Consider the following 72,089-nt stretch of genomic DNA (forward strand, 5'->3'; position numbering starts at 1 on the left):
TAACAACATTCATCAAGGAGTTTAAAGATACAAGATAACCCCTCTAAAATTCCAAAGCCGCACACCCCTCAAGATATGACCATTAAGCACAAGTTCAAAAGAACTCTCCCCCATTTGATGTCATTCCCGAAAGAACAACAACGAGCGACCTTAATTTCAAGAGAAAATAAGGATTTTTATTGGACACCAAAACCATGAGAATGATTTTTATATCCCAAACCCAATCAAATTAATCATAAGTAAACCCATGATTAATTTAATCGGAATAAATAATCAAATTAAACACAAAAGTGATCAATTTTAATTCATTGTGCTCAACATAAGTAAACTTACAAAGCAACGACTACGTTAACCATACAAGAGAGTGATTGGCTTAATCGTACATATACTCAACACAAGAGAAACTTGTGGAGTAATAACTAAATAACCAATAAGATGATTAATTTAGTTCTAATATGCTCAACATAAAGTATCTTACTAAAAAACCAACAAGGCTTATCAAAAATAATCAACTTTGTCGTATCGTGCTCAACATAAGACACATTACGGAGCCTCACGGTAATACAAAAAGGATGGATCAATGAAGATCAATACCGTGGAATACACAAGAATTCATTCTTTTGCACAAGCATATACAACAGCAATAATCCTTGGATACAAAAGATTTTAACCCATCTTCCGTCAAAGATTGAAAATATAGGCTTAACTTTTGTATTTGTCAAAAGTCCATTCATCCTTTTACCAGTACATGAATACAGAACAAGAATGACTTTACTTTTGAAAAAGTATATCTGTACTTCTCATGGATTCAACATAAATAGCACTTTTAATTGAAGAACATAATCATCCAGGATTATTATGCCATAATAAGCTATTACATCACAAATACATAAACTTTTAAATCCAACAACAGAAGTTTAAATAGATAACATAAACCATGCTTTAGACTGTTCGACATACCAAAACGAAGACTAGTTAATCATCTCATAGAAATATCTAGTAATTTCATAAAAAAATTCACCCAGTTCAGGATAAGCAGTCTTTGCATAATCCACCTGCTCATTCAAACAATCAACTTGTTGCTGAAGACAAATGACCTCAGGGCTGGATGCGGTAAAAGATCTTGACATCTTCTCAATGCTCTGCATGGTTAAGACTTTGGGTCCTCCAAGATTATTTCCAACAGAGACAATGTCAAAATGACTACAGATTCTTGATATTAGACATGGAAATCCAGGGGTCTTCTTCGAAACCTGTTTTACACTGATCATTTGATGAATAATGAGACCACAAAAATCGATATATCTCCCTTCGACAACATAATAAACCAGTTCAGCAAGAGGCTTGGTCCAAACTGGTCTATCAATTGTACTAGGCATTAAGTTTGCCAACATGAGTTTTCAAGCTACCTTGAGAAATAACGCAGCCTCATGAACATCGATCTTGCCATCAATCCAGGTAACATCCTTTGCAAGAAGAAAGTTTGACAGTGCATTTGGTGAGAGTCGCTGATGCTCTGGTGGTGGTAAGAGAAAATTACCTGGTCGAGATATATCCAAAAGTTCACCAATAACATGTCTGGTTACCAGGAAAGTTTTTCCTTGGACCATAGTTTTGAACATACAGTTTTCAAAATCTAGATCATGCAGGTTTGCATAGAACTGGGCAGTCATTTCTAAATGGGTTGTTCCCATATGATGATGGATAATTCCCCATTCATGGTTTTCAAAAAACTTGGACAGGCCATTTACCCTAAGTTCAGATGGATCATAAATCCTTTCCATAATAGGGTTCTTCTTGCTGTATTCTACATAATAGTCACGAGCCTTATGATCGACAAAACTAACTCTCAAACTTGGATCATAAAAAGATTCATCATGATTTTGGGTACCCGAACTCTCTCCACGATTAACTCTATTCTTAGAAAACATTCTTGGTAAAGTATGTGAACGAAAAGTTTGAGAGACTTACTTGGTTCGTGAACTGTTACTAATGGTAGAACCTCAATTAGTCGAAACCCACGAAAACCGTTCTCAACCCAAGGTATGCGAGCTTCTCCTGAGTTCAAGGAGACAAACCAAAATCAAATTGGTTAAGAATTGAAAAATCGATGAATCCAGAGGTGTGTGAACTGTTCGGTTTCTTTAGTGTTTGCAAACTCAAAGAAGAAGGTGAAGGAACCAAAGTGATTCTTTTTCCTTTTTATGTGTCGAGTGAACCATTTTGACACTTTCGAAAACGAGATTCGTTCGTGAGACGGTTCTGGTTCAAGGTACGTGAACCACTCGTGTGCAAACCAAGGGTTCGTTTGGTACGAACAAGAAGGAAAAACACGACTTTATTTGAGTTAATTTTTGTAGAAACAAAAACTAATTTTTTATAGCGTGACACCAAGAAAGGGCTTCTTTCCAGCAATTTTTATAACTCAAAAAATTGTGATCCTTCCAGATCAAAGACTTTACAAGACTATCAAGGAGCATAATCAGAACCAAATTTCTCTGATTTCTCTTCTTCCATCTTTTATGTCGATAGTTTTTTAAACTACATAGGGAAACTCTTTTGGCAAAAAAAGACATCCTAATTCCTTCACAAGGAGTGACAATAATTTTATCTTGGTGAGATGTATCACGAACTGACCAATAAATTGATTCATGCTTAGAGGTGATAAAGTCATAAGACTTAGATTTAAACTCTTCATGTGAATCACTTAGTTTGTTACAACTCATTGGATTACACAGAGGAGCAACATTGCTCTCAATGATTAATAAATCAATGTCAACCTCAACATGAATATTATTTATCATAACTTGATTTAGTCTATCAAGAGATTCTTGTTCCTTCTGAAGGAATAAATCAACATCAGAAGTTAGGCTTTCAAGTCTCTCTTCAAATTCTGAAAACACTGCAAGGGATTTTAAACCTGGAGAAGGTTTAGACAAGAATTCTTCTACAGAGATGATAAAATCAGACATGGAAGAAAATTCTCCAATCCCTGGATTTGGTAGCGCATTTATTGAGATAGCATCTCTTTCCATAGAGTCAGATCGCTACAAACACAGACTTGTAAGGTCTTGAACGTGTTTGCCTGCTCTGATACCAATTGAAAAAGCGAGGGCCTAACAACACCACCCAATATTTCACTTAGCAATCTGTATGGACTAACTCCGACATACTTTATAGAGAATCAACCAGACAGTCAGACTCAATCTAGGTAAAAGTATCTCAAGGAGTTAATATCTCTCTCTCTTGTTTTTATTTACTCAAGCTAATAGAAATCAACGAGTCTTAATCAAACACAAGGAATAACTTGGACGGTAGCAAAGACCAATGTCCAAGGATCAATCAATGACAATCAAACAACCAAAGGTTGAATTATACCAATTGATGATCTATATGCACAACCTGTATTATTTCAATTATAAAGATAAACAATATAATGCGGAAACTGAAATAACACAGACACCAGAAATTTTGTTAACGAGGAAACCGCAAATGCAGAAAAACCCCGGGACCTAGTCCAGATTGAATACACACTGTATTAAGCCGCTACAGACACTAGCCTACTCCAAGCTAACTTCGGACTGGACTATAGTTGAACCCCAATCAGTCTCCCACTGATCCAAGGTACAGTTGTACTCCTTACGCTTCTGATCCCAGCAGGATACTACGCACTTGATTCCCTTAGCCGATCTCACCCACAACTAAGAGTTGCTACGACCCAAAGTCGCAGGCTTTAACAATAAACAAATCTGTCTCACACAGACAAGTCTATCAAAGGATCAATCTGTCTCCCACAGAAAAACCCTAAAGTTTTTGTTCCGTCTTTTGATAATAATCAAGGTGAACATGCACCAATTGATAATCCGGTCTTATATTCCCGAAGAACATCCTAGATTAATCAATCACCTCACAACAATCTTAATTGTATGGTAGCGAAACAAGATGTCGTGGAATCACAAACAATGAGACGAAGGTGTTTGTGATTACTTTTTATATCTTGCCTATCGGAGAAATCAAACAATCTCTAGCCAATCAATATGATTGTACTATTACGATAAAATATGTAAGATCAGATCACACAACTACGATAAAAGTAGTATCGGTCTGGATTCACAATCCCAATAAATTCTTCAAGTCGTTAACATGGTTTTAGAAGAAGAAAACCAAAGGTTAAAGGAGAACCGACTCTAGCACGCAAACTAGTAGCACACATAAGGTGTGGGGATTAGTTTTGCATAGTTGCTAGATGTCCCCTTATATAGTCTTTCAAATCAGGGTTTTGCCTTAGTTACAAAGAAATCAATATCCACCGTTAGATGAACACCTAATTTAGATTCAAGCTAATATTTCTCAACCGTTAGATCGAAAACTTAGCTTGTCATACACAAATGACTGTACACTTCTAGGTTTGTAAACCGCACCCATACATGTACATTGTTGGTTCAACAATAGTTTACCAAAAAGGTTAACCATAAGAGCATTTCATACCAACCATGTTCTTCTTCACCATAACTAGTTCAAATGACTCAAATGAACTAGTTAAGAGAGTTGTTCAATTGCAAGGAAATCTTATGTAACTAAACAAGACACAATTGAAGCAAAGATGATTTGATTCACAAGAATCGGTTCATGAAATTTAATAACCACGGTTTGCAAAAGCATTCCTTAGTCTTTTAAGATTAAGTTCAGAGATCATCTTTGGATATATAACCTTCTCAAGTTCGCAGACTAGGTTCGCGTACTTAAGACACCGGACAGAGTTTACAAACTCCAGCAGAAATTCTCGGGTTCGGGAACTTCGCCGGTTCGCGTACTGGGTTCGCGTACTTGGCTCACGCAAGTAGTTTGTCAACTCCAGTAGAAATTCTCGGGTTTGAGAACTTCAGCAGTTCGCGGACTTGGCACTTGCCATACTTCCGGTTCTCTTGATCAACAATGTTCGAGAACTTCGGTTCAAGGAATACATTGGTTATGTAATCTAAACTCTCATTCCAATCATTGAAACATTCTTAGAGGACGTTATATAGTTGTTACACCACTCGCCAAAGAAATTTTCAAAGTGATTGAAACATTCATGACTTTCGTCACTAGGTAAAGATAAACTTTGTCGAAGCGAAAATCTTACCAACACATATTTCGAGATATAGATAGGCGAGGTATACTCGGCTCGAAATACCAAATGTGTATGATCTAGTCTATATATATAGCATACGACTTTTGTCTCAAAGAGTAGGAGATATAATAGATAGACTTTTGAGTGACAGATAAGTTCAAGTCTCCACATACCTTTTTGTCGAGAAGTTCCACCGGTTCCTTGAGTAGTCCTTCTACTTGTATGATGAATCGCCATGAAGTCCTTCAGCTCAACTACACTTACTATCCTAGTCCGAGAATTAGCTATAAGAGACTAGAAATCAAGACTTATAGTTTTGATCACTAACATTGACAAACATGCTTGAGATAGCAACGCATGCGAGTTCGACCGAGCAGTGCTCTAACAACCCTCAAACTCGTCCAACTAAGTCAACTAACGGTCAAAGTGACGGTCAAGGGTCAACTAACAGTAAACGTCAGTCAACAAAGTCAAGGTCAGGTCAATGGTCAACGATTCAAAACTAGTGACTCAGTGGGTCAAACCCGATTCAACCCGGTTCGACTCAGTCAGATGGACTAAGTCAGCTAGAGTCAGATACCTGACTAGGCTGAATGGCACAAGGACGAAACACTTGTACATGCCAGAGTCATTGCTCAAGCCTAGGAAAGCTAATGCACAATCATTGTGCAACACCAAAACTCTAAACTCTACAACTCTAACTCAAGTTTAATTTCAAACTAATAATACATCAACTGAATCATCAAGTAAAATTCAAATTGAATTACAAAGGTAATACAACCTACCTACGTTTGCAGCTTTAAGCTTTTACTGAACTCACAACTATAATCCTACACTACACTACTCATACCAATAACCATTTCAACATTCACAACTCAATTTCAAACACTGCTACTCCCTACAACATCACTAACATTGCATACTTTCATATTTCAGTCTTAGCTTAACACTAACAACGCCAGCCACCAACAGTTCATCTCTAACAGCAAGCCAACGCACCTCTTCATCATCTGTAACTTACATTAACTGCCACCAACAAAACAATATTATTTCCATTCAAACAATATCTTCGTTTACATCTACATATCTCCATCTTAATCTAATTCAACTAAAAAAAATTAGTTTATCTATTACCAACACAATTCATCACAATAAACCACCAAAGCTGAACATAACCATTAGTTCCATCACTACCTTCCATATCCCCACCAGATTCAACAACATCATTCCAGATCCAAATACATCTTCATCTCAGCTGTAATATGATCAGTCAATACACCCCGTGCAGATTAACGTTAAACCTTAACTTCTCATTCCACCTCGCAGAAACCTACACATTCATCTAAACTACAATTGCATCAATTCAGCCCAGTCTACATAACCATGCCAACTCTAATTTCATCTTCAGCATATACTAACCCATGTAGATCAAAATAAATCTAAACCGCAACCATAATCAGTTCCATTCCACATCAACTCAAATCTTAGCTTCATAAGCATTAATAAATACTCAACAATGAATAAGAATCATTCTTTCAAATCAAATAAGCAAAGCAATTACCTCAAAGCTTCCATGAGCTTGAATCAATCTTCAAATCAGCACCACTTAAAACCCTAATTCTGAATTTGGGGAAGAACAAGAACCCTAATTTCAGTTCACCACCATACAACCCAAAAACATCCAATTATTCTCAACTCATCCAACTACACTTCAATTAAGAACAAACCCATTATTAATTCAATCCCCTTAACATCAAATTCATCTTCTAAACTTCTTTTGAGAATTTTCATATGAACCCGTAACCCTAATTCCAAAATCATCTACCAAATCATCTTCTTCTTTGTTTGAGTCCACCGCAACCTTCAATTGATAATACCCTTCTCATATTTCCTCTGATTCATCTACTTCTTTTCCAAATTAAACCTTAAATTCAACTTACAGTAACATCAAATCTCTTCTCATGGTTCTCAATCAACTTCAACACCACCACCTTCTCCATCGATACAACTAAAAGCTTATACGAATCACCCACATCAATCCAAGCTCGCTCTGTCGTCTTAAAATCGAGAGAAAGAAGAAAAGAAGAAAGAACAGAGGAGCAGGGGAGAAGAAGGAAGAAGAAGAAGAAGAAGAAGAAGAAGAAGAAGAAGAAGAAGAAAGAAAAGAAATGAGTTTCTCCATGATCGGTTTTGAGATAAGACCAAAGAAAATACTAGGACACCCACTTGCTTATATAAGGCAGCCACAACGTGTCTAAGTTGCATTAAAAGTGCTTATCCGAGAAATGACGATTTTACTCTTTGCACTAATCCAGTGATATCTTCTTTGTACGGTATCCGAATGACACGTTCAAGTAGTCCATCTTGCATAACTTTTCGACATCTATCTAGTGGTACTAATTTCTTGTTAAATTAATCAAGTAATTAGCGGGTAATACGTCTCTTGACCAGTCTAATAGCGTTGACGAGCTTGAGGGTCTTTACAATTGTGATCATCTTTTCTAAGATACACACTTGTATAAACAAGAATTGATATGCTTAGAGGGAAGAATAACCTTTTCCATAAGGATTTACACCAAGAATGGTTACCATAAGTGTATGAAAAAGATTATTTAACAATAAAAACCAACATCCAATGGCATTGATTATTCTTCTAACTTGTTATACATAAGAATTTCAATCACACGTCAAGTTAGGTAATTATGAATCATATGCGTGGTATTTAACCATATTCATCTTCACCATAACTAGTTCAAATGACTCAAATGAACTAGTTAGAGAGTTGTTCAATTGCAAGGAAATCATATGTAACTACACAAGACACAATCGAAGCAAAAACGATTTGATTCACTCGAATCGGTTCATGAACTTTATAGCCATGGTTTGCATTTTGCATTCCTTAATATAAATATAAGTTCACAAACAATCGTCTTTAGACATAACCAACTTAAGTTCGCAGACTTAGTTCGCGGACTTAAGTTCACGAAAGGAGTTCTCAAACTCCAGCAGATTTTCTCGGGTCGAGAACTTCCGCCAGTTCGCGGACTGAGTTCACAGCTCTTGTTCCGGTTCTCTTGATCAACAAAGTTCGCAAACTTCGGTTCAAGAAAAAAATGACTTATACATATATGTGTTACCACACAATGCTTATATCTATCATTGGTTATATAATCTAAACTCTCATTTCAATCATTGAAACATTCTTAGAGGACGTTATTATATAGTTGTTATTCACAAACTATTTTTCGTCAAAGTAAGCAGTTTCCAAAGTGATTGAAACATAACATGACTTTCGTCACTAGGTAAAGATGAACTTGGCCAAAGCGAAATCTTACCAACACATATTTCGAGAGATATGTAAGCGAGTTAGACTCAGATCGAAACAAAAAATTGTTCCACATATTCAAAAATTACCAAACACAATATGTGTGCCCCGATGCTTTTGCAATCCTCACTGCATTTACTAGGGCTTCTTGGTGAGGATGCACTTCCAACACAATCAGGTTGTGTTGAGGTGAACAAAATCTTGCTCACCACAGGTATTCGAAATAAAATCATGCATGGACTCTAGGAATTTAACAACTTCCTTGAAACTTTCAATAATTATTCCATACCTTTTTAAGATGTTATCCCTTGTCGATCTCTTGTCTGGGAGATCCTTCTTAATAGTACTCGTCGCTTTATTGATCTTCTTTGGTACCCATTTCTGAGTAGCTTTTGAAGAAACGTATTTCTTTTTCTCCCCAATAAAATTATGAAATTTCTTGGAGGGAATACTAGAAGAACTGATATTATGAGACTCAGTTTTTCTCCAGTTCGGAACATTAGATCTTGTCATCTTAACAGAATCGATCTGGTTTTATCTCGTTTAAGATATCTGCAATTCCTTTGCAAGTGACCTGGTTTTCCACAATAAAAGCAATGTTTAGTTGAATGGAAAAATTTATGTTTAGTCTTACCTGAATGTGTATGTGCTTGCTTTGGAGCTTGACAGAATTTCCTATATTCGTCATCAGTAGTTGGAAGAGATACTTCACTTTTGTCAACCGTGGAAGGTTTTGGTTTAGAAGAATCTTTAGCTTTGAAAATTTTTACCTCTTTGCAAATACCAGGAGTGTCTATTCCTTCATAGCCCAATCCTCGTGTATCACAATGAATTCTACATGCTCCCAATATCGAGGTTAATTTTTCTGAGCTGTTATTTCTAGACAAACTCTCTTTTAAGCTCGTTTTCTTCTTCCAACCTTTTGACCTTTTCGAGCGCAATAACTAGATCATTCTTGGATGATTCATATTGAGCATTGAGATCTTCTCGTTCCAAATCAAATAACAAGTTCATCTCAATGTTCTCCAAGTTATCTAGCTTTGCTTGAAGAGTAATTTCCCGATATAGACCTTCGACAATTTCTTCTTTAAGCTTTCGTATTTCGTTGAGATAATCTCTTGCACCACTAGAATCAAGTTGGTCTTGCAAGTCTTTATTCCGACTACGAAGTCTGTCATATTTAACTTTCTCACTGAAAATGGTGCTATCAGCTTCCGAAAGTCTCCGATGACATTCTTTAAGAAGATTATTTGCAACTGGATCAACATGGAACACTTCTTCGTCAGAATCAGAATCAGTATCCGAAAGAATTTTTCCAGAAGCTAATGCAACCTCGCCTGCGATCTCTTGGGGATTATAATATTCAGGTCCATCATCAAGAGTAGGCAAAGTTGCTGCATATGCCGATTGTCTACGGCTCCATCTAGGACATACTGAAGACAAGTGCCCGAAACCACGACAGTTATAGCATTGTACATCATCATTAGGAGATGTTGCCCCTTTAGAAAAATTCTTTTTCCTGTCTCTCAAGAGTTTTCTAAATTGTCGTGGAGTAACATCCTTAGTATCTGGCGAACCAGATTTATCCTCAGAGGATTCAGAATTGTTTGCAACTTTAAGAGAAATCACCTCTTTTCTATATGCGTGTTCATTATCAAAGATCTTTAACTTTCCAACAAGAGTATTTATGGAGAGTGTAGAAAGATCGTTTGCTTCTTCAATGGCATGTTTCTTAGACTCATCTTGATGGTAGAGACCTGAGAATTTTGCACACAATAACTTTCTCTGGAATAGTTCTTCCTAACAAAAATGAGGAGTTAACTATTTGAAAAAGTCTTTGGTTAAACTCATCAAAGGTTTCATCATCAAACATGCGAAGGTTTTCCCAGTCAGAAGCTGTATTTTGAAGCCTTGCTTCTTTCTATGTGGCATTCCCTTCGAATACAGTTTCTAAGATATCCCAAGCATCTTTAGACTTACTACACGTAGTAACATGGTGTTGAAGATCCGGGGTAATGTCATGGATGATAACATTTAATCCATCAGAATTTTGCTTTGCAGCAAGAATCTCAAGATCATCATAATCACCAATATCCTTTGCAACAGTTACACCGTCTACTGTAACTGATGGAGGATTATAGCCATTAACAATACGAACCCATGATTGAAAATCTCGCGCTTGAATAAAAACACGCATAAAAATTTTCCACCATATGCCATCGAAGGCTGGTGGTACGTGTATAGAGATAACACTTCTGTCCATAGAATCAGATTGCTACAAACACAGACTTATGAGGTCTTAAAGTGATTGCCTGCTCTGATACGAATTGAAAAAGCGGGGGTCTAACAACCACACCCAATAATTCGTTTGGCAATCTGTATGGACTGACTCCAATATACTTTCAAGAGAATCAACTCGACGGTCAGACTTAATCTTGAGAAAGGTTTATGAAAGAGTTATATCTCAATTTCTCAATTCAATCCGCAATCAAACAAATAAGAATTTGCAAGCCCGATTGAATATAAGAAATAACTTGGACGGTATCAAAAACCAATATCCAAGTGTCAGTCAATTTTATCAACAACCCAAAGGTCGGATTCACAATTGATTGAACTTACGCACAACTTGTGATATTTCAATTATATAAACATATATAATGCGGAAAAGAAATAACACAGACACCAGAAATTTTGTTAACGAGGAAATCGCAAATGCATAAAATCCCCGGGACCTAGTCCATAATAAACACACACTGATTATAAGTTTTTACACTAATTTCCTACTACCTATTTGGACTAGATGTAATACCCGCTTCAACCCTAATATAACTCCTAGCACAACACCGATTGTCTTTAGGAATTCTTCTCGTAAATCTTCTAGCAGAACCCAAGGCTCTCTTTAGAAGATACAACAACACGATTGATACGATTCGATATTTTATTTGCACAAAACACCGGTTAAATTTCCCTTCAGATGTGAATCAAGGTTTTGGAAATCTTGTGTTTATTTTGATAAAAACAATTACTAGGTAAAAGTAATATCAAAACAAACTTGTAGATTAGGGATTATTACACTCTTCAATAATGGAAGAGAAACCTAATTATTCTACAACAAGAACGACTAGAATAAATCTAGAGATATCTTGTTTAAAAACTTCTTAAGGATTTTTATGAGATATCTTTATCGAAGTTTTCTTTCTTGTATCCGATTTTGACTAACAAGTGTTGGTATACGATTGGAAACTGAAATCTATCAAAACCTAGGGTTTATGATCAACAACTCTTGAATGGTTTTATATCAGAAGAGAAAACCTTAGAATACACAAGAGGTGAAAAACCTAGATTACAAGTTGTATAATCAATCACGAAGATTAATCCAACTCGTCTTTGTGAACCCCAATACAAAGACTTTTATCTCACTCTTGTTCACGAAGAACAGAAGACATGGAAAACAACCTTATGAAGCTTACACCAATTTTCCAAAGGGGATGAAAAAACGTGTAGCACTCATGAACCTTTTATTTATAGTGAAAGGTAACTTAGAAGCTACGCAAAGCTATTTCCCTTTTTCAAGACTCTCCTAATTTTGGGAGTCTTTCCTAAGTTACAACTCTTGCCAAAATAATTAAATAAATAATTAATTAGCAAATATTGTATTTATGTGAATAAATCACATTTTAACTTAGGAAGGAATCACAAACACTTTAATATGGTAATCAAATATGTTTGTATTAATATCCAACTTGCCTAGATAAGGAAACATCACCAACTTGACAAAAAATGCCTTTTAGTCACGTAATTGGGCCCAAGTCCGTGAACCGTTACGAACAGTCCATTGATTGTTTCCTACTAACGAACTGTAACAATTACAACAACACTTATAATTGTTACTTTAATAAATCACTCATAACTTCATCGTTATAACTCGGAATTGAGTGATTCTTGGCTCGTTGAATTCGTAAGCTCATTCACTATAACATGAGAACCTTTCCAGGGATAAAGGTTATTGTCACCAAGGTCATGAGTCAAATAACCTCAAGTATATATACATAAATGTACATTTACCGTGATAGGAATTGTTCCATAGAGTGAGCATTTATCTCGATAGATTAGAAAGGTAGAATTGAACAAGAATCCAAATGAAATCAATCACATACCTTTGTTGATGAAGTACTTGTTGATGTCTTCTTTTAGTCTTCAAACTTCATCCTTTAAGGATAGCTTCGATTCAACTTCTTAGACTTAATCTAGTCCGAAACTATCTTTAGTATGTTAAATCAAGAATGCATTTTGGCAACTAAAATTGAAAACTAACTTGACATACCAACGCTAGTGGGTTCAATCGAGCAATGCTCTAACAATAACCCTAGAAAGAAACATCTCATATCTTTCGAGAAACATTGAAGGAGTACACGCAGAAAGAACAGAGGCAAAAGAATCGTATGATTACTAGGGCAAGCGCTCCATGCTCTTAGGAGCATCCTACTCCAACAATAAAGCGACCTCTCAATCACAACAGGTGGATTGCAACACTTTATCAATTGGAGGGCAGACAGCTAGGATTCCCAGATATCGTGAAAAAAAATCATCATTCAATGAAAACCAGGCTCAGCCACAAAACTACTGAGTGTAAGAAGAAAATGTCTACAAACTATGAAAGTGCTCAACTATGAATAAAAGCAACAAAGGTAAATCTAATCGTTAGAGGGATCAACAGTGTCTTCACTGGAGCCGTCATTAGAAGCTGCTTCAACACATCCATCACCAGCCACTACTGCATCCTCTCTGAAAGCTACAACGACTTTCGTCTCTGATGCCGTTTCAACGCCTCCTTCAACAGCTGCTTCAATATTCCCTCCAGGAGACGCGCCGACATCTTTCTTGGAAGCTGTTTCAACATCTTCTCCAGATGCCGCTACCATGATCTCCTCAACAACTACTTCTATGTTCCCTCCGATGGTTGATTCAGTACCCTATGCGAAAGCTACTTCTACCTCTTCTTCAGGAACTGCCCCAACATCCTTCTGAGGATGCTCCGGTTCGTCCACGTCAGGATCAAGAATTATGATTCCGTTATGGATAGGGTAATCATACTTGTTTTCACTGGGAGGACACTCATGTTCGATCCTTCACCGCTTTAACCGAGATGCGAACCTTTCAGCTCTCGCGCTCGTCGACTGAGATGCTTCGTCGTGTCTCCATTTCTCCTCCATGCTGACTGAAGCCAAAAAGGCCTGAGTACGCTCTCGAATGATGCATAGGTGCAAAAGAGACATACCCTGTATCGCACGACCAGCTTCGCGAAACGGGGAATCTATTTTGGCCATCACCTCCTCAAACACACTAGTCTTGGGTATGTCGACTTCAAAGCTCATTCCTGGAGAAGTGAAAGATTCATCATCACCAACAGTTCCCATCACATACTGCAAAAAGGAGTTATGATCATATCAACAACTGGTATATAAAAATCGTTATCACCATTAATCAAGAAATTAGACCACACAATGATCATAGAGTAATACCTAGAACGAAGAAAAGAAGCAATTCTGTGATGGGAGAAAGGCTCTACGGTCTTCTTTATGTTCCACAAATCAGTAAGACCCTGGGAAGAAAAGGAGTCTATACTTGCCGCATATAAAGGCTCCGGATACGTGATAACAATCAAGTAGATACTTATCTATCTGGAGATAACTGACGTGCGCTGAAAGTAAACGTGCCTTACTCAAGGAACCAAGCCATCCTCTGCCTTGATAATGTACGTCGAACCTCTCTTGCGAATTTCTATGTCTGTCACCATCTAGTGCTTACCCCTCAACAATGTCACTGTTACGTGCTAAGCAGGGGACTTAATGTTGATGGTGGTTTTTAGTTCAGGGCTAAAATTGTAAAATCCTGTACTTAATGCGTTGTCGTCCTGCAAAGGAACAACAGCCATTTAAAAGTGATGAGTGCACAAACCCTTGTCATTTACATATGTACTGAGCAATTCAACATATTTATGAAATTTATTCAGAATGGCGTATGAATCCAAGATATTCTGTAAATTTTAACATACTGCATTACTCACTAATGCATTGAGATACCTAATATCTTCCTGTGCTATGTTCCCAGCCGAACTCCCAATATTGACATGACATGACGACTAAATGTTCACTCCCAGCAGAGTAGCATGAATCTCCCGAAGTGTTAATATTGAGAATCTGCATGAAAATACTCACATAGGCTCCACCGTCCTCCGACAAAGAGATTTTCGTGTCGACGCACTTTTAATTGAAAGATAGCGTGATCGAACGCGTTCAAATTCCTTAAGGAAAATCTAGACTGTTCATGTCAGTCTCAAAGATAAACACGGCCACATAATTTGGTCGCACGATTCAACAAGCATAGCCTACCCCTAGCAGAACTAGGAAATCACTGTAGTGACCACCGACGGGCCCACTAGTGCCCTAGTCGATCGAGTCATATTCCCCTCATTCACAAGTGCTTCGAACGCCGACCCAAACATGGGCGTTCGCTCTACTTAAAAATAGCTCGAACGAGCTAAGACCGACAAAAAGGGTCTCAAAACATATCGCGTCCGTCCAACTTAGATGGCCTAGTTGGAAGGATTGGATCGCATCTCGAGCGATCAAAGAGGCGCCAACGTGTTCACCGTTGTCCCAACTCCACCCTTGGTTGATCGACATGTCCACAACAAAACCAGACCGTATCAAATCGCTTACCCAAAGTAGCGTGAACACGCTGTTTCAAAAACCCTAAAATTACTTTGCGGCAACACATTACTGCCGCAAATCGATCATGACCATCCATCTTCGCCAGCTGATTTGAGTGGCTAAGATTTAATATCAGGCGGCCCCGGAGATGTCAACATGATCATTGTCGGCCCACCTTTACACGTGACCGATCTGCCTGCTCGAGCTAACGATCGATGCCTCGAATCGCTCGCCCAAAGAGGGTTGGACGCGCGGCCCCCTAAACCTTAAAGTTGCGTCAATGGCAGTATACAACTGCCGCAAATCATATCGTCCATCTAACTTTGCTAGCCTAGTTGGATGGTGTAGATTTGTTTTTGGAAAACTATCGAAGTATCATTGTGATGACCAGCCATCCCTCCTCCACAGGGAGCGATCGACCAAGTGACGGCTCGACCATAGAGTCCTCAAACGATCATCCAAAGAGGGTCGGTCGTTCTGCTTTTAAGACGCTCAATCCGTGTCTGATTTGATCGAGCTCAAAAACAGCCATGCTTCTAACACGTCGATTACTTTCAGCTGTTCGAAAGCGATGCTTTGCATACATCGATTATAAGCAATGCTTTATAAATATCGGTTTTACAAATAATTTGTTATTTAACCTAAAAGCACTATGTGCTGATTTTAGCGGAAATTCACGTGACTTGACCCATTCACTCGAGACATCAAACATGTCACAAACTGGGGGATACATACGGGGGTATTGGTCTGGCGGTTTACAGCGTGCGGCGTGCAACGCGCCCATTACGAGAAGGTGACAGGAAAAATGAACGGTTAACAATAATGATAGTAGTGGGCGAACGTGTGATCCGTCTTCTCTCATAACGAAAACACGATGATCACTACCTTCCGCACAAACCCACTTCTCCACTACTTAACTTCCTCCACTTCCTAAGAGATCAGGGTGCGCTCAATGACTTGTATAAATAGGTTTTCAATCTATTTCAAAAGGGATAACACAAGTATCCAAAAACCACATTCTGATACAAGTCATAAACAACCACACCTTCATAATTGAACATTCTGATCTCAAACACCTTTTTCGCTTCCCTCCCTAAGATCACCCTTCTCCTCCACTTTGTGACCGAATTGAATCTGGAACGACCATTTCTTGGTTTAGGCCAGAGTCTTACAGATTGATCTCTCGAACTCAAAAGTACTCCTGTGCAGTATATTTGTTTAGGGTTTGAATTTGTTTCTCATCAATACACCCAAATTTACCAAAAACAACGGAAATAGTTTTTACCCCAAAATAATATTAGATTTTAGAAATCCCACAAGGAAATACGATCTAAGGACCAGTTATTGAAAGTCTCTCATGAGATCGTGTTACTAAAAAATAGAACTATCTTATGGTAACAATACACAATATATAATCATAAAGATCAAGCATCGTGATCATCTTTTTTAAGATACAAACTTATATAAACAAGAATTGATATACTCAGAAGGAATAATAACCTTTTCCACAAGGATTTACACCAAGAATGGTTACCATAAGTGTATGAAAAAAGTTTCTTTGACAATAAAAACCAACATCCAATGGCTTTGATTATTGCTCCTAACCTGTCATACTTAAGAATTTCAATCACAAATAAATTTAGGTAATTAAGAATCATACACGTGGTATTTAGTCATATTCATCTTAACCATAACTAGTTCAAATGACTCAAATGAAACTAGTTAGAGAGTTGTTCAATTGCTTATATATCATAGAAGTATACAAGACACAATCGAAGCAAAAACGATTTTGATTCACTTGAATCGATTCATGAACATGATAGCCACGGTTTGCAAAGATTGCATTCCTTAATTTATAAATGTCTTAGTTCACGAATAAACCGTTTTTAGAAAATAACCCACTCAAGTATGCATACCGGTAGGCATACTTAAGTACCCGGATTGAGCTTGTTTTCAGTTCACAAACTCTAGCAAAAACTCACGGGATGTGAACTTCCGGTAGTACAGGTACGCGGACTTGGCTTCCAGACATCCTAAACCAGTAAAGTACGCATACTTTGGTTCAAGGATTTGGACTTACACAAGTATGAGTTCACATACAATGTTTTTATCCATTCAAGGTTATATATTCTAAACTCTCATTTCAATCATTGAAACATTCTTAGAGGATGTTACATAGAGGTTATTCACACACTAATTTTCATCAAAGCGATTTTCAAGATATTGAAACAATCAACATGACTTTCGTCACGAGTACAGATGAACTTGGCCAAAGCGAAAGCTTACCAACACATATTTCGAGAAATATGTAAGCGAGTTAAACTCAGCTCAAAACAATAAATTGTTCCACATATTCAAAAATTACCCAACATAATATGTGCGGCCCAATTATTTTGCAATCCTCACCGCATTTACAAGGGCTTCTTGGTGAGGATGCACTTCCAACACAATCAGGTTGTGTTGAGGTGAACAAAATCTTGCTCACCACAGGTATTCGAAAAAAAATCATACATGGACTCTAGGAATTTAACAACTTCCTTGAAATTTTCAATAACTATTGTATCCCTTTAAGATGTTATCCCTTGTCGAGCTCTTGTCTGGGAGATCCTTCTTAATAGTACTTGTCGCTTTATTGATCTTCTTTGGTACCCATTTATGAGCATCTTTTGGAGCAACGTATTTCTTTTTCTCCCCAATATAATTATGAAACTTCTTGGGGGAAATAATAGAAGAATTGATATTATGAGACTCAGTTTTTCTCCTGTTTGGAACATCATATCTTGTCATCTTAACAGAATCGGATCTGGATTTATCTCGTTTAAGAAATCTGCAATTCCTTTGCAAGTGACCTGGTTTTCCACAATAAAAGCAATGTTTAGTATAATAGAAGAAGTTATGTTTAGTGTTACCTGAATGTGTATGTGCTTGCTTTGGAGCTTGACATAATTTCCTCTTTTTGTCATCGGTAGTTGGTAGAGATACTTCACTTTTGTTAACCATGAAAGGTTTTGGTTTAGAAGAATCTTTAGCTTTGACAAATTTTACCTCTTTGCAAATACCAGGAGCGTCTACTCTTTCATAGACCAATCCTCGTGTATCACGATGAATTCTAAATGCTCCCAATATCGAGGTTAATTTTTCTGAGTTGTTATTTCTAGACAAACTCTCTTTTAAGCTATCTCCCATTCTTGGATGATTCACATTGAACTTTGAGATCTTCTCGTTACGAATCAAATAACAAGTTCATCTCAATGTTTTCCAAGTTATCTAGCTTTGCTTGAAGAGTAATTTCCCGATCTCGACTTTCAACAATTTCTTCTTTAAGCATTCATATTTCGTTGAGATAATCTCTTGCACCAATAGAATCAAGTTGGTATTGCAAGTCTTTATTTCGACTACGAAGTCTATAATATTTGACTTTCTCACTGAAAATGGTGCTTTCAGCTTCCGAGAGTTTCTGATGACAATCCTTAAGAAGATTATTAGTAACTGAATCTACATGGAACACTTCTTCGTCAGAATCAGAATCAGTATCCGAAAGAATTTTTCCAGAAGCTAATGCAACCTCGCCAGCATACTCTTGGTGATCATCAGGTCCATCATCAAGAGTAGGCAAAGCTGCTGCATATGCCGATTGTCTCCGGCTCCAGCTAGGGCCATCCGAAGAAAAATGTCAGAAACCACGATAGTTATAGCATTGTACATCATCATTAGGAGATGTTGTAACTTTATAAAAATTCTTTTTCCTGTCTCTCAAGAGTTTTCTAAATTGTCGTGGAGTAACATCCTTAGTATCTGGCGAACCAGATTTATCCTTAGAGGATTCAGAATTGTTTGCAGCTTTGAGAGAAATCACCTATTTTCTAGATGCGTGTTCATTATCAAAGATCTTTAACTTTCCAACAAGAGTATTTCTGGAGAGTGTAGAAAGATCGTTTGCTTCTTCAATGGCATGTTTCTTAGACTCGTATCTTGATGGTAGAGACCTGAGAATTTTGTACACAAGAACTTTCTATGAAATAGTTCTTCCTAATGAATATGAGGTGTTAACTATTTGAGAAAGTCTTTGGTTAAACTCATCAAAGGTTTCATCATCAGACATGCGAAGGTTTTCCCAGTCAGATGCTAGGTTTTGAAGCCTTGCTTCTTTCTTTGCGGTATTCCCTTCAAATACGGTTTCTAAGATATCCCAAGCATTTTTAGACTTATTACACGTAGTCACGTGGTGATGAAGATCTAGGGTAATGACATGGATGATATCATTTATTCCTTCATAATTTTTCTCTGCAGCAAGAATCTCAAGATCATTATAATCACCAATATCCTTTGCAACAGTTACACCGTCTACTAAAACTAATGGAGGATCATAGCCATTAACAATACAAACCCATGATTGAAAATCTCGCGCTTGTATAAACACACGCATAACAATTTTCCACCATAAATAGTTCGTGTCATCGAAGGCTGGAGGTACGTTTATAGAGATAACACTTCTGTCCATAATAATCAGATTGCTTCAAGCACAAACTTATAAGGTCTTAGCGTATTTGCCTGCTCTGATACCAATTGAAAAAGCGGGGGTCTAACAACCACACCCAATATTTCGTTTGGCAATCTATATGAACTAAACATTAATAATATTCTGAGAGTATAAACTCAATGAAAGAATAATACTAAAAAGTTTATCTCTTTTTCTCAAATCAATCAACAAATCAAACAGATAGAAATCTATGAGCCTGATTGATGTGAGAAAAACTTGGACGGTACGAAAGACCAATATCCAAGATCAATCAAAATCCTATCCAACAAACAAGGTCAGATTTATCAATGATGATTGATTAACGCACAACCTGTGATATTTCAATTATAAAGATAAACAATATAATGTGGAAAAGAAATAACACTGACACCAGAAATTTTGTTAACGAGGAAACCGCAAATGCAGAAAACCCCCGGGACCTAGTCCAGAATAAGCACACACTGATTATAATCTATTACACCGATTTCCTACTACCTATTCGGACTAGATGTAATACCTGCTTCAGCTATATTCAAGCACTTATAAACTCCTAGCAGAAAACCAATTCTTTTTAGAAGTCATTATCGAAATCTCCTGGCAGAACAGAGTTCTCTATTCTCTTCACTCTCAAAAATCTTCTAGCAGAACGTTAGTTTTCTTTAGAAGAAGCAACAACACCGTTGATACTTTTTGATATTCTGTTTTCACAAAACACCGAATTGATTCCCCTTTAGATGTAAATCAAGGTTTTGGAAATCTTGTGTTTATTTCGATAAAAATAATTACCAGGTAAAACAAACTTGTAGATTAGGGTTTATTATACTCTTAAAGAAAAGGAAGAGAAACCTAATTATTCTACAACAAGAACAACTAGAATAAATCTAGAGTTATCTTGTTTTAAACTTCTTAAGGATTTTTACGAGATACCTTAATCGAAGTTTTCTTTCTAGCTTCCGATTTCGAATAACAAGTGTTGGTATACGATTGGAAACTGAAATCTATCAAAACCCAGGGTTTATGATCAACAACTCTTGAATGGTTTTATATCAGAAGAGAAAACCTTAGAATAGACAAGAGGTGAAAAACCTAGATTACAAGTTGTATAATCAATCACGAAGATTAAAACCAACTCGGCTTTGTGATCCCAAATACAATGACTTTTATCTCACTCTTGGTCACAAAGAACAGAAGACATGAAAAAAAACCTTATGAAGCTTACACCAATTTTCCAAAAGGGGATGAAAACGTGTAACACTCATGAACCCTTCATTTATAGTGAACAATAACTTGAAAGCTACGCAAAGCTATTTTCCTTTTCAAGACTCTCCTAATTTTGGGAGTCTTTCCTAAGTTACAACTCTTGCCAAAATAATTAAATAAATAATTAATTAGAAAATATTGTATTTATGTGAATAAATCACATTTTAACTTAGGAAGGAATCACAAACACTTTAATATGGTAATCAAATATGTTTGGAGTAATAACTATCTTGCCTAGATAAGGAAGCATCAAAAACATGACCAAAAATGTCTTATAGTCAAGTAATTTGGCTCAAGTCCATGAACCATTACAAACAGTTCGTGGATTGGTTCATACTAACAAACTGTAACAATTACAACAATACTTATAATTGTTACTTTAATAAATCACTCATAACTACTCAGAATTGAGTGATTTTTGGCTCGTTGAATTCGTAAGCTCATTCACTATAACATGAGAACCTTTCCAGGGATAAAAGTTATTGTCACAAAAGTCGTGGCTCAAATAACCTCGAGTATATATACATAAATGTACATTTACCGTCATAGAAATTGTTCCATAAAGTGAGCATTTGTTTCGATAGATTAGAAAGGTAGAAGTGAACAAGAATCCAAATGAAATCAATTACCACATACCTTTGTTGATGAATTCCTTGTTGATGTCTTCTTGTAATCTTCAAACTTCATCCTTCAAGGATAGCTTCGATTATACTTCTTAGTCTTAATCTAGTCCGAAACTATCTTTAGTATACTAAATCAAGAATGCATTTTGGCAACTAAAATTGACAACTAACTTGACATACCAACGCTAGTTGGTTCAACCGAGCAATGCTCTAATAATTCACGCTATAATAAGCCATACTTGTCTTAAAATTTTAGATGGCCTCATCCGAGCTGAGTTAGCTCGTCTGAAGAGTCTTATACAAGCATAAGACTAAGGCACAAACTTCAATTAGGGATCGACCTCATTCTGAACGTCTCAAATACATTCACGACTAGTAAATTAGGCCTAAATTGTACATGTCTATCCAAAAACGTGGATAAGCTCCTTTGAGCTTTGCATGTTCAACTAAGGGAACCATAAGCAATAATACAGTCTCCATGTGACATATATGACCGGACACAATGATGTAAAGTCCAATATCAGCTCCTCTCACACTCTACAAACGAATTTTGGAGCATTCCATGCCTTTTCACATGACTTATCATAGTCATTTTCACAAATAAGAGAATATCTCTTTATCTTGACCAACTCGGCTATAAAGAATATTTTTCTATCTCAACACATCACCGCAGAGGATTCACACCAATGGGTAGATGTCAATTATGGTTTTGATCTGGCGGTCTACAACACATGTGAGAAATACCCGACCTATTTCTATGTAGACAAGTAATCCCTATCTTCACCGACCTGAAATTATAGAATTCAACTATAAATAGGTCATATATTTCTCCAAGCTAACACACAACTTTCTCATAACCTCCCAGAGCAATAACTTGTTCTCTAATCTCTCTCTTCATCTGCTTCCCTCTCTAAGATCGGCCCTAAGCCTCCTTCCTTGTGACTGAAGCATCCTTTGAATGGCCACTATGCATGGTTTAGATGAAGACTGTTCGTTCTCAACCTCCCATAACTCACTTTCATAAACCCCAGAATTTCACTTTTAGCCTCTCACCGATTCTAGGTAACTAGACACCTCGTAGAGTCACTATTAACTCTATAAATATACATTTCTTGTTTTAGATTTTGGATGAGTTTTTCACAAGTTTTAAAGAAAGTGTGTCAAGAATTTTATAGAATTAGAGTCGTGTCTAAGAGTGCAGGAATTCATCAATCTATTGGCTAAGTAGTATTGTAGTGCTACTTAATACAAGGCGTGATCGCTGTATCTTGGAAGACTACGGTTGTAACTCCGCCAATACCGTATATGCACATACGTATTAGTCTTTAAGGAAAAAGGGATTCTCGCCCCGATTAGCCCAATTTGATGTATTATAACTATCTATTTTATCAGCATTTGGAATCGTTCATGAAAGCTCAAAGTCTTATGGTGGAATCATAAAAACGCTAAAAAGAGTAGTGTTTGCCTTGATCAATGATATTTGACTAAAATATTTGCACGATTGAAGTTAACAGTGGCTTTTCTGCATTTGACTTATGTTAAAAACGCTATATTGAATAGTGTTTATTTTTTAAACGCTATCCAGAATAGCGTTTTTCGTCTTTTATCATGCTATTTAGAATAACGTTTTATTTGGATTCCACACACCACTCTACAAAACCATGAAACATGACTTGAAAAAATTATAGGTGGCAGCAGCTTGGAACCCACTAGACTTAACGTTTCAGACTTTTTCCAGACTTTTTCCAAACTTTCAATATGTTGAATTCCATCGTAAGACTTGCTTTAATGTAGGTTAGAAAATTCGCCTCAAGCCAACCTTCGTTGGTCAGCTCAGGTGCGGGTGCACGATGAAATTGGTTGGTCGGATAGAAACGGCGGTTCAATGTCGGGTCAGCTCTTCTAATGGGTTACCCCTTAGCACGTTGACTACATTCACCATCACCGTTATCAGTTTCCAAGTGAAACCTAAGAGACAGAACATAGGGTTTTGCTGCTGAGGTTTTTGCTGCAAACTCAACTCTCTCACACGGCGCCACACCACTGAAGAACAACGGCATCTACTAGTATTTAGGTTTAATTTTAGGTTTAGGGTTCATCAATCTCTTCCATCCCTCCGAGGACTATCCGTAATTGGAACGAATCTACTTAGGTTGAGGGTTTAATTTTTTTTTTTTTTTTTTGCCGTCGTTTCTGTAATCAGTAGAAAGAGATGGGGAAGAGGAGAAGGATGGAAAAAGGTGGCGCTGATGGTGGTGTTAAACGTACAAGAGATAGTGAACACTCACCTTCAACAGTCTACGTTAGCGGCTTACCCTACGATTTTACCAACGCCCAGGTAGATTGAAAATACTGTATCTCTCTTTATTATATCTGTATTTGGTTGATTAATGGTTAAGATTGTTCATGAATACAGCTCTAATTAAACCTTATTGTGAAATTTTATAGCTTCAAGAAACATTTAGTGAAATTGGTCCTGTTAGACGTTGTTTCATTGTCACTCAGAAGGGTAAGAAAAACATCTTCAATATTGCCAAATGAATGTTGTTTCCAATCTTTGATTTGAGTTTTTATTAATGTATATCTGTAAATTGTGTTTTCAGGATCAAATGTTCATAAAGGGTTTGCATACGTCACATTGTAAGATTTTATTCCTTACTCTTAATTCGGGTTTGATCACTGCATTTTATTTCACAATGGTCAGGTTGATTTTCTTTTCATAAAGCTGCATCTTTTTAGTTTTAGAAAACTACTTGTTTAGAGTTTCTGTCTCATTTTCTACATTGTAATATTGCTAATTGGATCATTTGTGATCCCTTTGTAGTGCTCTTACAGAAGATGCCGACCGTGCCATTGAGCTGAAAAACGGTGTATCAGTTGGTAAGAGGAGAATTGCAGTTAAACATGCCATGCATCGTGCGTCCCTTGAGCAACGGCGTTCAAAGACAAATCAAGGTTTCAGCTTCTTGTATTTATTAATGGCTATCTTACATGTACTTTGACAATCAAAATGTTAGGCTTCTTCTTCTCCCAATCTTAGCATTTGTGTTTGACTTGTAATTAATGCAGATGACTCTAAGAAAAAAGAGGGCAAGGAAGATATTTCCACTGACGGTGTCAAAGATGAGAAGATTTCAGATGAACATGAAATAGGTTTTTATGCAGAGATATTCATGCCCTTTACCTTTTGTTTCCATTATTATCTTGATTTTCAGTATTTTGCTGGCCGTACTGATGTTCTTAAAATTCTTCAGAGGAGGTGAAGGGAACCCATAAAGCTCTTGTAACTCCCAGTTCTCCCGCTGATAACGAGAAATCTTCAGGGAAGGTGAAGAAAACCGGTAAAGCTCTTGTTCCTTCCGATTCTCCTGCTGAGAAAGAGAAATCTTCAGGGAAGGTGAAGAAAACAGGTAAAGCTCTTGTTCCTTCCGATTCTCCTGCTGAGAAAGAGAAATCTTCAGAGAAGGTGAAGAAAACTGGTAAAGCTCTTGTTCCATCTGATTCTCTCGTTGAGAAAGAGAAGCCTTCAGGTAAAGCTCTTGTACCTCCCAATTCTCTTCCTAAGAAAGGGAAGTCATCAAGAGAGGTGAAGGATACTGGTAAAGCTGTTGTTTCGTCCATTTCTGCTGCTGATAAAGGGAAGGCTTCAGAGGAGATTAAGGGAACCGGTAAAGCTCTTGTGCCTCCCAGTACTGTTGCTAAAAGGGAATCATCAGAAAAGCAGAGGTAATAAATCTTATTTCTCCGAATCTCATGGGTCCGTCTCATCTTTCATGAGTTATACCTGTAGGTATCAAAGTTTATATGAACCCGAAACAAGTTCAGTTACTGATCAGTTCTTGCGTTTTTTTTTTTTAAAGAACTTCAAACTATTTTAATAAGCAATCCCAGTCCTTTCTTTATATCTTCAATAATATTTGTGAAGTCACTGTATAAAAACTTAAAAAAGAAGCTCGAATCATGAAATATTTTACTTGGACTTTGGAGACTTCAGGACAGTCATGTTGGTGCACAGAATATTTAAATTTACTTTTCTTTTTATTTGTACCTACCGGTTTTTTAAATATCCTTTAGAGTTTCTATGAACACTTAGTTTAAGCTTGTAACCATGTCATTGTAGTCTTATAGAAACTGAGCTAGACATGATGTCGACCCATTGGTCCTGAGGAACTAATGCGAAGATCTGCTTTTCTGGTCTATGGATGTTCAACTGAAGATTAAATACTCATTATGCTACGCCTCCTGCTTCTTTTGTTGTTTTGAAGGGTTGCTAGAACAGTTATATTTGGTGGACTCGCAAGTGCTGACATTGCTGAAGAAGTTATTCGTCGTGCCAAAGAGGTTGGTGATGTGTGTTCTGTTACATATCCTCTCCCAAAACAAGAGCTTGAACTCCATGGTTAGTATGGTTTATCCCATGACTTATTCAACTTGTTGTGTATTTCTAATCCAAATCCATTGTTGTATGAATAAATCACCAAGTCTGGTTAGCTATATTGCAGTTAGGCACAGTACAGTTCGCTACACTCTGTATCAATTTGAACCATCATCTTGTTGACCCTATGTGAACCATCCTACTAATCGAAATTGATTCATTTATACTTGATATAATTATATGTTAAAGCCATATGCATGTTTTATGACTCAGCGCTTGCTCGAGATGGATGCAAGATGGATGCTGCAGCTGTAATTTACATGGGCGTTAGATCAGCTCGTGTTGCGGTTACTAAGTTGCATCAACAAGAGATAAAGGGTGCATCTGTTTGGGCACGTCAGTTGGGTGGAGAGGTATAACATTCTCCAGGATGGGGTACCAACTTTGGAATGTCAATTACATTTTCATCAGTGTATCCTGTTTCTGAATGCTCCTTGCTTAGGTCCTTCTGAACGTTTGAATACTTGATTTCTCTTCCATGCTTTACGGTTTCAAAGGCATATTCTAAACTTGACTACGCATTTACAACTTGGTTCTAGATAAGATTGATCAGACCTCTATATAGCTTCCTGTGGGTATTCTTTAATTGCTCCTCTGAATATGTGGTTCTGTTTTTTATCTGGGCTTATGAGATCAAGTTGGAACTTGTAGTGTTCTGGTGAATTTATGAGAAAGCTTGCTTTGTTTAGTTACATGATTAGCATACAAGTAGTTGTTGAATTTGTTTCTTTCAGATATGTTTTGAGATCATAAGGGTCAAGTTAAATAACTCTATTAAACTCGGTGGTAATTCTGTCTGCAGGGTTCCAAGACTGCTAAATGGAAGCTTATTGTCAGAAATATGCCTTTTCAGGCAAAAGTCAGTGAGATTAAAGAACTCTTTTCATCAGCGGGTTTTGTGTGGAACGTGTTGATTCCTCAGGCTCCTGACACAGGGTATATTCAAATGCCGATATAATACTTGTTAAGTTTATTTATCATCTTGGAAGGTTATATTTAGTTTTTTTCCTTGTACAGAAGGTCCAAGGGATTTGCATTTGTTACCTTCACATGCAAGCAGGATGCTGAAAGTGTATGATTCTTGACTCATGTTCGTAACAGTATCTTGTTAATTGCACTCATACTCACAAGAAATCATGTGTTTGCTTGTCAGGCAATCCGTACAATAAATGGGCAAAAATTCGGTAAAAGACCCATCGCTGTTGATTGGGCTATCCCGAAGAAAATATTCACCACTGGTGCTAATGCAGTTGATTCATATAAAGATGGTATAGTTTCTATAAAACTATCTGATTTGTGGTATTGCTTTGAATGGAGGTTTTCTTATTTTTGCTATGTAACCTCCATTTAATATTTCATCAATTACATTTGAATAAATTTTCCAGGACTACAAGATAGTGACGAGGAGGACGACGAAACCAGTAGTGATGACATGGAAGATGTCATTGCTGATGGTGATAGAAAATCCCAGCAACCTCAAGCAGGGGATACTACTACAAAAGATTCTGCTGTTACTGAGAATGGTGTTCCAGTTGAAGTGGCTGATTTTGAGGAGGAAGCTGACATTGCAAGGAAAGTTCTTAAGAATTTGATCACATCCTCCGGAAAAGGAGACTTAGATTCTGTTGGCCAAGATTCAGCTTTACCTCCAAGTAATGACGAGGTAACTACTACGATTGAAAAGGCTGCAGCAGAGGTGAAACCTAAATGGCCTGGCAAGACTGAAATGACAGAGCAAGAAATGTTGGAAGAAGAAAGCAATAGGCAGAGAACTGTTTTCATAAACAATCTCCCATTTGATACTGTAAGTGAAGAGGTGAAGCAACGGTTCTCTGCATACGGGGAAGTACAGTCATTTTTGCCTGTTCTTCACAAAGTCACCAGGCAAGGATAACACTTACAATACCACAACCTTGAACAAAGTTTATCTTTCAGAATGTTGTTTATGATTTTTCTTGTACTGTATGAGCAGGCGGCCAACAGGAACTGGTTTTCTCAAGTTCAGTACACCAGCGCAGGCTGATGATGCGGTTGCAGCAGCACAGACTACAGGTGACTCGGGGATTTTTCTGAAAGGCAGACAGCTAACTGTGTTTAAGGCCTTGGACAGGAAGTCAGCTAACGATAAGAAACTTGAAAAGGCGAAGACTGAGGATGTTGACCAACGCAACCTTTATCTTGCGAAGGTATCAACTTCTGGTTTGTCAGAGATAATAAGATTGTAGACTACATGAATATGACAATCAAGGGCTAGAGCATAATTATGCTATCGTTTTCTATACTTAGTCAAGTGTTGATGGATTTTTGTAAAGGGACAGAGTTAGATTGAACTATTTTAAACCATTTGTCTTCTTATAGTAAGCAAGAACACTATCTTTTCTACAAACACCAACATAAACTAAAGACTTGCTTTTCCAATGGTATTCCAGTAATTGATTTGTTAAATCCTAATGCAAAAACCCTTATTGTCAAAGCTTGTGAAGAATATGGATTCTTTAAAGTCATCAACCATGGTATACCTATGGAATTAATGAGTACATAAGAATCTGAAGCTGTTAAGTTTTTCTCTTTACCGGGTGTCAATGATATATTATGATAAGTAGTTATCAATTCTAACTCATCTCCCCTTTCCATGATTTTCAATAGGAAGGGGTTATTCTCGATGGTTCACCTGCTGCTGAAGGTGTTTCAGCACATGATATGAATAAACGTCAAGCGTAAGTAATTTGTATTTGTACTGGTCTAGAGCTCAGGTTTACTACTCTGTGACTTGATATATTGTGTGGCAAATGTGTTACGTGAATGAGATCTGTTTTAGAGCATTTTCTCTCTCTTTCATATTCTGAATAAAGATCGTAAACATATGCTGTATGTGCTTAAAGTTAAGTTGAGGTTTCAAGCTTCTTATAGATGGATTTATGTAGAGTATTACATGCCATTTTCAGGTTGGAGAAGTCAAAGAATGTTAAGCTTCAATCTCCGAACTTTCATGTTTCAAAAACTAGACTCATCGTATACAATGTGCCAAAGACAATGTCTGAGAAGCAGCTTAAAAAGATTTTTATAGATGCAGTTCTTTCCAGAGCTAGCAAACAAACTCCTGTCATTCAACAGGTACTCTATGCAGAACAGTTTTGTAAGCGGTAACTGGAACTGCTTTAGTCCATATCTTGACCCAACTTACTGTGGTGATTAGAAGGATGAATTAGTAGCTTTTGCTTCCCTGTAGAATATTCAGAGAATCAGAGCGGTGAAAATGGACTAGCTCAGGAAAACCCTGACCTGTAGTTTTAACATTAATTAATGAGTGCCCTATTAGTAATATTTATTATTTTCTTGATCTATGTGCCATATTGTAATATTTTGAAAGTCACAAATTTTATTGACTTGTATCGTTGATTATGCAGGTAAAGATCGTGAAGGAATCCAAGGATGCAAAGATGCCCAAGAACCATTCACGTGGAGTAGCTTTCATTGAGTTCACGGAACATCAGCATGCACTTGTGGCCCTGAGAGTTCTTAATAATAATCCCGGTAAGTATTCCTGATACGTAAGATAGCTGACGTCTAAGATAAAAGCCTAAATTTTGGTTGAGTTGTAGAAGCCACTTGTAATTGAATTAAGGGCCTTTCCAGAGAAAATTTTACTAATAGTAATCATCATCGCCTCATTCAAGTATTCGTAAACCAACCATACAATGTTGATGGTGAAAAAAGATCATTAAGCTATGGTCATTGACATGCATATTTTAGAACAAGTTGATTTTTTGTTAGGTGATCTAAATGATGAGTAGAAATAGAACATTCTGTCTGGGAATTTGGATATGAACTGGATAAAATACACACTACTATGCACACAACGATTCCTCATTTTCTACCATGCAGATCTACTTTTAAGAAGATGGAATTGATTTCTTTGTTTTAATTTCACCTGCGTTGTCTGCAGAAACTTTTGGCCCTGAGCATCGTCCAATTGTTCAGTTTGCCCTTGATAATATCCAGACACTGAAACTACGGCAGAAGAAGTTAGAATATTGGCAGGCCCGTTCCGGCGCAGAAGCCTTGCCACGACCTGCCACATCACAAAGGGAAGATACTCCTCAGAATAACGACACAAACAAATTAGGAAAGCACAAATCTCGAGGTGGTAACTTTTCATCTAAGGAAACGGATGAAGATAAACAAGGTGAAGGGGAAAATGTTGCGCCTAATGGATCCACTGATAGAGAAACTCCCGCAGGCAAAAAGTTCAAGGGTACCCCTGCAAGAGAAAGAAAGACCAAGTTTGCTGCAAAAGATAAGGCGGAAGAGTCAACAGAGAAACCCAACAAGAATAAACCATCCAAGTTGGTTAATAAAGAAGCACGTGCACCTGAATTGAAACCAAAGGAGAACGCTGAGACTGGTCAGAAAAAGAGGAAGTTTCAGGATGAAATCAATTTGGTGCAACCAAGGGAAGGGAAGTTTCCTAATAAAACGAAGAAAAGGTCCAAGTCTGGGGGAGAAGAAGTGGTTGACAAGCTTGATGTGCTCATTGAAAAATATACGTCAAAGTTCTCACAGCATAATTCGAACAAGACTGCTGTACCTGGTGAAAAGCAAGGTTCTAGGCAACTCAAAAGATGGTTCTCATAGTATTTTAGCTTTCGGTTTTACTAGGAATTTGTTACTGCTGCTGCTGTATTAACTATCTTATACATACCTGGTCTGCTCCTATGGGTTGAAGTTGTATGAGGTGAAGTTATTTTATGTTTAATATGTAACTTTATAAATTCCTTTACGGAAAATTTTGTTCTGTTCATTTTGAACTGAAAGGAACTGTGAGAAAAGAGTGCAAGTTTCACTAAATCTAGTTGATCATTCAGTATTCCTCATTCAAAATCTCTTTAATACAATTTGGGTTTGTTATAGTCATGCAACTGAAATTCTAGTTATAGCATAGCATGAAAAAGAGTCATCTTATTCAACATGTAGATCAAGATTTCCATGTATACGATCATGACAACGCCACGTTTAGAACTTCAACAATTTTCTCATTGAACAATCTCATCTCTGAAACATGTTCTTTCCTATCACTCTCTTGCTCTTTCTTTTCATCTACTTCCTTTATCCTTTCATCATTCTCGTCCCCGATTGAATTCAGAGTCACCTGGTTTCGTTAACAACCTCGGCACAAATTCTTTCTGCAATAATAGCGCTGCACTAAGAAACGAATATTTCCAAACACAAGTTTAGCTATAAGTGGCAAAGATGTCCAGTACGGGATATTTGCAACAACAACCATATCAAATTGAGGAAACTCAGCCTTCAAATGCGTCCCTAGATACAACCTAACCAAACAAAAAACAGACCCAACATTTAACAATTTCAGTTCCACTCAAGAATAAGAGCACATGATGCTTAAAATTGAAGGTTCGACAAGGTTGCCAAGAAAAACCCCCCACAGCTAGCACCACTGCTGGAATCCAGCCAGGAAACAGTACCGAATTTGAAATAATGGCCGATCATACTTCTATCACCTGGCTTGCCCATGTAAACTAAGTCACTGCAAATTTCTACCGTGCCATCGTCTTTGTCAATCAATATACGAGCATCTCTACAACTCAGTGTTTATTTGTATTTCCTTATGGTTAATACATTCCACAAGCAAGGCCATGCATCGCTGGTTGGAACTTCGGATTTTGTTACCAGATCCATGCCCAAGATGCCAAAACCTATGTTCTCAATAATGGATAGCAGTTGACCCACACACCGCTTTTGGAAAGCCAAAGGCCTGATTAGGAAGAAAATCAGATCTTTATGGTAAAAATTGTTGTAAAAACTCCCGAATAAAGCCTCTTTCTCAAAGTATCTGCGCCTAAGGAGATCCTGTTCCCGCAACTTCTCCACCACCGCATCAACCGGGCCAAATGTTTTGCCATCAGGGAGTGCGCACGCCAGATGATTGCTTTTTGTTGCTTCTTCTATCCAGTCATCAGCAGAGCCAGCACAAAACCACAATTCACAATCTTCTATCACATTATGAACCGAAACACTGCTGTAAGCACGGATGGCAGGCCACCGGAAGGGAAATCTTTCCGTTTCCGATGTAAGCTGATGAACTTTACTAATAGCCTCGTCACCTTCCAATACCATAGCTACAGAAGGATAGGTACAAAAATCTGCTGGAACAATATCGGGGAAAATGTTTCTACCTTCCATGGAGATGAATTGCGTCAGAAATTTTGCTGTGGCGCATACTAATCTCATCCTTACTACGTTCAAACTGATTTTCTCATATTCCATCAAGATTTCGCCAACATCTCTAAAAACAACGAGGTTGGGATAGCACAAAACAAAGGTCTGCTCCTTCCTTTTCATCGTCTTCCTCTTCATATTTTCTACCATCGGTTTGCGTCTTCTCCTTGGAGACAACTTCTCCTCTCCAAACGTCATACTCATGTGAACAACCCTAAATAAACATTAAATCAAAATTTGGGTTAGCTAATAAATAGGCCTTTGGACCTGTTTGGATCCATGCCTTTGGACTATTAAATGAGCTCACAGGAATTTATGTCAAGCAACTGAAATTCCAGTCATAGTGTATAACTTTAAAAAGATGCATCTAATACAACACCTGGATCAACATTTCCATGTCTACTATCATGAAAACGTATTCCAGAACGATTGAAGAGAGAAAGCAAACACAACAACTCCTCATTTGACAGCTTTGAAGGTCTTTTATCTTCGAATCCACCGACTTTTAGAACTTCAACAATCTTGTCCTTGAACACACTCATCTCTGTACCCAAACTAGAATCAGACACATATTCTTCCACATCACTCTCTTGCTCTTTCTCTTCATCTATTTCCTCCACCCTTTCATCGGTATCGCCCTTGTCACTAGCAATAACCACAGTCTCTTCTCGTTCATTCATCAATTGTGATCTTCTCAGCAATTCAGCAACCTTCCTCTTCTGCTTAAATGTAGCACCCAAAGTCTTATTCTTCTTACTAAAACATGCTCTAGTAAAAGCCAACCACTCATTCATATTAACATCCGGAACTTCATCTTTCGGAGTGATTTTCACAACAGATGAATCCACTCGAGGGCAAGGTACAAAATCCCTCTTGCTTACATCCATAACAAATTTCGCATCAGCCACAAGCTTCACATTAACAGCCAATCGATTGAATTCAGAGTCACCTGGTTTCGCTAACAGTCTCCGAACAAACTCTTTCTGCAATAATAGTGTTGCACTTCGAAACGAGTAATCTCCAAACACAAGTTTAGCTATAAGTGGTGAAGATATCCCGTAGGGGATATTTGCAACAACGATATTGAATTGAGGAAACTCAGCCTTCAATGCATCCCCAGATATAACCTGACAAAACAAAAAACAACCCAAATATTAACAAATACAGTTTCAGTCACGCATTTCTTCAAACACTTAATACAACAAAACTAACTCCCCTCCTGCATACATACATTGATTTTATCTTCAAACCCATGTTCAGAAACACGCTTATTAAGGATTTCAATCATTCTTTTATCTATTTCAACAGCGATAACTTTCTTCGCAACCTCGAGGAGACGCAGAGTAAGATTACCAGTACCAGGTCCAATTTCAAGAACTGTATCAGTGGGTTTGATATCAGCTTTACTTACAATAGCATCAAGTACTCTAGGATTTGTAAGAATATGCTGACCTCTACTTTTGTGCAAGTGAATACTCCTATGTCCCTTTTCTTCTTCTCTAGTTTCTTCCTTGTTCTCTTTAAGATTTCTCTGTTTTTTTGCCTTTGTATAATCGTCTTCATCGTTCTTTTTGAACAGATTATAATGACGACTCGATTTTGTGGAAAAAAAACTGAGTGATCTGGTTTTCTGAATTTCTTTAGTGAAAATTAGTGACAGGGATTTGGGTATGTTAAACATCAGAATTTATGCTTTCTCGATGGATGAAAATGTGATTCTTGGGCGTTCTTTTGAATGTTCGAATCTGTTGTGTTTATATAATGTAAAAAGAAAAAATGAAGAAAAAGAAGAAAGGGTGGTTCGGGGGGAAAAACCAATGATGCCCTCACGCAGGATTGAACTGCGGACCTTCAGTTTACAAGACTGACGCTCTACCACTGAGCTATAAGGGCGAGACATGCTCTATTTCTCAGCTGGAGAATAATATACGATTTGTGACAAGGCACTAACTCGTCCAAATGCCCGGTTGATATCAACAGTCCTCTCATCATATATCTCCACTCATTCACTCAAACCAACAAAAAATCCTACTTCTTTCTTTCTCCTCCTACAAACCCTAACTCTGCAGAACGGGAAACTTTCAGTTCTTGATTATTAAGGTGACTCTCTTTCCTTTGCTATAATTGCTCAATTTCTGCTGTTTTTGGTGTTGATCATTTGATAATTGATTAAAAAATAACTGTTAGTTTAGAATTGTGAATATTATTTATAGTACCATATACAATTTTATTCTCATATATTAAAAGCAAAAATGATGATTCGGACTTGATTGTTATACATAAGGGGATTTTGATTTTTGATTCAACTTGTCAACTTGAGTAGATGCCCAGTTGATCCAGGCCTGACTGTCATATTTGAGGCCGCTAATTCCATTGACCTTTCTTATAACAGTGGATGCCTCTCTAATATGAGGGAAGTCATTGTGTGGTAATACTCACAAGGTCGATACTCGACAACTCCTCCTAATTTACCAACAACATGACATATGGATTGTCATTTTGATTATCATTACATATTTAGACTGTGTTCTTTTCATGAAATTTCAATTTTGCATACCCACAAATGGAGACATTATGGTATTATATTGTGTATGATATTCTTTATGACGATTTTACAGCGAGTTGTTTTAAAAAAAAGGGAATATGGGTAAGAATGAAGCAATGGTGGTTCGATTACAGAAGAATGGGATGATTAGTTCAAAGAACGGTAGCTGAAGTTATGGAGAGCATCAATAGGGGATTATTTGTTCCTGATGGGATTCAATCTTATGTTGATACCCCTTTGGCTACAGGGTATAATGCAACTATATCTGCTCCTCATATGCATGCTGCGTGTCTCGAACTTTTATTGGAGAGTTTGCAACCAGGAATGCATGCTTTAGATGTTGGATCAGGTAAATGGATCTTTTTACTTGCTACCCTAATTTTCATGCTTTAGCATTTAAATTATCTTGAGTCAAGAATTGTGTATTCTACATAGTTGCTTTTGCATTACTAAGGTGTACCGTGTAACATGGATTTGGCTCCATCCAGTTAAGTGTTAACTAGGTGAGGTCCTTGAATATGAACACAGAGTAGGTTAGTGAGAATGTACACCAAACAAATAAAGTTTGTATAAACATTAGGTGGGATAACTTTGCACAATTTTTCCCAACAAACAGGTATTACTTACAAATATTTCCACAAAACTCCACCTCGTCTGCATTTTTTGCCAACCCTCCTTGGTCTGACCTGCAAGAGGACTGATCTATGTAAAATTTGTTTCTTGGCCTCCGATTATTTCATTAATGACTAACTTGAAATTTTTGATATTTGTGGGAGAATGCAGAAAAGTTCAAGGATATGAACTGGGTTCCCATGTTTTCTTGTTAGTTTCATCACTTCAATAAGCACTATTCCAGATGACACTTTTTTCGCCCTAAATGGAAGCATTTTTATATGTTAGATAATTGTACCTGTAAACCAAGTAACTACATTTTTAACTTACTGCAACTTTTGAGGACTGTGTCACCTCAGATTGTATTGTTATCATATGGAGTTATGAATAGTGCAATTTTTTATAGTTCATTTTTTCTACTTGTGGTCTTCTTTTAGGAACGGGACATCTGACTGCATGTTTTGCCGTGATGGTTGGATCCCAAGGGCATGCTATCGGCATCGAGCACATACCTGAGTTGGCAAGTACTTCCCTTGAGAATATAAAAAACCGTGCAGCTGCATCATTCCTGGAGGAAGGCTCCCTCTCTATACATGCCGGTGGTATGTTCTGTAACACATTGACTATGCATTATCCTTCAATTTTAACATGAATGAGGACATTTTAAAAGAGGATCAGTGGAACTTGTGTTGTCATTTCATGATATACTGGTCAGCCCATCTGATATCCTTCTATCAGTTCTCTTGTTTTATAAGTTAATTGATCGGACTCGGGCAACCGTACATCATATTTTCATGCTTGACTAGTTCAAGAAATTATTACTAAGTTTCAGGAGTCTCCCCGACATCCTACATATTGACTGATACCATAGAACCATCAGAAGTTGAAAAGATACGACTGATAAAGATGATAACAGTTCCATCATTTCTTCTAAATTATGAATTTCGTCAATGCTAATTTGTCATATGATTATTATTGGTTCTTATGGGTTTATTGATATGCACTGCAGATGGAAGGCTTGGTTGGCCAGAATTTGCACTCTATGATGCTATTCATGTAGGTGCAGCAGCTAAATTGCGCAAGCACTTATACAGCAGTTAAAGCCAGGAGGTAGATTGGTGATTCCAGTTGGTGTCGGTGTACAGAATTTACAGGTTGTGGACAAGAAAATGGATGGATCCGTCACCTGTCAGAAATGAACTTGCTGTGCGTTACATTCCACTGACCAGTCTTAAAGCTCAGTTGAATGGATATTTGAAAGTATTAAGTGTTTCTGTTCCAAGAGATACTTAAGCTAATGCAGGATCAGAAAGACAAGGTGCGTGACAATGGGCTTGCTCTCCAATCTCCGTTCTTGGTTATGCTGTATATACATTTAGTTTTGTACAGGTATAAGAATGTAAGTTACTATATCTCCTTGTAATCTGACTAAATAATATGGTTTCTGTTATTTTCATTTCATCTTTTTGCTGCTCTTACATTTATTTTCTCGCTGTAACTTCCATTCTTTACAAACTAACACTTTGGCTATGTTCTGACAAGATTATTCATTTATGCGCGCAACAGGTAGCCAAAAAAGGTATATATTGAGTAACATCATCAAAATGGGTTGTTTGGACAATGGTGCTTTTATACCGAGTAGTTCTTGCCTCGAACCTGTGGCACTTTTGCCATGAGAGTTGATTGTTCGACTATTGCTCCCTTCACAGAAGCACCTCTCCCATGTTCTTTAGGAGGTAGTAACTCCAAGGAAGTAAAGTTTCTAAAGGTACCCGAACTGTTAATTAAAGGCACCTGTTGGCACTATCTTCTTTATTTTTAGAAGTTCCCCAATTGAGTTTACACAGATGCCAGGTGGCAATTTTATTTTTAGAAGTTGGGAGGGGATATTTTTAGAAGTTCTAGAGGGGATACACGTATATATAAGAGCAAGTCTTACGGTGGAATCCAACCTATTTCAAGTGTGGAAAAATCATGGAATGTCAAGTTTAATGGCTTCCAAGTTGGGGTCTTCCACAAAAAATCCAAGCAAGGTTCCACCGTTTCGTGGAAGGGTTCGTGGAATCCATGGAAACGCCAATAAGAATAGCGTTAAACGCTATTAAGAATAGCGTTTTCTTTTGTCCGTAGATTTAGGATGAGTTATCTAACGGCTGAGAAAAAAACGCTATTCTTAATAGGGTTCTTTTAGCACTATTAAGAATAGCGTTTTTTTAGGTCAGAAGCAAGAGAAAGTTAAGAGCTTAGGAAATTGGGTGAAAATCTCTTTGTTTCGTGCCCCCTAAAAAAAAAGCGAGAATTTTTCGAAACTACAAAAGAAAAGGAAGAAAAATGCAGGGCAGAGGCCTCTCTACCATGTTTCGTGTAAAAAACATTCTAGAATTTCCCAAAACCATGAGAAGAAAATTGCAGGGCAGAGGCCTCTCTAGCATGTTTCGTCGCCAAAATCTTGGTATTTTTTCCAAAATTCTTACGAGAAGACTTAAAAAGGGGGTAAGAATCGTAAAATTAGTTGGTGTTGGTATTTATTCTTTGAGTTCGAAATTTGTTGGCACTCTTAAAAATTCCTATATGCTGATCAAAACGAAGAGAAGAAAAATAAGGAGGAAACTACCGGATACAGGTGAAAAGATTGTAGAGGGCGAAAATGGGGAACAGGAAGATGATGGAGTAGAGACGGTTACTATAGTTTTGAAGGTTGGTATGCATAACCAGTGTAATGGTTGTGTTAAGAAAGTTATCAAATCCGTTCAAAGTTTTGAAGGTGTTGCGAAAACTCAAAGAGATAGTGCAAGTGCAACAAACGAGATAACTGTAATAGGAAAAAGAGTTGATCCAGTAAAACTAAGAGAATATGTTGCGTTAAAAACTAAAAAGAAAGTTGAACTTATTTCCCCTCTTCCTAAGAAACCAGAAAAGGAAACACCAAATGAGAAGAAAGTTGTCAAAAAGCAGGCGCCTCAAGTGATGAGTACTGTTATTCTGAAGGTTGATTAACATTGTGCAGATTGTATTTGTTGGGTGCAATAATCAAAAACAAAGAAAAATAAAATAAGCAAAAGTTATTGATACTTAGCTCCTTTATAATGGAAGTGATTGCTTTGACGAAACGAACAAGCTCCCCGTATCTCCGCAACAGCAACAAGGCAAAACTTTGGAAAATAGAGTGAGTCACGTGTTCAACACGCTGTCCTTAAGACATTAGCGCCCGGCTACACTCAAGAGTGATGCTATAGCCCTCACAGGACGGATATCTCCAGGATAAAACACCCTAATACACCTACTACTAGCATATGTAGTAGATGCTCAACTTGAGCTTGGCAACTCCGAAAAAACCGTTAAGGAAAATCGCGAATGCTTAAAAACCGCTATAAAATATTTTCCCTTAGGGGTCCCTCTAAAATATAGAGCAACCCCTTTCCCATAGATTTTACAAAAGTAGTGAATTTCTTTATATAATTGACAAATACAACTTAAGAAGAAAAACTCCCCGATGTGGGACTAAAAGCTTTATATAGTTTTTTAAAACTACTAAAAATTGGAAACTCCACGATGTGGGACTAAAAAGTTTCATTCACAAAATAAAACAATAAATTATAATTTTTTATTAAAACTTTAAAAAATTATTTTTTTATTAATCGTTTTCCAACAATCCCCCACATGAATGAAAACTCAATAAAACATGAAAACACAGATAGATCTTGGTAAATAAACATCCCAACCTCACGATCCAAACAGACTGATCGTGCAAGTGTTGAAATCATACTAGTCATTTCTACGTCCTCTCCCTCACACAAAAGTGTGTTGACCCCAGGGTCATACTGTGGATTGCATAAATCATAATAGTATTGAGAGCTTTCATCTTTAATTCTCACATGGTGAGACTATAGGTATCTTTCACCAAAGTGAAAAAGCATGAACTAGTGAACCCTTAGTGACCTTTAGGTCCTAAGTTCCAGTAATACCAAAACCATCAAAATGAAAATCACATAAAAAACGCAGGAAATACCATTTTAGGCAGAGGTGTCCATGAGGTCTTGAACCTTTGCTTAGTGAGATATTACCAGAATTACTTGCTAGAGACAGTGAACTATGTCTTGAACTGCTAGCTTTTGATGTAATTCGTGATAACAACCACGGGTGATATCTCCAAGATTGCTGCCAAGCTCGTGCCGTTTTGTCCGTTTTGGCCCTGGACGTATCCTGTTTCTCAGAATGCTCTAGAGAATCAGCTCATATTCTCACAGGAAGCGACCCACTTCCTCATTCAGATAGGTGAGTTTCCATAAAGAGTGTTACTGCTACACCCCACTTCAATCTTAAATTGAAACTATAGAACTCATTAAGACTTATTAAAAAGTCATCCTCCACATGCAGTCACACTATCACGTCTACACCATAGGGAAGGGACAGAGAATGAAAATCTCTGATAGTGTTTACCTTTACCCACCACAAATTAGTTGTCTCATTCGAAACCTTGATCATGGGATCTCCAGTCAGCAAGGTTGAGTATCCTTCATGGCAAGTTTAATATATGAGCTTAAGCCCCAACCCCCTCGATGCATTTTTAACTATCTCTTTGTACAAACCTTTCGTCAAAGATTGCGCGATATTCTCCTTGGACTTTATCCAATCAATGGAAATAACGCCGATTGAGATTAGTTATTTCTTAGCTTTAACTATTATAGCTTGGCTAACACAATGTATAGATATAGCTGGCACAGGCCTATGCCAAAGAGGAATGTCTTCTAAAAATCATCTTAGGCACTCGGCCCCCTCTCATGCTTTATCTAACGCAATACTCTCAGATTCCATAATGAATTGAGCGATATGTTTGTTTGGAAATCTTCCAACAACAAACCCACATGTTAGAGTGAAACCATATCCACTCGTAGACTTAGACTCCTCTGAGTCAACTATCCAGTTTGCATCATAAAGTCCCAAGGACAACAAGATACCTTTCATAAATCAAAAGAGTATTTTAGGTACCATAATACTCTACTCAGTGCATCTGAATTCTCTTGCTCTGGACTACAATTATATCCACTTAACTTACTCACAATATAGGCAATGTCTGGACTCTTACAGTTCATTAAATTCATCAGACATCCTATAACTTTTGAGTATTCAAGTTAAGATACTCCACTACCCTTATTTTTCTTGAGACTACAAGAATAATCGTACGAAGTACAAGCAGGTTTACAATCAGACTGATTGTATCTCTTAAGCACAACTCAACATAATGAGAACGACTAAGACTTATAAATGTTTGATTATCTTCTAATCCTCATCCCTATTACATCAAAAGGGCCCAAGTCTTTCAAGTCAATGTTCTCATTCAGTGCATGTTTTTAGTGGAATTGATCACATCTATGTTTGTATCAAGCATATCATCAACATACGCATACAATTACACAGACATCCTTAACAAGTTACTTGTAGACATACTTGTCAGATTCATTAATTTAAATCCACTATCCATTATCACATGATTAAATTTTCCATGTCACTGTTTACGTGCTTATTTGAAAACCATACAAAGATTTTTCAAATTACAAACTTTGTATTCACAACCTTTCACTACAAAGTCTTCAGGTTGATCTATGTAAATTTCTTTACCTAATTCACGGTTTTAGAAAAAGCTGTCTTAACATCCATCTGATGTATCTCTACGTTCTTTATGGCAGCAATAACAATTAGTATCTCAACGGAAGTAATTTCCGTCACAATTGAATTAGAATCAAGGAAATCTACACCTTCTTTTAGTTTATAGCCTTTAGCTACCAACTTAGCTTAATATTTTTCCACAGTTTCATCTACCTATCGTTTCCTCTTAAAGACTCATTTACATCCCATGGTCTTACAACCTGGAGGTAAACTAGAAAGCTCCCAAGTCTGGTTCCAACGGACTGAGTCCATTTCACTAAATGAAGCTTCTTACCAGAATGGGGTTTCAGTAGATATTAAGGCTTCTTTACAAGTCTGTGGCTCAGACTAAGCTAGGCATGTTATGAAGTCGGTTTCATAAGAAGTCTCAAGTCTAATTATTTTACTTCTCTTAGGCTCAACATCAACTTCATCTTCCTTTAAAATAAGTTCTGACTATTTGAAGATAAATCTAGGGGATCAACAACACATCTCTAATGAGGTACAGGTTTAGAATAAACATGTTCAAAGAACTCAGCATCCCTAGATTCCGTAATAATATTCACACCAATGTCAGAAAAAATCAGAACACACAACCAAAAATCTATTTGTAGAAGTATACTCAATATACCCTATACGAAAACACAATCAACATTTTTGGTTTCAATCTAGTTCTTTTAGGAAGAGGAATTACAATCTTAGTCAAACGCCCCCCACTTTGACACATTCATAAGAAGGTCATCTACCGTTCCATAAACCATATGGAGTTTCATCTGATTCTTAAAAGGGTACTTTATTCAGGATATACTAGTTAAGAGGACTGCCTCCCCCCACAAGGCCGCAGGTAATCCTGAACTAATCAACATGGAAATTATCATCTCCTTAAGGATACGGTTGTTATGTTCAAGGCTTCTAATTGGTTTCCAACTTCAAGTTTATACATCTTAAGGCTTCTAAGGCGTCATCCTTATCCTAAGCAAGTATACAAGATAGTACCTCGTACAATCATCTACGGAAGTTATAACCATCTTTTACCACAGTGGTTTTGGGTTGAACTCATGTCAACTAGGCCTAACTGAATTAATTCTAAAGGCTTAGAATTACTCTGAACATTTGTGCTAAAAGATTTTATAGCATATTTTGATTCTTCACAGATTTCACTTTTGTGTTCAAAATCCAAACTAAATTTGGGTACGAAGCCTATGCTAGCCAGTTAAGCATTGACTTATAAGTTTACGGTTCCAAGTCTACCACGTAAAACAATCAATCACACAAAGATATCACAAGAATCAACTACGTTCACATCATCAGTTTTTCCGTTAAGCTTATATAGACCCAAAGTCCTATAACTCTTGCTTAAAAAATCACTGCCTAGTTACAACAAGTTTTCCAGATTCAATTAAGATCTTAATATTTTTCCATCTACAACAGAACAAGATACAAGATTTTCGCATATGCTCGGAACATGAAAACTTCATTCAATGTGAGAATATTACAGATATGAGCTTCTGCTCGACCTTTTCCTTTTATGCAACCTCTATTGCATATGATTACTCAATAAGAGTTTCTCGACATCCCCTATCCTATGATAGGAGGTGAACAGGTCTCTGTTTCAACAAACATTCTTGGTGGCTCCAGAGTCCACCTACTGGTCTCTCACATTGGTTATTAAAATAACTTCCGACATCATGCCACCAAACTCGTTCTAGTTTTTTCCAACTAAATAAAATTAACTTTCTACTTATTAAGGTTTTTATGTTGTCTACAATTTACTGCCGCGTGGCCAGAAATTTTACAAACATAACACTCACCCTTAACTAAAGTAATTCCGGATTCAGGTTTACGAAATATACCTTTATCATGAAGACCATGCTTAGAGTTGCGTTCGATGTTCTCACCTTTGCCATCTTTGAAAGATTTGTTTCCAACCACATGCGGCTATTAGCCATGTCCCTCGGAGATGACACCTTTATTCACAAATCACAATTCCAAATCAGAAAGTAAAATATGAGTTTTGAATATAACATCTATATATACAAACTTCGTTTGAATCAGCGTTTCAAAAAACTCATGGTTACCCCACAAAAATTAATTTAGTTAACAACAATTTCTGCTCGTCAGAATTTTTCAGAAACGTTTTTCTGTTTTGTAAAATATCAAAAAAATACTTTTACAACTCCAAAAATTCTGATATTTTACGCGGGTAACTATCAGGATGTCTACTACGTTGTGTCAAAAGGGTTCATCGAAATTCCTTCTAGATTAAAAGATAAAATTGAAACTCTACAGCTGACCAGAAATTCGTTTTTGTTTTTTTCACTCCACAATTAACATCCATGATTCACAAACCAATCAATCGTTTTCGATTATTACAAAAGATTGTAATGTCTTAAGATTGTTGGGTGCAATAATCAAAAACAAAGAAAAATAAAATAAGCAAAAGTTATTGATACTTAGCTCCTTTATAATGGAAGTGATTGCTTTGACGAAACGAACAAGCTCCCCGTATCTCCGCAACAGCAACAAGGCAAAACTTTGGAAAATAGAGTGAGTCACGTGTTCAACACGCTGTCCTTAAGACATTAGCGCCCGGCTACACTCAAGAGTGATGCTATAGCCCTCACAGGACGGATATCTCCAGGATAAAACACCCTAATACACCTACTACTAGCATATGTAGTAGATGCTCAACTTGAGCTTGGCAACTCCGAAAAAACCGTTAAGGAAAATCGCGAATGCTTAAAAACCGCTATAAAATATTTTCCCTTAGGGGTCCCTCTAAAATATAGAGCAACCCCTTTCCCATCGATTTTACAAAAGTAGTGAATTTCTTTATATAATTGACAAATACAACTTAAGAAGAAAAACTCCCCGATGTGGGACTAAAAGCTTTATATAGTTTTTTAAAACTACTAAAAATTGGAAACTCCACGATGTGGGACTAAAAAGTTTCATTCACAAAATAAAACAATAAATTATAATTTTTTATTAAAACTTTAAAAAATTATTTTTTTATTAATCGTTTTCCAACAGTATTAACAAAATTGAGAAGTTTATGACGTCGTACTAAGGAGTTGATAGTGATTCGTTCCGCGTTGATAAGGCCAATAATTTTGTAAAAGTGAAAGGAACAATGGATGTTACAGAACTCACAACTTGTTTGAAACAGAAACTCAAAAGAGATGTTCATATTTATTCGACCAAGGCACATAATGGCGGTGAAGAGAAAGATGGTGATGAGATGAAAGAAAACGGTGGTGGTGGGAGTTGCTGGAGAACAGAGGGAGAAGGTGCTAAAATATATGAACACCCTCGTGGTGGTCCAAGACAAAGGAATGTATATGAATACGGGTATGGATATGAAAATAGGTATAATTATGGTCCTGGAAATGGTTATGGGGTTGACCATGTTCGACAAGATGAGATGTTTAGTGATGAAAACCCTTATTTTTGTTCTATTATGTGATCGTGTTAGGGAAAAAATGTGAACATAATTTCTGAGGTTGACATGGGTTGCCAACCTCATAAACAAATTCTGAATATGGGTTGTCATGCTTTTTCCCCGACAATTTTTTAATTTCGATTTTATTTTATAAATCTTTATAAATCTGAATGATAATGAATTTGAGGTTCAGTATTGCTGTGACATTCATATAAAAATGAGCATAATTAGAGACATATGATATCTGTATCTACCACTTTAGAAAACAATCTTTAAAAAAAAAACAATCGAAATTATAATTGTTAGACATTGGGATTGGTATCTCTGAATCACTAATTTTTGATAGTAATGTAAACATGTATAACTCCCTGAAAGGAGCATATTATCAAAAAAGAATTCTCTCCAAATTTATTATCGTTTGAGTTTATACTACAAAAATATGGTACTGAATTCCTACGATAACATGGGAATACCATGTCGATAGATTTATAAGTACTCTCTAAAATAAAATACCGATCAACTATGTCAGAATTTTTTCAAAACATATACATTATGTTTACCGCTATAACATTAGATGTTTTTATTCTTCTCTAATGACAACATCAGAACCTTAAAAAATGTGTTCTTAGTCGGATCAAGGAAGTACAATTCTTGGATTCGATTATGGTGTTAGTGCTTCATTGATTTCTAAAGGCATAATTATAATGGCCTACTGTATTCGCCCAATCAATTGGGAAAGGTCGAATTATTGTCTAAAAGAAACGAAAGAGCATTGAAGTCAGAGATACACCATTCTTCTGTTTGTTTTCATCCTTTAGTTTTTGACCCAATTTTCCAACATGCTATATATCCCGCTTTTGCCATGTGAAACATACGTAACATCTCGAAGTGGCTTTATATATTTGTTTACCACCTCAGTTTAACGGTGTTGATGAGAGAAAACAATTTACTGGTTTTTGAGGAAAAGTGGGGAGACGAGGGTCGGTTCCTCAAACGAGCAAATTTCCTTAACTTTTTGCAAACATATGCACTTCACAGGAGTGCTTTTAGTTCGAGAGATCAATCTGTAATACTCCGGCCTAAACCAAGACTATGGCCGTTCCAGAGTCAATTCGGTCACAAAGAGGGATGAAGGTCGATCTGTAGGAGGGAAACTAAGAAGTGTGTGAGATCAATGATGATAAAAGGATTGTGAATGTGTTATATGTTTCTACAAATTGGTGAACTGTGGAGTTCGAATAAGTTTGAATTCTGCTATGTTGAGAGTGATTGTTGAGCATGTCTGCTAAGACAGGTTTATGGTTTTCGAATGAATGTTGATAATTGAATCGACATGATGAATATTGATATTTGAATCAATATTGTTCGTCTGAGCAAATATTGCTCGATTGAAGAATTAAATATTGAAAATTGAATCAACATAAAAATAATGGTCTTTGAACGTGTTCAGAATTATGCTTTCAGAGCATTTAGTTTAAAACCCTAATTTTGATTAATTGTTAATCGAGGGATGATTTATGAAAATCAAATAATGATTGAGAGAGGGACCGAATACATGGGATAATGGGCCGACCATGTAGCGTCCATGTGCTCGAATGAGAAAGCACCAAAGTTCTTTGCAGACCAGTTGGTGAAAGAATGATTAAATGCTGGTTTAATCATTTATGAATAGTGCTCGTCTGAGCATTAGTTGATAAAATCTAATTATGGAGAGAGGAGGGACCTATCAAGGGGTATGGAACCGGCCCTTGGTGGTCGTGTGACCGGCTGATGGTCAATTAATCAAATTCCAAGTTGTTTGGAAAGAGTTTGAACCCAATATGAACTGTCGAAGATTAATTAGGTCAAAATTATGAAAATGTGTGGGACCGGCTTCTTGCAAGCCAAAAGGCCGAACTTGGATGACCAAGGTAGAATGCCCGTGTCACCATGTTGCTCGTGGCTCAATTCTGAGAATTTTAATATTTTCCGCCGCACGTTCGAGCAATATTCTGAATTTTCAGAAGAGTTTGATCTTGACTGAAATTTTCAATTTTTCTTGGATGATGCGACCAATATTTTGAGAATATTTAAATAATAATATTTTAATATTATTCGTGAAAAGTCCATACATTCGTTTGACCATTTGTCTTTTGGCTTTTTTTGGAGATTTGAGTAATATTTGAGAAATATGGAAAAAAGTAGGTTTTTTGCTCAAACGAGGGAGTTTCATGAGATGAGAGAAGGAATCATAATAAAATAGGGAATTAAAGAGGTTGCGGGACCGGTCACGACTAGGGCATCACCGGTCGGACGGTGGTCCCGTCCCGTGACACTCTTCCTTATTTTACATTATTAATTTTGATCTTGGAAATATGGGGAAATTAGGAGTTTTGCTCAAACGAGGAAGTTTTCTCAAACAAGGAAGAGGCGTGGGACCCGCCACGGCAGCATGACCGGCCGGCCGGTGGGCCCAGTCCCATGTGCGTATCTCTATTATTTTTTAATATTTCCCGTTTCTATTTTGCATAGGTTCCCTCGTTCGTCCATATTTTTGATTGCTCGTTTATGCATTTGGGTGCTCGTTCGTGCATTATTGCTAAGTACACTCGCACCATTTTCTCGGGGCTTATTCGGTGGTGTCCCAGATGCCCGTACGTTGAATATTTATTACTAACCCATGGAATCTGCTGGAAAAAGCCATGAATTGAAGTAACGAAATATTATGATGAACGTAAAATATTTTCTAGGAATTCAATTGATGAATATTGTGACTAGAAATAATTAATTGATGGCTCTATACTAGCATGCAGGCTGTAGGAGCATTATAATTATTCGAGACTCGAGGTATGAACTAGTAAAAGCATCATACTCGTTCTGAATATTTATTCTATATAGTCAAGGAATATTGCGACATCCTGAAGACGTTATTGCTCAATACTAGTGGTTAATACATCTAGGAGCCGTCCAATCATTGAGATTCTATACATGTGTATTCTATATAGTCAGGGAACATTGCGACTTCCTGAAGACATTAACACTCTTAATAGCATTCAGTATGTCTATGAACCGCCCAATCATTTTCGATTCTATATAGAAGTGTTGATGAAATATGCAAAGTGTCGAAATCTTAGTTGAGAGGCTTTACGAATCATATATTCATGCCTGCTTTGAGAGGATGTACGCTCAGTCAAAGATTATGACATGAGCTTTCACGCCTGAATCCTAAAATATGAATTTAACATATGTGTCTGAAGCCGTGTCTGAAATATGTAAAATTATGATTTTACGATTTTAGCCTTTATCAAAAATCCACCATCAACATTAATTCCCCTATTTAGTGAGGGACAGTCATGTTCCACAGTAAGCACTGGATGGTGATTTTCCTAAATATAAACGAAATAAGTAATTGAACTTAGTCATAAAAGATGTCACCAGAGTTCTCACTCCAATGATGTCACGTACGAGCAATAACTTGAATGGGGATCCTGTTAGTATGATAGAGCTTCGTCCAGCGAGTGTGGAATGATGAGGCACTGCTGATTTTGGTGGTGGAATGACCAACTTGGCGGGTTTAGCACTTGTAATCCTGCTGCTTGGAAGAGGAAATCATTGTTCTACCAAGTTGCTGTTCTTTGAAGCACTAATATGCATCACCAACTACGGTGGACTTATTTTCGTTGTTTTTCTAGATCCCCAAATGACTTGTGGAGGATCCAAATAAGTCTTCATATCACATCATCTTGATAGATACATGAAATCTTCACTTGATGGTAAATGAATGAAGATCCATGTGTATGAATGAGGAATTTCGTCATCAGAAAATTCATAAGTTAGGTCGTCGTTGAAAATGGTGTAGAATCTTCTATTGATGTCCTTTTTTGATGATCTCCACCAGCTTTTTTATTCCCAGGAAATTTCCTAGCTTTAGTAACACAGATTTTTGAGTTTTGAACTTGTTAGGGGCTCAAATTGACGGAACAAAAAGTTCCAGGAGAATTTCAGATATTTTTCAGCAGTGACGATGTCCAGTGTTTGATCCACGACTCTTAGCTCGTTCGCCCGATCAACTTGGATTTTGTATATGTCATAGAGAACATCCATACGAAGAGAATGTCACATGACCCATGTATTGAAACTTTTCCAATTTCTCCCAGTTCATCGCTTTATACAGGGCAGCGTAAAACGGCTTCCGATGGACTTGTTGTAAAACGTCTTATTTGGTCTATGAACCATTTGATTGTTGTCTTGGATGCTTGATGAAAGATTTGAATGCCATTAGTTCATTTGAAATATGAAATCCTTGATTGATACGTGATCCTGGTGCTTGCAGTACCATCTTTTGTTTTTTCCAGTCGTAGAAACATCAGTTTTGAAACCCTGGTCACGGGACCGTAACTGAGGTTTCTCTCAAGAGGGGATGATGTAATGACCATAGTTGTATGTCCCAGTTGTAGCATTACTTTTATAATGAATGATTAGCACAGGCGAGCCTGGTGCCAGTCACGAGTCTTGGACTGTGAAGCTGATTGTCATGATTCAGTGGACCGTCAGTCCCCAATATTTTTGTTAAATCTCCTTTTCGTTTTACCTTCTACTGGCAAGACCTGGTAGACATCGATCGACTGTAGAGGTTATGAATCCCGTCTAAGAATTGCTGCTTGAATGTTGTATGCTCTGGAAGTTGTAGGAACCTGACACGATGTCAGAATTCGATGCGTGACCCCAATTTTGAAATTAAGAGACTGAGTTATCATATGAGAAAATAACCACTCAATTTGGAGTTGTATAGGTCAGCCAACGAAGAATGCACATTTGTAATTTGTAATCCCATACAAATCTTTCAGATTTCGTAGACCTGACGGTAAAGGCCATATCTTTCAGCTGGTATGTCCAGTTGCCCTTTTGGTATGTTGTAGTAGAGATATAAACAAACATATTTTTTTAAGGAAGCATTGTCCCATTACTCACCCATTGGTACATTTTTGAAAACCCATGGCCTGAAGTGTATTGTATCTCATTTGTAAAGGTGATGGGAACATCTTGTAGAAGACTTTGACTTGTGCCCATCTGTCGTTCAGGCTTTAGGAAGACTTTCATGTTAACATTTTTTCATGTCTACATATATATGAATCGTTAGTGCTTGTATAAGTCCGATCCATCGAGTAACACTTCAGAGTTTTAAGGATAGTTGATGAAGCCGGTCATGAGGATGTCGCCCCTGAGACCGTTGTTGATGCCGAGATCATGATTGAATTTTCTCCATAAATTCTTTTTGATACTGATACCATGGATAGAGTTTCTCCAGATATCCTTGTTGATGCCGATACTATGGTCGGAGTTTCTCCAGAGACATAAAAGGACAAAACCATGATTATCGACATAGTATTTGTTTCTCAATCCGGTGAGCCTTTACATTCACGAACTAGTTGGTGGGTTGAGAATTCCTAATATGAAGGTGTACTAGGAGTTCAACCCGAATTCTCCTGGACAATATTACTTTACTGTGAAGTGGCTTTGTCAAGGAACTGATGTTGTTGCGACCGATAACAACAACAGTCTCCATTCTGGGTGTGATCGGTGAGGAGAAAAAGTTCCTTAGTCGTGCAAAGTTTGTGATATAGAGAGGTTCCGTTGATGATGTTTCATGGCATCACATCAGGTTGCAATGATTTGTTATGTGGAACACATTTATTGAAATTGATATGACTTGATCTTTTCAACAAGATCAACTCCCCAAGTGCATCCCAGAGGTGTTCATCTGTTCAGCAAGAAAATACATGTTGAAGGAGTTTGTGCCATCCATGGAAGAATGATGTAGCGCCTGCTTCAGAAGTCTTGTCATGACGATAGTGAAGATTTAACGACTGTTCAGTTGCACTTTAACCGTCTTGGTATTGAATCAGTGTGTCATCGTCGAGATATTTATGCTGAAGCTAGAGGCGCCATTATCAAAGGCGTACTCTTTGATTGGGAGTACAACTTGAAGGATTCTGAAGAATATTAGATTTTCTTTTGGTTTGATAGATTCAATTACTTAATGCAAGTATTACATGTATTCTGGAGGAATTGAAAATATTTAATAAGTTAAGAAAATCCTAAATGCTTCGAACCTTAGATGCTTGTGCGTTGAAGCGTCATATCTCTTAAGCGTCGAATGTCTTAGGCTTGATCGTCTCGGCCCCGAGTATCTTCTGTTGATTTAGCATTTCTTTGGAAGTGGGATTCCACACTAGTGCATACATCAAAACTTTCTAATGTTGTGGCACATATGGACACTCATGCAAAGGTTACGAAGAATACCCAAGATATTCTTTGTCGTGCTTGAACATCATCTCAGTAATGAATGTCTCGGTGAGATGCTCAATTCGGAGAGGTGTCAGATTCAACCACTTGCAAAATATTAATGTGGTGAAGCTACCCATTCATAACGCCTTGCAATAGCAGAGTGATAGGATTTAGAAAAGCCCTATATGTGATAACCGCAATGGCATGCTGTCTACTTAGTAAACAGAGGCAAGTACGGGTCGACCCACAGGGAGCGGCGGAAATACCGTAGTCAATATCTTTAATAAGCTAACGAGAAACAATATTTTTTTGGATTTTTGGAAATGCGAATGAAAAAATAAATAGAAAGAACTTAGACACAATGAGAAAGGGAATCAATAACCAGGGTCTAAGGTATCCACCATTATTTCTATTCTCCTGCTCCAAACTTAGTCTTACACCTTTTCTCAAACGTCTCAAGATTTCCGTACTACTTTTGGCATTCAGTCTTGTATCCATTGTAGAGAGCTTTGTCCCCTTTGTGAAGCCCAGTGAGTACCTGTCTGCCAATTGCATAAACACGACTGATATAAGAACTGAGAGCTAAAGTGATTTGTTCACAGTTTTATTCTCGTACCGACATTAAATCTTAAACACCCTTGATATAAGAGAACCCTCCAGTGTCTATTTATAAATCCAAACATCTTGGCCTCCAATCTTTCGCATGGGGTACACTTGACTGGAGTGAGTATGAACATATTTGAATTAAGGTAAGCTTGATTTCCAACCTTCTTTTTCCTTCTGAATGAGCAAAGCTGATAGATCAATACATCAATGAAAACCCGATTCAGAAACTGTGAAAACTAAAGTAAACATCGGATATACATAACGAATCTATGTTAACTATGCATAGAATATGTGATAACCTATCTTGTATAACTGATCTTTGTACCTCTTCTCAACTTCTTCCAGATTTATCACGTCTTTGTGGTACTTACATACGATACACAGATCTGCACACAAAGTCAAGGACCTAGATTTAAGTCTGCAAAGAAAAAGAAAGGAACCTTAAAAAAATGCAATCAAGTGTGTAGTTTTTTACCAATATAAAAGGTATGCACAGTTGCATAGAATGACATTTCAGTGAGATTTATAGATCTGCAAGGTAACCACATCAATATCCGAATATCAGAAAATATGCATGCTTATGATAAGGTCCAGATATATATGGTGCATTAATGCTCCATCAGTGTTGGAAAATATAAGATATCATGAAGGAATATTGGCTGTAATACTCATTGGCATTCCATAATATGGCTGCATCAACGATAACCAAAATGACATTGTGGGCACGTACTCAAAGTAGTTCATATATTAGCGTAGTAAGAACCCTCTCTGTAATCTGCACCACATCCAAATAAAAATGAAAGACGATAAGTAACTAACCTTAAAAAAAAAAACACTAGCAAAAAAACAAAACAAATGGTTGCGTAGTAAGAACCCTCTCTGTAATCTGCACGGGCTCAGATTCGCCATCCAAAGAAAAGTCGAAGTTGGGGCTTTCCTTTTATGTACGCCAAAAAAGTTGGGGCTTTGCTTTATGTACCGCGCAAACACTATTCTTTCACGGTAATTTTGAGAAACAGTGCCGCTAGCGTTGAGCAGATTCGAGAAATACATTAGACTTCAGACGTTTATTTTGTTAGTACAATCTAAATTGAAATAACTGCATGGCGTTCTTTTTCTGGCGCCTACTGGAAATATGCTATATATAGCGCTAGATACCACATTAGATGTCATGACAATCAGTTTGTTCCTGAACAATGCTCTCCTTACGTATGAAGAAAGCAAGGAATAGGCAAAGGGAAAGAGTACATATGACCAAATTTTTATCTCCACTACTCAACCTACTGCATTGTCATAAGAAGCAACGGAGAATCAATCAATAAACAATTTAGTTTTAAATTAGGCCTATGCCTAATCGTACATGATATGCATGACAAACACACCTACAGGCTACAAAACCTTAATACCCATAAAATAATTAACAAAGTTAAAGAGCACATGATTGCTAGATTAAGGAAGTAAATTTCAGATTTCCACTATAATTAAATTACCCATTCAGGGAGTAATTACAGGAAAAGAGACATGCTGATATTGATTGTTTGTTGAAAAATGTTTAGGTAAATATTTAAAGTAATAGTAAATCTTTCAACTGCATTCAGTGGAAAGATGCACATACTCAGAAATGAAAACTAAGGAAATAATGGAAATCAACTCGATGTTTAGGTAAATATTCCCTGTCTAATTTAGCCATTGGAAGACACTAAGAGATACTATAAAAATATTTATTTTGATTGTGTAAGCAGACCACTATATTGTTACTGAAAAAAAACATAGCAATACCAAGTACAGAAGTACTTCAACTCCCAATCACACTGTTCCGAATCGATTTTTACTCGCTAAATCAGTATGAAAATCAAACCAAAATTAGTTTATTATGGGTATAGACTATAGATGAACATTGAGATGACTGCTACATACTTGAAGCTGAAGCTAGCTTAGCAGCAGTATAAACTGGCATTTTATTAGTTCTCCTAGCTTGAATTGGTTTAGCATTAATACATCTAAAGAAATATGTTTTCCAATGCAACAAACTTCAGATGTTCTCCCTCAGTCAACAACTGGTTTACTAAATTTTTCTCCCTTGGTCAGCAAAAAAAAAGATCCAATCACTTTTGGTCCAACAAACAGCTTTCCACTTTTAGTCTTTAATAAATTAACCATAAGAGAAGCTTAGAATTTGGCTATACCTCACATGAAAAAGCATTATCAATATCCCCTGGATAGTCGTACTACCATCTGACATGCTACGTACGTAGAGGAGATACCAAACATGCTTGTGGTCTTGAGTTTCATATAAATATTAAATCTTAAAATATGTGCTGAACCAAAAATGAGTGTTCATACCAAATTTACATAGATTTTGATATACCTCCATCTACGTTCCTTATATTTGCCTCTCTAAACACAACACAACTTGTAGCAGCAATCGTTGCTCCAAATCAGTACTTGCCAGCTCCCTCATTGCCGCAACCAATAGCACATGGACCCCAATTCTCTATTATCATATGCGCTCCTGCAGCCATTAGTACAAATTAGTACGCTTTCAAGGTACCTACAAAGCAAAAATATCTTGATCCTGCCAGGAGACCTAATTCAGTCCTGACAACGTTATGTTTAGCAAACCTAACTAACTATATAGTGGACAGCACAAAAGAGTTTGCACATAACAGTCACGAAGACTAAATTTTGTAGAAAACATCTATAGTATAGATATCACTACATCTACATACACTATCCAGGTGACTTGATTTCTATCACCCATACAGAAAGTGTAAACTTACAGGAAGTCCTACCAAGATCCTCCTAGTTGCCAGCATAAACCTCAAGTCAACGTTCAATTCAATCTAAGATGGTAAACAGGCAAAGTAAATCAGGAAAAAAAAACAGTAAAAAAATGCTTGATAGAGATACTTTTCCTTGGATCCATTCTATTGGAAGCTGCATAATACACAGTACATAGAGCTATTTTTGAACTTAATATTATTGACCAATAACCCCAATTAAAGACCCTAATCCTGTCCATTGCATAATTTACATTATTCAAACAAACAAACAAACAAAGAAAATCGAAAGCAAATTCATACCTGGTTGAGAATTCTCGTTTCGCAGCTGTTAAAAAATTAATAAAACACTGAATCAATATTACAATATACGAAGAGGAAAATAACTCAATTGGCAGAACGAAAAAGAAAGCAGAACGATTAAAAATAGGTAGAAGCCGGGAGGGGACTAAGAAAGAGCGAGGAAGAGGAAGGGATGCGGCGGATAAAATAACTGGAATAAATGCTTCTCGGTCCACATCACGACCTTGCTTTTCTCCAACAACACAGCCACCGAACTTGTAAACAAGTGATGCCCCTGTTAAAGAATGAAACATCACCAGCTCCTTCTCATGTTGTGAAAGATTAGGCGCTAGCCTAAGCGCCAAAGGCGCTTTTATTTTCTCTGTTTCCTTTTTAATCAAAATCAAAGACGTAATAAAAGTCTGTAAACGTGATTGAAGGGATTAAATGTTAAGACGTAATCATGAAAATACATGGAAAGTCTTTAAACGTGATTGAAGGGATTAAATGTTAAGACGTAATCATGAGAATACATGGAAAGTCTATAAACGTGATTGAAGGACTAGATGTTATTTCCTGATCAGTAATATGGAAACTTAATATAGTGCAACTCTTAATAGCACATTCTTTCCATTTTCAAGATTATATTATCATTTACTGCTAACGTTGTATGATCAAAAAGATGGTAAGAAAAAGCTTGATGAAGTGCTTGATTTTTAATGGTAACTATGTATTTATGGATATTGCGGAGACTTTATTGCTACTTAGTTGTCAAACATTCAATAAAATTTTAATTGGAGAGATTTTATAGCGAATCAAATCTTAATCGCAGAGATATTATAGCGATCAAACCTTAAAATAGGAAAGCCAAAATGACTATATATATTTATATTCCTTGATATCCTCAATCACTAAAAGGTTTACATTCAAATTCGTATTACATAAATGCTCTCATCAACCATTAAAGGAAAGTTAATGAGATCAAAGGTTCATAAGGAAACCTTGCTAAAGGAAAAGGAAAAGAAGGAACGAGAGTTGCGGGCCTTGGCACAAAAAGCTCGGTCTGAAAGGACTGGTGGTGCTCCACTACCTCCTTCATCGTTTCTATGACTACTTCGGACAGGATCATGAGTGATGCTTGTGAGGATATTATGAAACGGTGAAAGAAACAGATAGTACGGAATTACCAAGAGAGAGTAGGGAAGAAATTGAAGAACAATTGTGATAGTGAAAAGGTTGCTTTAGGTATGGCTAATACTATCTGCTGCTCGTGGTGGAGATATCATAGTGATCGCCTAGGCCTCTAGGCGCTGGGCGACAGGCTAGGCGAGCACAACATAGCAATTGAGTACCACGAACTGCAAGAATTTCTCTGTAGAGACATCTGCACCACCAACATGCAGTTCAGCCATCATATCCATCTTCTTTCTCAGCTGCAGTACCTTTCAAGTATTGCTGCTTAGTTGCCTGCCAATTAGTGCTCAAACGAGGCCAACAGTTCATGATTCAAACCAGCCATACCCAGGCTAATAAACTCGTCACTCAAATGTATCTCCACCGGCACTTCTTTACTTCCAACTGCAACTATCTCAGCATCCTGCACAGAATCCATCATCACCTTCTTCTCGTGTGCCATCCAAATGCAACCATCAGCAACCACCGAACTCAACGATAGAAGTTCAGCCAACACACATAACCTTGACTTCGACAAACTTCATTGAGATCCAATTCCAGTTCATTCAGTAGCCACACCATCTCCCCTTACTCAAAACATCAACCGATCCATGACCTCTCTTCACCTCGGTGACAACGGCAGCCTGAATAGAGAAATGAGAATTTCTTTCTTTCTTTTGTAAAACGAAAAGTGATGCTTTGGATTATCCCGTAGTCATATCACCAACAGATGTGGTATACAGTTGCCACCTCCCTCTAGCTCTTTAGCCACCAGTGACCTTAATTGTTCTGCTGGCAGTGACGTGATAAGGTGGTACAACAACATTAGATTCTTGAGCTCGGTCTCCTTTGGTGGAGTGAACTGCAACATTGGTGTTTTGAGTAGGGCTGCACAACGGGTAGGGTGGGTAGGATATGGCCTATTTCGCCATCCTACCCGCTGACTGACGGGTAAGAAATTTTTTACCTGTCATTAAACGGGTAAGATCCTACCCGCCCATTAATTGGCGGGTCGGGTAGGGTGGCGGGTATGACCGTTTTTTTTTGGATTTCCCATGTTTTGGACTTTTTGGTTACTAGTTATTGACTGTGTATACAAAAAATGCTTTCCAAAAAAACAAAAAAGATCTTGCAACAATACAAAAGCCAGTCTAGCTAAATATGTATCCGATGGTACTGCCAATCTAACTAGGTAAAAATGAACAAACAAAAGCATTCTGCTAGGCACAAAGCCATTTATAGTCTCAAGAAACAAAAGTTGTATTCTTTTCAAAAGCGACCATGAATCCCAACATAATTCCATGTTCTTCACATATCCTTGTTCTTCATATAACTTCATACGACCTTTTTCTTCAATCATCATCTACGATGATGAAATAAGTACTAAAATCACCAAATAAATCTGCATAACAACGGATAAAGACAGTCAACATAAAAATCTTTTTATACGCTACATATCAAAGCACAAAGATTAATTAATCAGGTTGAGAGGATGGTGGAGGTGGAGGTGGCGGAGATGCAACAGCACTGGCCCTTCGTTACACAGATTGAGATGCAGCTTGAGAGGGAATAGGAGGTCTCGTTGACATCTCTTTTGTAATCTCAACCATTTTTGCTCACACTAAGCCTGCACAAACTAAATTAATTACACGTCAAAGGCAATCATTCATAACTTCTGATTTCAGTATATTTTAATAATTAGTACTTGAAAGACAACAAGGTACGTGTACATCATCTTTCCAAAATAAAATCTGTCAAGTACTTATCGACAATAAGAACAGCAGATAAATATAGAACATAAATGTTTGTGCCAAATGCTAACTACTACAGTGTAAAGTAAACTTCTCAAGCAGGTGCCTAAAATCAAGAAAATGAAATGTTGGACCAGGCATGTTTGACTAAAAGAAATAGCATTTGTTCCTCAAAGATAAATAGCCTTATATCATAATTTCAGTATGTAGAGACAAAACTTTCTCTTACAAAATAATTTCATGGGTTTGCCTTTGGTGACTGTCATGTGTACGAGGAACTCAACAACTTACCTTGCTGTTAACGATGCTTAACAGTTCAAAGTCTAAGCAGATTGCAAGTGAAGGAAAATGGTCACCAACATCTTTTCTCTTAAGAATTCTCTGTATGCATAATCAAATAGATGAAGAAAAGAGTTAATACACAATAAATCAGGATAGCCACATAGCAATCTAATAAGTGAGTACACTTTAATAAAAGAGTATTGCCATAGATGTACAGGAACGCCAACTGACTGCAAACTAGGAAATATGATTCTACTATAATTTGCAATGCGAAGTGGACTCAATGTGATTGAAATCAATTGGAAATTGAGGGCACTAACTAAATTTCCATAGGTTCCAGAATTGAATGTGTCTCCTGTAATTTCATTGACAACCCACTAGGCCATTTAAATTGAATCACATTCACTCAAACTCTTACCATATCATAGTGGTTATGTGGGGTTCGTGCCCATTATTGATTTGGTAGTGAAGAAAAGAAGATAACCTTTCTATGTGACATTAAGGTGTATATTTGTTACCTTATATAAGATAAGGCCCCTAATGACAAGGAACCTCAGAGGAGGAACACTCCTAGCAATTGCAATCTACGAAAGTACAAATTCACTCACTTATGAAAAACTAAGCAACTAAATTCAAATCAGAATCAAGCTTCTGATATATTCAAGCTCAACTCAAGTGAATCACTCATACTCTAGTTAGGATTAGTATTCTATATAACAAAGCAAACAAACCCAAGCAAAAGAAGTACAAATCAATCACAAAATAAACAAGAAATTAGAGAAATCCTAATTCCCACGTTAGTAGTATAGGGTTTTTTTCATAAAAATTTCAAAATCAGTTACTAATAAAAAGGAAATAAAGACTCTAACCTTGATTTCGTCCTCCATGTGGAAAAAACTAAACTCCTATGAGAAATTTCATCAATCACTTAACATGCATGTTAATTTCTCATAATGGAAATCATATTACTCAACTGATTTCAAATAATTTCTTCAAATACAAATGAAGCCACCAAACAATACAACATACTTCAGGTATAAAAAGAAAAATCCATTCAGATTATCAAAAAAAAATGATAATTATGTGATTATTATGGACTTACCTAAGATTGGACGTCAGTTCATAACTTCTTCATCAGATTTGCCGGAATTAGATTATTAGGGTGTAAACAAACCAACTGAGTAAAGGGTTTTAACCGAGACCTTGAAAGATGAACATGAATTCGAGAAGAGTAAGGTCTAGGGTTAGCACTGGGAAAGGGTTTCTATGACTCTGTGTTCGATTTGAGGAAGAAGAGGAAAGAAGAGAATAGAGATAGGTAGACGAAAAAGACAGTTTACATAATACCCCTAATATCTTTTAAAATAACAAAAAATAGGCAGGATAAAAAAATAATGGAAGGGTTATTTTGTCTTTTCAATATAAGGCGGGTAGGCGGGAAGGATAGGATAATTTCGAGCTTTACCCGTCACCCTACCCATTTAACGGAGGGTAAGAAATCTCTAACCATCACCCTACCCGTCACATGGCGGGTAGGGTATGATACGGGTAAAACACTGGCGGGTAGGGTAGGATTGGCGGGTATGGGTAGGGTATGTGCACCCCTAGTTTTGAGTCACAAACGCCATATCTCTCTCCATTTAGACGTTTTCTTTCCGGATGAATATATTTCCTTGTACTTTCTACAAAAGCACTAAAGTAGTATTGTTATCCAAAATATGAGTCTTAGATAATATAAATATGGGTACAAAATGTAGCATTTACGTGATTATCACAGAGTTTCTAGCATAATTGAGTCCCCATGCTAGGATAACACGTGAGGATATAGATGACATATACATGGGAGGAATGAAACTTGCCTGAGTGCGGAACCTCTTGATGAATGTCCATGCATCTTTTGCAGGTTCTTGTTTCAACCTCGTCAAAGTTTGAAATTCCTCAAAAGTGCCCTTACGATGGAACGCCCGCCAAATCTTTTGGATCGGAACTTTCTTTGTTGGAGAGAAGGGCAACCAAAGACGCTTTGTCAGTAGCCATCTTTATAGCGTGGATCCACGCTTGTCCAAGGATCATGTCATATTTTGGATCTTCCTAATTATGTGAAACATGGTTTCTGTCCAGGTTGACCCTATTTTCAGTTTGAGAGTGATGTATCCATAAGCATCTCTGAGCGTTCCTCCATGATCCATGATTGAGATGGGAGCATGAATAACTTCTTATCGAGTGATACCAGCAGCTTTGAGGGTTTTCAATGGGATGACATTGAAAACAATGCCAACATCGATCAACGCTTTCTTGAATTCATTTCCTTTGATATGGACTGTGGTGAGAAGTCCCAGTTATACATCTCTTTGTCCGTGACTGGAGGTTCATGGAGTGTTTCCTGAATTGATAGACGTTTCCCTGACACGATGTGATTTAATGCAAAAAACATGTCTTTCCTTTGAGCATTTGATAAATACAATTCACATACATGCTCGACCAAGGATTGAACTGCTTCCTTGACAGGTGGTTTAGAGAGAGTGAAAGTCCTAACTGGAAGAGGGTCCCTATGTACTCCTTCAGTCCCCAGGTTAAGTTCTCCTGATTCGACTTTTTCTTTGAATTTGCGTTTTAAAATCTTGCAGTCGCTTGTTGGATGATTGATGAATCTGTGAAAGCGACATTAACGAGGATTTTCCGTTTCCTCTTCAGTTTGCTTCAACTGGTCTAGTTGCTTGGTTTACTTAGTTAGCTTAGCCGGGAGATCAAACCTATGGGACTAAAGGAATGATGGAAGGGAATAAAAAGAAAATAGAAATAAAGAAGAAAATAAATAAGTAGGAAAACCTAGATTCCAAACGAACAAATTCAAACTCGAAAAGGATCTTTCTGATTCTCGAAGAATGAGGGGATACTCAATTTAAAGTGAGTAAACAGAATTCCATACTCGATGTCAGTTATTTCCTGACATATGGTAATTTGATTGAACCATCCTGGATCCATGATTCTAGCATTTCGATCACCTCTTCAATAGGAAAAGGGAAGTCAAGGCCTGTTTGCTCAGTTCCTGTTCGCGGGGTCGGAGCTTGTGCGTTCCGGGTTTGATTATCCTTCCTTTATGCTTTCAGAGGAGCTAGAGAAGCGTGCTTGTGTTGTGCCTCGGATTTCCGTTTGCTCCATTCTGTAACGACGTTCATAGAAGGTTGGAGGTTGTATTAATTGTTGATCAAGCGTCTGCTACCTCGAGTTTTCCGTAGTTTCTCGGCTTTTGTGGCCTTTTCTCTTTCCAGTAAAGCGGGTACGGTAGTTGCTGATCGCTTGGACGCTTCATGGAGCTCAGAGAAAGTCTAAAATCAGAGATTTTCCAGTAAGGCTCTCTAGACCAGGATCATTCCATTTATGCACAAGTCTACAAGTTGCTGGTCTGTGACATTTGGATCATGGCAGTCCAGATCGTGGACTCTGAACCTTTTCACGTAATCATTGGGATGCTCATTCCTCCTTTGAAAATCCTTCCAGATCAGAAAGAGTGACTTGTTCTGAAACAAAGAAGTACTTTTTGTAGAAAGCGTTAATCATCTCTCCCCAACTGGCAATACTTCCTGGTGCAATGTTATTATACCAGGTGTATGATCTGCCTGTCATATTTTTTGAAAATTCCTTCAGATGAATGACATAGTTGTGTTCATGCTCACCCAATGATTCTAGAAATCGAGAAACATGTTATCGAGCATTTCCAGTTATATTATAAAGTGTGAATGTTGAATAAGCGTATCCTTTCGGAAGAGGAATTATCTGTGTAGCAACAGGATATGGAGGTTGGTGAAGGTGGATAAATGATGTCTGGCTTTTCCTCGATCCTCCAAAAAGCGCTCCAGGTCTTCACGAGTGATGAAACTTGCAGGTTCCTTTGATGGTGGGTTATCTGCAGCCTTGCAGACTTCATCATCATCTACGACATGGATTGGAGATATTTCAGGATCAACAATCGAGGATGTTTCCTTAGCTTTTACTTTCTCCAATCGGCGTTGACCCTGAGTTTTCTCAAACAACATCTTGTCCGTGATAGTTTCGAGATAAGTACATAACTCTTTCTTTGTTGCATCCATGTCAGTCTGATTTTTGGCGAGAACCTCCTGAACCTTCATGAGATCAGCTATGGTAGGCTAATTTTCTCTGAGTTATTCGGGAGACCGGACGAAGAGAGGATTGTTTCCAATGTTGGTTTGAGGAGGAGTAGTATCAGTAGCACCGCTGTTGGAAGTGGGATGAGTGATTGTAACACCACCATTGTTGCTAGTGCTAGCATCGTTTGGGTTAGGATTTGTAACTGAACCCGACCTAAGATCAACCATTTTTGTGAAAATTGAGGTTGCAACCAAGAGGTTAATCTCCCACTGTGGTCTCCAATATGTTTATGGGTGAAAAAGATTTACTGATTTTTGAGGAAAATTGGTGAGACGAGGGTCAGTTCCTCGAATGAGCAAATTGCCTTAACCTTTTGCAAACAGATGCACTGCACGTGAGTGTTTTGAATTCGAGAGATAAACATGCGGGACTCCGGCATAAACTAAGACAATCAGCCGTTCCAGAGTCAATTCCGTCACAAAGAGGTATGAGGGTCGATCTTTAGGAGGGAAGATGAGAAGCGTGTGAGATCAATGATGATCAAAGGATTGTGAATGTGTTGTAGGTATCTGCAAATTGGTGAACTTTGGAGTTCGAATAAGTTTGAATTCTGCTCTGTTGAGAGTGAGTTTTCAAATGAGAATTCTCGTGTTAATTCCCGTATATCTGAGATTGTCTCAATCATAAATTCATAGACTTATTTATATTGCAAGAATGTAGGCACATTGATCTCCAGTAAGTATGATGGTTGCTTGAGTGAAAGAGTGGGAAAGTGGGGAATCGTGGTTAAACCAGTTTCACGTTGTGAGGAGACTTGGTTGATTTTCCACCCACTACTTTGCTAACTCCCTCAACCTCTTGCACGTCTTACTCACATTTCTCACCGTGGATGTACACACGTGCCGTAAGTCGCCATACCAAAACCCTAACAAATATTACCTCATGTGAAATTGAAAAAGCGGGGGTCTAATAACCACACCCAATATTTCGTTTAGGCAATCTGTATGGAGAAACTACAATATGATTCCAAGAGAATCAACTAGAAAGTCAGACTCAATCAATGGAAATATATCCAAGAGTTGTATCTCTGTTTCTCAATGTAATCAACAAATCAAACAGATAGAATCCGTGAGCCTAATTATTATGAGAAACAACTTGAACGGTACCAAAAACCAATGTTCAAGTGTCAACCAATTTATATCAACAACCAAAGGTTGGATTATCTAATTGATTGAACTACGCACAACCCGTGATATTTTAATTATATAAACAAATATAATGCCGAAAAGAAACAACACAGACACCAGAAATTTTGTTAACGAGAAAACCGCAAATGCAGACAAACCCTGGGACCTAGTCCAGATTTGAACACCACACTGTATTAATACACTATAGACACTAGCCTACTGCAAGTTAACTTCGGACTGGAATGTAGTTGAACCCTAACCAATCTCACACTGATCTAGGTGCAATCGCGTTCCCTACCCCTCTGAATGCCAGCAGGACTCTACGCACTTGATTCCCTTAGCTGATCTCACCCAAACTAAGAGTTGTTACGCCCCAAAGTCGAAGACTTGATAAACAAATCTGTCTCACACAAAAAAGTCAATATAAATCTGTCTCCCACAGAAATACCTATGAGTTTTGTTCTGTCTTTTGATAAATCAAGGTGAACGGGAACTAATTGGTAGACCAGACTTATATTCCCTAAGAACATCCTAGTAATATCAATCATCTCACAATAATCTTAATAGTATGGTAGCGAAACAAGATATTGTGGAATCACAAACGATGAGACGAAGATGTTTGTGACTAAATTTTATCTTGCCTATCGGAGATTAAATCTCGAGCAAATATTAGAGAAGATAGTACTCATTACGATAGAACTAAGCAAAATCAGAACAAACAACTGCACAGAAAATAGTTGGGTCTGGCTTCACAATCCCAATGAAGTTTTTAAGACGTTAACCTATAATGGGTTTAGGAAAAACCTAGGTTAAAGGAGAATCGACTCTAGTCGCAACTAGTATCACACAAAAGGTGTGGGGATTAGGGTTCCCAGTTGCTAGAGTACTCCCTTGTATAGTCTTCAAATCAGGGTTTGTAATCAATGTTACCTTGGTGTTTATGGGTGAAAACTGTTTCTGCTGGTTTTGGTAATTTTGGGTGTGTGTAGATGAGAAATGAATCTAAACCCTAAACAAATGCACTGCACGGGAGTGCTTTTGATTCGAGAGATCAATCTATACAATTCTGGCCTAAACCAAGAAATGGCCGTTCCAGACTTGCTTCGGTCACAAAGTGAACGAGATGGGGTTAATCTTAGGGAGGGAAGCGAAGAAGGTGTTGAGATTGTGAAGGTGTTGGTTGTTTATGACTTGTATCAGAATGATGAACTGGCTTGAACAATGAAAGCTATCAGTTCTGGGTGTTTTCTGGATACTGTGAAAACACTTGGTTTTTCTGTGCTTTTCTTGTTGTTTGGAAAATAGGTGAAAGACCTATTTATACAAGTCATTGAGCGCAACCCTTATCTCATAGGAAGTGGAGTAATGGAGTAGTGGGGTCGTGTAGAAGTGGTGATTGTTACACGATCACGTCTTTTCCCATTTCTTCCATCACCGCTAACCGTCCATGCCTCCTGACACGTTCTTGTAATGGCGCGTTGCACGCTGTAAACCGCCAGACCAATATCCCAGTAAGTATCCCCCAGTTTGTGACATGTTTGATGTCTCGAATGAATGGATCGTGGAACCCACTGTAGGAAATAGCATACGATGCTAAGTTACTTAAAGAATTTATATTCATGCAATATCGTGCATGTTTGATGCATGTAATGCATCACAAACAATCAACATGTAGGGAGCATAGATGTTTTATAGCTTGACCGAATAAGTTGCGGATCAAGCGTCTTAAAATAGCATCACGTACGACCATCTTCGAGTGATCGTTTGGAGGCTGCATAGGCAAGCCCTGCTTTGGTCGATCACTCCCCGTGGAAGAGTGACGGACGGTGATCGTCGGGATGCTTCATTAGTCGTCTAGCTTTTAACCTATGTTGTCCGACCAAGCTAGCAAAGATGGACGGACGAGATGGTTTATGACGCTCATTTGCGACTGTTAATGGAATTTTAGGATTTTTAAGAGGTGCGCAAGCATCACTCTTTTACTTGAACGAATTCAAGCATGGACACCATTTTTGGTGGGACCGACCGGGCATGCGTGTAGACGGATTGACGGTGTACATGTCCATACTGCTTTGTCTCACAAAGGTGCGATCTAGGACACTCAATTTGACCGTCAAAGGTGAGTGGTCGTGATCGGTTTGCGTAAAGCCGATTGAGTAAAGTCTCTCGGTGTGTTATACTAGCCCGATTGAGCATTCCTCTCGGTGTGTTATACTAGCCCGATTGAGTATAATCTGGACTGCCCGTGCCAGTCTCAGAAATAATCATGGCCACGCAGGTTGGACGCATGATTCGATAGCCTAGACGATCCTCAGTAGGAGCAGGCTATCACCACAATGACCACCAGCGGGCCCGGTTATGCCCTATCTGGTCGAATACATACCACGCCCTTCAAATGGCCGCCGAACGCTATCCCAGAGTTGGATGTCCAGGCTGGTGTGGATCAACTAAAAAGGATCGCGCGACAAGGGCCGGCCAAACCAGACTAAAAAACAGTCATGGCCGTCCAACTTCGCCGGCATGGTTGGAAGGCGTAGATTGTTCCAAGTCCGGTCATACAAGTACCATGGTGTACAACAACGATCCCCCTTTCTACCTGCATAATCGATCGTACCCTGACTTAGCCACAGAGTAACGTGCGGTTGCCTGAAGTTGGGCTGGCGTGAGGCTTAAAGGGTCGCAGGAAATTCCACTAAGGGTCTCGAATTGATCACGAGCATCCAACTTCACCAGCATGTTTGAATGGCTTAGATCAGGCCTATGACCATCAGTCACGTATCACCATGTTCACCACCGGCCCAATGTGGGTCCCACGTGGTCGGCAAATCCAAACAAAGAGCATAGCATGCAAATTCGTCCGGCCAAAGTAGCATGCGCGCGACCAACATAAAACCCTAATTAGGGTTTACGACATATTACATGGGTCGTAAATCGATCACGAGCGTACATCTTCGTTAGCCTGGATGAAGGGTGCAGGAATAGACTAAGGAGGTCCAGAGAGTATCTACATGATTACCGTGGGCCCGTCTACCTCTATGTCCGACCGACCAGAGCAAAGCAGGACCAGACGCCTCGGTTCGTGCGCTTTGAAGATGGCATGCCGCGCCCCTTTGTAAATCCTTTGCGGCACAAGATTCCTGTGGCAAATCGATCTCAGCCACTCCTCTTTATCGGTAAACTTGAGTGGCCTAAATCGCATCTTCATGGGACAGTGAGGTATGGACATGCACACCGGCAAGCCGTTTACACGCCTGCCCGGTCGGTCATGCCAAGAACACCTCCCATGCTTGGTTCCGACCAAGCTGAAGAGTGATGCTTGCACCTCTTCTAAACCCCAAAACTTCATCAATGGTCGCAGATGAGCGTCATATATCATCTCATCCGTCCAACTCTACCAGCTTGGTTAGGCAGCCCAGGCTAGAAGTTAAATGGCCAATAAGGTGTCGTGGTGATTACCATCTGTCACCCTACCACATCATGTGATCGGCCAAGGGAGGACTTGCTTGTGCAACCTCCAAACTATCATTCGAAGATAGATAAGCATGCATCTGTTCTAAGACGCTTAATCCGCGACTTACTCCATTAAGCCTTAAAACAACGATGCTTCATACACATTGATTATATTCGATGCGTTACATGTATGGAATACACACGATATTTCATGAATATCGACTTCTTAAATAACTTAGGTATTTAACCTAGCACCGTATGCTACCTTCTGTGGGTCCCACGATCCACACAATCGAGACATCAAGCATTCACAAATTGGGGGATACATACTGGGGTATTGGTCTGGCGGTTTACAGCGTGCAGCGTGCAACGCGCCATCACAAGAATGTGTCAGGAAGACATGGACGGTTAGTGATGATGGGAGGAGTGGGCTGATACCTAATCGTGTGACAATCACTAACACGACTCCACTACTCCATCACTCCACTTCCTCCACTTCCCCCGAGATACGTGGGTTAGGATCAATGACTTGTATAAATAGGTTCTCCTCCCTATTTCCAAGACAGACAAGACAGAAACCAAGTGTTGATACAATTCGTATTCAAACACACAGAGCTGATTGCTTACATCTTGCAAGCCAATTCAGTATTCTGATACAAATCATAAAAATCCAACACCTTCACAATCTCAACTCCTTCTTCGCTTCCCTCCATAAGATCAACCCCATCTCCTTCACTTTGTGACCGAAGCAAGTCTGGAACGACCATTTCTTGGTTTAGGACAGAATTGTACAGATTGATCTCTCGAATCAGAAAGCACTCCCATGCAGTGCATTTGTTTAGGGTTTAGATTCATTTTTCATCCACACACACCCCAAAATTACCAAAACCAGCAGAAATAGTTTTCACCCATAAACAATTGGCGACCACAGTGGGAGATTAATCTCTCGGTGAAGTCAATTTCTTTAATACCAATTCAATTTTTCTGACTTCAACAATGGTGGATCTTAGGTCTGGATTAGAAACCAATCCCGACGGAGCTAGCGCCGACAACACTCTTGGCGTCGATATCCCGTCTGGTGGTGTTACCGTGCAGCCTGCCAGTACGGTCAATGTATCTCGTGGAATTGCGTCCTCTACCACCGGCACCAGCGGAGCAGGAGGAGATATTCCATTAGGTGTGACGCCTCCTATCACCAGAGCCAGAGCAGCTGCAAATCCCGGCATTTCCTCGAGTATGACGCCTCCATCTGTCACCAGGGCGACTACCACTCCTCCCTCAGGAAGAGGGGCCGAAGAAGCCAGAGGGGGACAACCCTATATTACCATGGTAGATTTAATGGAGAGACAATAAATCCTCGCCAAGGCGCAGACAGACATGGATACAACTCAGAAAGAGGTACTCACTTTTCTTAAGACACTAACTGATCGGTTTCCACAAGAGCCGAGACATCTCTCGGGGCCAACAACATGTGCATTCAGCACGCCTGAAGCGGGTACCTCAGCAGCGCAGGCCTACATAGACGAAGAAGCTCGTGTTGCTCCTGAACGTCTGAGAGAAAGGGACCAAGAGCGTACCCGGCGGCGTAGGCCTACATGGACGAAGAAGCTCGTGTTACTACTAAGCGTACAAGAGAGAGGGGCCAGGAGCGTTCTAGGGAAAGGGACCAGCCATCCAGCTTCATCACATGTGAGGACTTGGAGAGATTCCTCCAAAATCGTGGCAAGGGAAATCTGATGGACATGCACCAGCATCAACCTCCATACCCCCAAGACGTGCAACGGATTCCTCTTCCCAGCAGATACACCTCTCCTCAATTCACCCTTTACGACGGTACTGATAACGCTCATGAACACATCTCTCGAATTTTGGAATCCTTGGAGGAACACGAATACAATCATGTTCTCCGCCTGAAAGAGTTCTCGAAATCACTTACGGGAATGGCATACACCTGGTACAACAACATTGCACCTAACAACATATCCAATTGGAGAGAGATGGTCAGCGCTTTCTACAGGAAATATTTCTTTGTGTCTGAGCAGATCACCTTTTCAGATTTAGGGAGGGTCTCTCAGCGGAACAATGAACATCCGAACGACTTCGTTAAGAGATTCAGGAATCAAGCTTTGGATTGTCATGATCCGAATGTTACTGAACGTCAGTTGGTGGAGCTGTGCATTAACGGGATAGTACCCATATACCGTGCCTTGTTAGAAAACCTGGGTTTCCAAACATTCTCTGAGCTCCATGAAGCTGCCAAGCGTTCAGCCACAACCGCCCCAGCGTTGTTGGAAAGAACCAGAGTTGTTCGAAGCGAGGATCCATGTGAGAATCGAGGAAGCAAGCGTCTTATCAACAAGCAATATAACACTGGTACTTCTGTGAACGTGGTGGGCGAAGGCGGAAAAAGGAAAGCTCCGACAACCGAACAACAATCCAAGCGTGCGACTCCAACGCACACAACTTCGTCTCGAAAAGGAAAGGGCAAAACTCCTGCGCAAGATGCTGAAGATACATGCTTTCCATTTCCGATGAATGAGGTAATGGAACTCTTGGAGGCATGGATTCAGGACGACGCTATCAAGCTGCCCCCTGTCAGGCGCCCGCCGACTGAGAAGGACATGACGGACCCCAAGTACTGCCGCTATCATAGGTTTTTCAATCACCCGACCAAGGACTGCAACAAGTTGAAACAAATCTTCAGAGAAAAAATAGAGGCAGGAGAACTCCACCTGGGAACGAAGGTGTTCATAGAGATCCTCTTCCCATCAGGAGCTGCATGATTTCTGGGGACTCTGTTCGCAAGACTATACAATCTATGATGAAGCATTTGTGCGAAATCTTATATCTCTCCAAGGCACAACGTCAATCATATCGTATCAGGAAGGCGTTTGTATCCAGAAAAGGAAGCTGTCTCGGAACCTCGGTCTTTTCCGGAAGACACCTCCAGCAAGGGAAACTGGGGACTGTTGACCGTCACTCATTTGAAAGACGTCAAGTTCGATAGGACATTGATCGATGCAGCCTCCGAATTCAACATCATCACTGTCAAGACTCTGAGGGCCGCAAAAATTTCAAAGCAAGAAGCTACTCGTAGTCCGACCGTGATCAGGAGCTCAGAAGGAGAATTCATGGACGCTTATGGATGCATTGATCTTGACGTCAGAATCGGTGATGCTCCAACACAGGAAAAGTTTTACATAGTCAAGGAATGTTCGAATTACGACATGGTCCTGGGACGCCCGTGGATACACGACAACAAAGCAGTGCTGGGGACGCGTCCTTTACCGGTTTCGATACCCGAAAGAATCTCCAACAAGCCGTCTGAACCTGAAGAAGACTGTCTATTGCCGTATCTGCAGCTTACCGGTGTGACACAACTTTCCGGAGAGAGCCCATCAGCATACGTTAAAAGGTTCCGAGCTCAATAATTTCTTTACCCTTAAAAGAAGAAACAGAATTCTAAGTCATCTTAAATCATCATTACCCACTAGAGCATGCCTGGAAGGAAACCCTAAATAAACATTTTGCATTCTCTGGAAGATGTCCGGGAAACAGGATATGTGCAGAAGAAGGAAGGCATTTTGGGACGTTTACCCCAGCAAGACTAGGGAGATCTCGCATCAGGAGCATAGACATGTATGTGGTATTTCATTATGGCATTCTCTTTTTCATCGCAAGAACAACGTATGATCGCACCCGATATGGCCATGTTAGAAGATTTACATCAAGAAACAGTGTGAAACCCTTATTCAATCAATCAAGCAAAAAAGGACCTTAAACTCAACCGCCACTGAGTGCAAGGAAAATGTTCGCAAGTTACGGGAATATATTCGGAAAAAAAAAATAAAAAAAAAGAACAGGGAGATCTAGTCATCAAGAAGATTGATTGTGTCTTCACCGCCATTAGAACCCGCTTCAACACCATCACTGTGGGTCACTTCCTTCGGAGACGCTTCTCTCTTCGTTTCGAATATTTCTGCAGCAATATTCTCCGCTTCAACATCCTCAGCAGGGACAGCCTCTGTACCTTCCTCAGAACTCACTGCAACATTGGAGATTGTGCCAATCACTTTCAGACGTTCGGACTCATCTGTGTCGGAATCAAGGATTATCACAACGTCGTGGATTGGATAATCACACTTTGCATCACCTGGAAGCCGTTTGTGTTCAACCCTCTGCCTCTTTAACCGTGCTGCAAACCTCTTAGCTCTCGCGCTCACTGGTACTCGCGACGCTTCATCATGCCTCCATTGCTCCTCCATATCGATTGCAGCTGAAAGGGCACAAGTACGTCCCCTGGCAATACGCAGATGCAGAATGGACATCCCCTGTATAGCACGACCAACTTCGCGAAGTGGGAGGTCGATTTTAGCCATCACCTCCTCGTGCGCATTAGCCTCAGGCTTGTTGGCTTCGAAACTTTTTTCTGGAGAAGTTATAGAGTGGTCATCACCAACTGCTTCCATGATGTACTGCAAAAAAGAGGTTACAGTTGCATGTCAAAAAAAAATCATCGTGGTCAATCAGAGGATCAGATAGACATGGAGCAGTACCTGAGATATCGAAGAAAGCGATTACTTGATAGGAAGAAGGTCCTTGGAGTCTTCTTTATATTTCACGATCCAACAGGATCCCAGGAGAAAAAGGAGTCTTTGCTTCCCAACTATAAAGGCTATTGATCCGGGATATTTATTGACAATACTTATCAGATATACAATGCTTGTCGGACGTGTTTGGGAGAAGCTGCCGTATAATGAGAGTAAGCACACCCAGTCCAAGAAGCGGGCCGAGTTCCGTCCAGGGATATGCGGATGGAGTCAAAGAAATTCAAAGCGGCTCGACTAACCAAGTCGTACTCTCTTCCAAACCCTAATTAAGAGCAGAAAAGACTGTTGAGGAGGAACGGCTCAACCAGCTCCGGGACGCTTGGGGCATATGACAGTCTTCTCTCACGCGGTAAATATATATTTACTTTAGCTTGGTCATTTCGATATGTAAATTGTCACCATCTCATGCCTACCCCGCAATAGTATAACCATTAGGCTGGGGACTTAATGTTGATGGTGGATTTTTGTTTAAGGCTAAAATTGTAAAAGCCGAATTTTAATAGGCTGACATTCTGTAAAGGATAAAGCCATTTGAGTGATGAATACTTCTTCACTTTATTAATTCACCCAGAATGGAGCATGTGGCAACAATCCCTGTGAATTAAATACACCCAGAACAGAGCATGTAGCAACAATCCCGATTTTCTGTGGACTTATAGCATTATTAATTAATGCTTTATTAGCCTTGTATTTCCTATGTTGTTCCCGGGAACCCTCACTGTCGATGCGGCATGAGGACTGAGTGTTTCTCCTAACATGGTAACACGAACTCTCCGAGTGTCAATAGTGAGGCATGCACGAAATGCCCGTATAGGCTATCTCTCTCGGTGTGTTATACTAGCCCGATTGAGCATTCCACTCGGTGTGTTATACTAGCACGATTGAGTATAATCTGGACTGCCCGTGCCAGTCTCAGAAATAATCATGGCCACGCATGTTGGCCGCATGATTCAATAGCCTAGACGATCCTCGTAGGAGCAGGCTATCACCACAATGACCACCAGCGGGCCCGGTTATGCCATGTCTGGTCGAATACATACCACGCCATTCAAATGGCCACCGAACGCCAGCCCAGAGTTGGATGTCCAGGCTGGTGTGGAGCAGCTAAAAAGGATCGCGCG

At 38.4% G+C, this 72,089-nt stretch overlaps 4 protein-coding genes, 1 non-coding gene and 1 pseudogene across 9 annotated transcripts; 3 read left to right on the forward strand and 3 right to left on the reverse strand.

Annotated features, from left to right (window-relative positions):
* The first annotated feature begins 23,518 nt into the window (after positions 1 to 23,518).
* LOC113288801 (RNA-binding protein 28-like) lies at positions 23,519 to 30,862 on the forward strand. The gene is made up of 17 exons (XM_026537925.1): positions 23,519 to 23,891; positions 24,002 to 24,062; positions 24,157 to 24,193; positions 24,378 to 24,508; positions 24,623 to 24,706; positions 24,808 to 25,279; positions 25,819 to 25,952; positions 26,202 to 26,341; positions 26,791 to 26,924; positions 27,006 to 27,060; positions 27,142 to 27,256; positions 27,374 to 27,872; positions 27,961 to 28,174; positions 28,635 to 28,705; positions 28,934 to 29,102; positions 29,396 to 29,522; positions 29,935 to 30,862. The coding sequence occupies exons 1-17, from the start codon at positions 23,766 to 23,768 to the stop codon at positions 30,621 to 30,623; spliced, it is 3,258 nt and encodes a 1,085-aa protein (XP_026393710.1). The 5' UTR covers positions 23,519 to 23,765; the 3' UTR covers positions 30,624 to 30,862.
* Positions 30,863 to 31,255: 393 nt separating this feature from the next.
* Positions 31,256 to 33,961, reverse strand: LOC113288807 (ribosomal RNA small subunit methyltransferase, mitochondrial-like). 2 transcript variants are annotated; one of them, XM_026537941.1, is made up of 3 exons: positions 33,678 to 33,961; positions 33,457 to 33,602; positions 31,256 to 33,352 (listed from the first exon to the last, which is right to left on the reverse strand). In XM_026537941.1, the coding sequence occupies exons 1-3, from the start codon at positions 33,904 to 33,906 to the stop codon at positions 32,579 to 32,581; spliced, it is 1,149 nt and encodes a 382-aa protein (XP_026393726.1). In that variant the 5' UTR covers positions 33,907 to 33,961; the 3' UTR covers positions 31,256 to 32,578. The 2 variants fall into 2 exon arrangements, with proteins under 2 accessions (XP_026393726.1, XP_026393719.1); XM_026537934.1 differs by having other exon boundaries at positions 33,457 to 33,961.
* An 85-nt stretch (positions 33,962 to 34,046) lies between these two features.
* On the reverse strand, positions 34,047 to 34,118 carry TRNAT-UGU. Its single transcript has one exon. It is a non-coding gene; the product is annotated as a tRNA-Thr (tRNA).
* A 95-nt stretch (positions 34,119 to 34,213) lies between these two features.
* Positions 34,214 to 36,838, forward strand: LOC113288823 (annotated as a pseudogene).
* A 780-nt stretch (positions 36,839 to 37,618) lies between these two features.
* LOC113322009 (heavy metal-associated isoprenylated plant protein 3-like) lies at positions 37,619 to 44,494 on the forward strand. Its single transcript, XM_026570046.1, has 2 exons — positions 37,619 to 38,353; positions 44,100 to 44,494. Exons 1-2 carry the CDS (start codon positions 37,714 to 37,716, stop codon positions 44,492 to 44,494), a joined length of 1,035 nt encoding a protein of 344 aa, XP_026425831.1. The 5' UTR covers positions 37,619 to 37,713.
* A 6,735-nt stretch (positions 44,495 to 51,229) lies between these two features.
* LOC113329649 lies at positions 51,230 to 52,131 on the reverse strand. 4 transcript variants are annotated; one of them, XR_003349968.1, is made up of 5 exons: positions 52,074 to 52,131; positions 51,819 to 51,874; positions 51,669 to 51,729; positions 51,505 to 51,517; positions 51,256 to 51,279 (listed from the first exon to the last, which is right to left on the reverse strand). XR_003349968.1 is itself a non-coding variant. In XM_026576511.1 (4 exons), exons 1-4 carry the CDS (start codon positions 52,085 to 52,087, stop codon positions 51,334 to 51,336), a joined length of 315 nt encoding a protein of 104 aa, XP_026432296.1. In that variant the 5' UTR covers positions 52,088 to 52,131; the 3' UTR covers positions 51,230 to 51,333. The 4 variants fall into 4 exon arrangements, 3 of the variants coding, with proteins under 3 accessions (XP_026432296.1, XP_026432301.1, XP_026432290.1); XM_026576511.1 differs by having other exon boundaries at positions 51,230 to 51,517; XM_026576516.1 differs by having other exon boundaries at positions 51,230 to 51,531.
* Positions 52,132 to 72,089: the final 19,958 nt, after the last annotated feature.

This window comes from Papaver somniferum, chromosome 1, assembly GCF_003573695.1.
Source record: "Papaver somniferum cultivar HN1 chromosome 1, ASM357369v1, whole genome shotgun sequence".
Lineage (NCBI taxonomy): Eukaryota > Viridiplantae > Streptophyta > Magnoliopsida > Ranunculales > Papaveraceae > Papaver > Papaver somniferum.

Excerpts from the sequence above, each read along its gene's own strand:
- LOC113329649 (XM_026576505.1), bottom strand. The coding sequence starts at position 51,891 with ATGTGGTTACCTTGCAGATCTATAAATCTCACTGAAATGTCATTCTAT. Across the intron at positions 51,730-51,818 it reads TGTGCATACCTTTTATATTG|ATCTGTGTATCGTATGTAAG; the intron begins GTAAAAAACTAC and ends CTTTGTGTGCAG. Across the intron at positions 51,518-51,668 it reads CTGGAAGAAGTTGAGAAGAG|AAGGAAAAAGAAGGTTGGAA; the intron begins GTACAAAGATCA and ends TTGCTCATTCAG.
- LOC113288801 (XM_026537925.1), top strand. The coding sequence starts at position 23,766 with ATGGGGAAGAGGAGAAGGATGGAAAAAGGTGGCGCTGATGGTGGTGTT. Across the intron at positions 25,280-25,818 it reads GAATCATCAGAAAAGCAGAG|GGTTGCTAGAACAGTTATAT; the intron begins GTAATAAATCTT and ends GTTGTTTTGAAG. Across the intron at positions 27,873-27,960 it reads GTTCTTCACAAAGTCACCAG|GCGGCCAACAGGAACTGGTT; the intron begins GCAAGGATAACA and ends CTGTATGAGCAG.
- LOC113322009 (XM_026570046.1), top strand. The coding sequence starts at position 37,714 with ATGCAGGGCAGAGGCCTCTCTACCATGTTTCGTGTAAAAAACATTCTA. Across the intron at positions 38,354-44,099 it reads GCAGGCGCCTCAAGTGATGA|GAGTTGATAGTGATTCGTTC; the intron begins GTACTGTTATTC and ends CGTCGTACTAAG.
- LOC113288807 (XM_026537934.1), bottom strand. The coding sequence starts at position 33,906 with ATGTTTAACATACCCAAATCCCTGTCACTAATTTTCACTAAAGAAATT. Across the intron at positions 33,353-33,456 it reads GGTTTGAAGATAAAATCAAT|GTTATATCTGGGGATGCATT; the intron begins GTATGTATGCAG and ends TTGTTTTGTCAG.